Source organism: Nothobranchius furzeri, chromosome 8, assembly GCF_043380555.1.
Source record: "Nothobranchius furzeri strain GRZ-AD chromosome 8, NfurGRZ-RIMD1, whole genome shotgun sequence".
Classification (NCBI taxonomy): domain Eukaryota; kingdom Metazoa; phylum Chordata; class Actinopteri; order Cyprinodontiformes; family Nothobranchiidae; genus Nothobranchius; species Nothobranchius furzeri.
The window spans coordinates 27,911,940-27,981,770 of record NC_091748.1 but is presented as its reverse complement, the minus strand read 5'-3'; positions in this window follow the sequence as shown (position 1 = coordinate 27,981,770).

Below are 69,831 nucleotides of genomic sequence, written 5' to 3'. Positions count from 1 at the left end.
ATTCTGCTCTGCTCATCGGCGTCGGCTACTGCGCTGATCCTGCTGCTGTTTTCTGCTCTGCTCGTTGGCGTCTGCGACTGCGCATCTCCTGCAGCTTTTTTCTGCTCTGCTCGTCGGCGTCAGCGACTGCGCTGATCCTGCAGCTTTTTTCTGCTCTGCTCGTTGCCGTCTGCGACTGTGCTGGTCCTGTTGCTGTTTTCTGCTCTGCTCGTCGGCGACTGCGCTGGTCCTGCTGTTGTTTTCTGCACTGCTCATTGGCGTCGGCGACTGCGTTGATCCTGCTGTTGTTTTCTGCTCTGCTCATTTGCGTCTGCGACTGCGCATCTCCTTTCTGCTTTTTTCTGCTCTGCTCCTCGGCGTCAGCGACTGCGCTGACCCTGATGCTGTTTTCTGCTCTGATCGTCTGCGAATGCGCATCTCCTGCTGCTGTTTTTTGCTCTGCTCGTCGGCGTCAGCGACTGCGCTGATCCTGCTGCTGTTTTCTGCTCTGCTCGTCGGAGTCTGCGACTGCGCATCTCCTGCTGCTGTTTTTTGCTCTGCTCGTCGGCGACTGCGCTGGTCCTGCTGCAGTTTTCTGCTCTGCTCATCGGCGTCGGCTACTGCGCTGATCCTGCTGCTGTTTTCTGCTCTGCTTGTCTGCATCAGCGAATGCACTGATCCTGCTGCTGTTTCCTGCTCTGCTCGTCGCCATCGGCGACTGCGCTGGTCCTGCTGTTGTTTTCTGCTCTGATCGTCAGCGTCGGCGACTGCGCTGGTCCTGCTGCTGTTTTATTCTCTGCTCGTCGGCGTCTGCTCTGCTCGTCGGCGTCTGCGACTGCGCTGGTCCTGCTTCTGTTTTTTGCTCTGCTCGTCGGCGACTGCGCTGGTCCTGCTGCTGTTTTCTGCACTGCTCATTGGCGTCGGCGACTGTGCTGATCCTGCTGCTGTTTTCTGCACTGCTCATTGGCGTCGGCGACTGTGCTGATCCTGCTGCTGTTTTCTGCTCTGCTCGTAGGCGTCGGTGACTGCGCTGATCCTGCTGCTGTTTTCTGCACTGCTCATCGGCGTCTGCGACTGCGCTGGTCCTGCTGTTGTTTCCTGCTCTGCTCGTCGCCGTCGGCGACTGCGCTGGTCCTGCTGTTGTTTTCTGCTCTGATCGTCGGCGCCGGCGACTGCGCTGGTCCTGCTGCTGTTTTCTTCTCTGCTCGTCGGCGTCTGCTCTGCTCGTCGGCGTCTGCGACTGCGCTGGTCCTGCTGCTGTTTTCTGCTCTGCTCATTGGTGACTGCGCTGGTCCTGCTTGTGTTTTCTGCACTGCTCATCTGCGTCGGCGACTGCGCTGGTCCTGCTGTTGTTTTCTGCTCTGATCGTCGGCGTCGGCGACTGCGCTGGTCCTGCTGCTGTTTTCTTCTCTGCTCGTCGGCGTCTGCTCTGCTCATCGACGTCGGCGACTGCGCTGGTCCTGCTGTTGTTTTCGCCTCTGCTCGTCGGCGTCTGAGACTGCGCTGGTCCTGCTGCTGTTTTCTGCTCTGCTCGTCGGCGACTGCGCTTGTCCTGCTGCTGTTTTCTGCACTGCTCATCAGCGTCGGCGACTGTGCAGATCCTGCTGCTGTTTTCTGCTCTGCTCGTAGGCATCGGCGACTGCGCTGGTCCTGCTGCTGTTTTCTACACTGCTCATCGGCGTCGGCGACTGCGCTGGTCCTGCTGTTGTTTTCTGCTCTGATCGTCGGCGTCGGCGACTGCGCTGGTTCTGCTGCTGTTTTCTTCTCTGCTCGTCAGCGTCTGCTCTGCTCGTCGGCGTCTGCGACTGCGCTGGTCCTGCTGCTGTTTTCTGCTCTGCTCATCGGCGACTGCGCTGGTCCTGCTGGTGTTTTCTGCACTGCTCATCGGCTTCGGCGACTGCGCTGGTCCTGCTGTTGTTTTCACCTCTGCTCATCGGCGTCTGCGACTGCGCTGGTCCTGCTGCTGTTTTCTGCTCTGATCGTCGGCGTCGGCGACTGCGCTGGTTCTGCTGCTGTTTTCTTTTCTGCTCGTCAGCGTCTGCTCTGCTCGTCGGCGTCTGCGACTGCGCTGGTCCTGCTGCTGTTTTCTGCTCTGCTCATCGGCGACTGCGCTGGTCCTGCTGGGGTTTTCTGCACTGCTCATCGGCTTCGGCGACTGCGCTGGTCCTGCTGTTGTTTTCACCTCTGCTCATCGGCGTCTGCGACTGCGCTGGTCCTGCTGCTGTTTTCTGCTCTGCTAGTCGGCGTCTGCGACTGCGCTGGTCCTGCTGCTGTTTTCTGCTCTGCTCATCGGCAACTGCGCTGGTCCTGCTGGTGTTTTCTGCACTGCTCATCGGCTTCGGCGACTGCGCTGGTCCTGCTGTTGTTTTAACCTCTGCTCATCGGCGTCTGCGACTGCGCTGGTCCTGCTGCTGTTTTCTGCTCTGCTCGTCGGCGTCTGTGACTGCGCATCTCCTGCTGCTGTCTTTTGCTCTGCTCGTCGGCGACTGCGCTTGTCCTGCTGCTGTTTTCTGCTCTGCTCATCGGCGTCGGCTACTGCGCTGATCCTGCTGCTGTTTTCTGCTCTGCTCGTTGGCGTCTGCGACTGCGCATCTCCTGCAGCTTTTTTCTGCTCTGCTCGTCAGCGTCAGCGACTGCGCTGATCCTGCAGCTGTTTTCTGCTCTGCTCGTCGGCGACTGCGCTGGTCCTGCTGTTGTTTTCTGCACTGCTCATTGGCGTCGGCGACTGCGTTGATCCTGCTGTTGTTTTCTGCTCTGCTCATTTGCGTCTGCGACTGCGCATCTCCTTTCTGCTTTTTCTGCTCTGCTCGTCGGCGTCAGCGACTGCGCTGACCCTGCTGCTGTTTTCTGCTCTGATCGTCTGCGACTGCGCATCTCCTGCTGCTGTTTTTTGCTCTGCTCGTCGGCGTCAGTGACTGTGCTGATCCTGCTGCTGTTTTCTGCTCTGCTCGTCAGAGTCTGCTACTGCGCATCTCCTGCTGCTGTTTTTTGCTCTGCTCGTCGGCGACTGCGCTGGTCCTCCTGCTTTTTTCTGCTCTGCTCATCGGCGTCGGCTACTGCGCTGATCCTGCTGCTGTTTTCTGCTCTGCTTGTCTGCATCAGCGAATGCACTGATCCTGCTTCTGTTTCCTGCTCTGCTCGTCGCCATCGGCGACTGCGCTGGTCCTGCTGTTGTTTTCTGCTCTGATCGTCAGCGTCGGCGACTGCGCTGGTCCTGCTGCTGTTTTATTCTCTGCTCGTCGGCGTCTGCTCTGCTCGTCGGCGTCTGCGACTGCGCTGGTCCTGCTGCTGTTTTTTGCTCTGCTCGTCGGCGACTGCGCTGGTCCTGCTGCTGTTTTCTGCACTGCTCATTGGCGTCGGCTACTGTGCTGATCCTGCTGCTGTTTTCTGCTCTGCTCGTAGGCGTCGGGGCGACTGCGCTGATCCTGCTGCTGTTTTCTGCACTGCTCATCGGCGTCTGCGACTGCGCTGGTCCTGCTGCTGTTTTCTGCTCTGCTCGTCGGCGACTGCGCATCTCCTGCTGCTTTTTTCTGCTCTGCTCGTCGGCGTCAGCGACTGCGCTGACCCTGCTGCTGTTTTCTGCTCTGATCGTCTGCGACTGCGCATCTCCTGCTTCTGTTTTTTGCTCTGCTCGTCGGCGTCAGCGACTGCGCTGATCCTGCTGCTGTTTTCTGCTCTGCTCGTCGGCGTCTGCGACTGCGCATCTCCTGCTGCTGTTTTTTGCTCTGCTCTTCGGCGACTGCGCTGGTCGTGCTGCTGTTTTCTGGTCTGCTCATCGGTGTCGGCTACTGGGCTGATCCTGCTGTTGTATCCTGCTCTGCTCGTCGCCGTCGGCGACTGCGCTGGTCCTGCTCTTGTTTTCTGCTCTGATCGTCGGCGCCGGCGACTGCGCTGGTTCTGCTGCTGTTTTCTTCTCTGCTCGTCGGCGTCTGCTCTGCTCGTCGGCGTCTGCGACTGCGCTGGTCCTGCTGCTGTTTTCTGCTCTGCTCATCGGTGACTGCGCTGGTCCTGCTTGTGTTTTCTGCACTGCTCATCTGCGTCGGCGACTGCGCTGGTCCTGCTGTTGTTTTCTGCTCTGATCGTCGGCGTCGGCAACTGTGCTGGTCCTGCTGCTGTTTTCTTCTCTGCTCGTCGGCGTCTGCTCTGCTCGTCGGCGTCTGCGACTGCGCTGGTCCTGCTGCTGTTTTCTGCTCTGCTCATCGGCGACTGCGCTGGTCCTGCTGGTGTTTTCTGCATTGCTCATCGACGTCGGCGACTGCGCTGGTCCTGCTGTTGTTTTCGCCTCTGCTCGTCGGCGTCTGAGACTGCGCTGGTCCTGCTGCTGTTTTCTGCTCTGCTCGTCGGCGACTGTGCTTGTCCTGCTGCTGTTTTCTGCTCTGCTCGTAGGCATCGGCGACTGCGCTGGTCCTTCTGCTGTTTTCTACACTGCTCATCGGCGTCGGCGACTGCGCTGGTCCTGCTGTTGTTTTCTGCTCTGATCGTCGGCGTCGGCGACTGCGCTGGTTCTGCTGCTGTTTTCTGCACTGCTCATTGGCGTCGGCGACTGCGTTGATCCTGCTGTTGTTTTCTGCTCTGCTCATTTGCGTCTGCGACTGCGCATCTCCTTTCTGCTTTTTTCTGCTCTGCTCGTCGGCGTCAGCGACTGCGCTGACCCTGCTGCTGTTTTCTGCTCTGATCGTCTGCAACTGCGCATCTCCTGCTGCTGTTTTTTGCTCTGCTCGTCGGCGTTAGCGACTGCGCTGTTCCTGCTGCTGTTTTCTGCTCTGCTCGTCGGAGTCTGCGACTGCGCATCTCCTGCTGCTGTTTTTTGCTCTGCTCGTCGGCGACTGCGCTGGTCCTGCTGCTGTTTTCTGCTCTGCTCATCGGCGTCGGCTACTGCGCTGATCCTGCTGCTGTTTTCTGCTCTGCTTGTCTGCATCAGCGAATGCACTGATCCTGCTGCTGTTTCCTGCTCTGCTCGTCGCCATCGGCGACTGCGCTGGTCCTGCTGTTGTTTTCTGATCTGATCGTCAGCGTCTGCGACTGCGCTGGTCCTGCTGCTGTTTTTTGCTCTGCTCGTCGGCGACTGCGCTGGTCCTGCTGCTGTTTTCTGCACTGCTCATTGGCGTCGGCGACTGTGCTGATCCTGCTGCTGTTTTCTGCTCTGCTCGTAGGCGTCGGCGACTGCGCTGATCCTACTGCTGTTTTCTGCACTGCTCATCGGCGTCTGCGACTGCGCTGGTCCTGCTGCTGTTTTCTGCTCTGCTCGTCGGCGACTGCGCATCTCCTGCTGCTTTTTTCTGCTCTGCTCGTCGGCGTCAGCGACTGCGCTGACCTTGCTGCTGTTTTCTGCTCTGATCGTCTGCGACTGCGCATCTCCTGCTTCTGTTTTTTGCTCTGCTCGTCGGCGTCAGCGACTGCGCTGATCCTGCTGCTGTTTTCTGCTCTGCTCGTCGGCGTCTGCGACTGCGCATCTCCTGCTGCTGTTTTTTGCTCTGCTCTTCGGCGACTGCGCTGGTCCTGCTGCTGTTTTCTGCTCTGCTCATCGGTGTCGGCTACTGCGCTGATCCTGCTGTTGTTTCCTGCTCTGCTCGTCGCCGTCGGCGACTGCGCTGGTCCTGTTGTTGTTTTCTGCTCTGATCGTCGGCGCCGGCGACTGCGCTGGTCCTGCTGCTGTTTTCTTCTCTGCTCGTCGGCGTCTGCTCTGCTCGTCGGCGTCTGCGACTGCGCTGGTAGTGCTGCTGTTTTCTGCTCTGCTCATCGGTGACTACGCTGGTCCTGCTTGTGTTTTCTGCACTGCTCATCTGCGTCGGCGACTGCACTGGTCCTGCTGTTGTTTTCTGCTCTGCTCGTCGGCGTCTGCGACTGCGCTGGTCCTGCTGCTGTTTTCTGCTCTGCTCATCGGCGACTGCGCTGGTCCCACTGGTGTTTTCTGCATTGCTCATCGACGTCGGCGACTGCGCTGGTCCTGCTGTTGTTTTCGCCTCTGCTCGTCGGCGTCTGAGACTGCGCTGGTCCTGCTGCTGTTTTCTGCTCTGCTCGTCGGCGACTGCGCTTGTCCTGCTGCTGTTTTCTGCACTGCTCATCAGCGTCGGCAACTGTGCTGATCCTGCTGCTGTTTTCTACACTGCTCATCGGCGTTGGCGAATGCGCTGATCCTGCTGCTGTTTCCTGCTCTGCTCGTAGGCATCGGCGACTGCGCTGGTCCTGCTGCTGTTTTCTACACTGCTCATCGGCGTTGGCGAATGCGCTGATCCTGCTGCTGTTTCCTGCTCTGCTCGTCGCCGTCGGCGACTGCGCTGGTCCTGCTGTTGTTTTCTGCTCTGATCGTCGACGACTGCGCTGGTTCTGCTGCTGTTTTCTTCTCTGCTCGTCGGCGTCTGCTCTGCTCGTCGGCGTCTGCGACTGCGCTGGTCCTGCTGCTTTTTTCTGCTCTGCTCATCGGCGACTGCGCTGGTCCTGCTGGTGTTTTCTGCACTGCTCATCGGCATCGGCGACTGCGCTGGTCCTGCTGTTGTTTTCGCCTCTGCTCATCGGCGTCTGCGACTGCGCCGGTCCTGCTGCTGTTTTCTGCTCTGCTTGTCGGCGACTGCGCTGGTCCTGCTGCTGTTTTCTGCACTGCTCATTGGAGTCGGCGACTGTGCTGATCCTGCTGCTGTTTTCTGCTCTGCTCGTAGGCGTCGGCGACTGCGCTGGTCCTGCTGCTGTTTTCTTCACTGCTCATCGGCGACTGCGCTGGTCCTGCTGCTGTTTTCTGCTCTGCTCGTCGGCGACTGCGCAGGTCCTGCTGCTGTTTTCTGCACTGCTCATCGGCGTCGGCGACTGCGTTGATCCTGCTGCTGTTTTCTGCTCTGCTCATTGGCGTCTGCGACTGCACATCTCCTGCTGCTTTTTTCTGCTCTGCTCGTCGGCGTCAGCGACTGCACTGACCCTGCTGCTGTTTTCTGCTCTGATCGTCTGCGACTGCGCATCTCCTGCTTCTGTTTATTGCTCTGCTCGTCGGCGTCAGCGACTGCGCTGATCCTGCTGCTGTTTTCTGCTCTGCTCGTCGGCGTCTGCGACTGCGCATCTCCTGCTGCTGTTTTCTGCTCTGCTCATCGGAGTCGGCTACTGCGCGGATCCTGCTGCTGTTTTCTGCTCTGCTTGTCTGCGTCAGCGAATGCGCTGATCCTGCTGCTGTTTCCTGCTCTGCTCGTCGCTGTCGGCTACTGCGCTGGTCCTGCTGTTGTTTTCTGCTCTGATCGTCGGCTTCGGCGACTGTGCTTGTCCTGCTGCTGTTTTCTGCTCTGCTCGTTGGCGTCTGCGACTGCGCGTCTCCTGCTGCTTTTTTCTGCTCTGCTCGTCGGCGTCAGCGACTGCGCTGATCCTGCAGCTGTTTTCTGCTCTGCTCGTCGCCGTCTGTGACTGTGCTGGTCCTGTTGCTGTTTTCTGCTCTGCTCGTCGGCGACTGCGCTGGTCCTGCTGCTGTTTTCTGCACTGCTCATTGGAGTCGGCGACTGTGCTGATCCTGCTGCTGTTTTCTGCTCTGCTCGTAGGCGTCGGCGACTGCGCTGGTCCTGTTGCTGTTTTCTTCACTGCTCATCGGCGACTGCGCTGGTCCTGCTGCTGTTTTCTGCTCTGCTCATCGGCGACTGCGCAGGTCCTGCTGCTGTTTTCTGCACTGTTCATCGGCGTCGGCGACTGCGTTGATCCTGCTGCTATTTTCTGCTCTGCTCATTGGCGTCTAAGACTGCACATCTCCTGCTGCTTTTTTCTGCTCTGCTCGTCGGCGTCAGCGACTGCACTGACCCTGCTGCTGTTTTCTGCTCTCCTCGTCGGCGTCTGCGACTGCGCATCTCCTGCTTCTGTTTTTTGCTCTGCTCGTCGGCGTCAGCGACTGCGCTGATCCTGCTGCCTATTTCTGCTCTCCTCGTCGGCGTCTGCGACTGCGCATCTCCTCCTGCTGTTTTCTGCTCTGCTCATCGGAGTCGGCTACTGCACGGATCCTGCTGCTGTTTCCTGCTCTGCTCGTCGCCGTCGGCTACTGCGCTGGTCCTGCTGTTGTTTTCTGCTCTGATCGTCGGCTTCGGCGACTGTGCTTGTCCTGCTGCTGTTTTCTGCTCTGCTCATTGGCGTCTGCGACTGCGCATCTCCTGCTGCTTTTTTCTGCTCTGCTCGTCGGCGTCAGCGACTGCGCTGATCCTGCAGCTGTTTTCTGCTCTGCTCGTCGCTGTCTGTGACTGTGCTGGTCCTGTTGCTGTTTTCTGCTCTGCTCGTCGGGGACTGCGCTGGTCCTGCTGCTGTTTTCTGCACTGCTCATTGGCGTCGGCGACTGCGTTGATCCTGCTGCTGTTTTCTGCTCTGCTCATTTGCGTCTGCGACTGCGCATCTCCTGCTGCTTTTTTCTGCTCTGCTCGTCGGCGTCAGCGACTGCGCTGACCCTGCTGCTGTTTTCTGATCTGATCGTCTGCGACTGCGCATCTCCTGCTGCTGTTTTTTGCTCTGCTCGTCGGCGTCAGCGACTGCTCTGATCCTGCTGCTGTTTTCTGCTCTGCTCGTCGGCGTCGGCTACTGCGCTGATCCTGCTGCTGTTTTCTGCTCTGCATGTCTGCTTCAGCAAATGCGCTGATCCTGCTGCTGTTACCTGCTCTGCTCGACGCCGTCGGCGCCTGCGCTGGTCCTGTTGTTGTTTTCTGTTCTGATCGTCGACCTTGGCGACTGCGCTGGTCCTGCTGCTGTTTTCTTCTCTGCTCGTCGGCGTCTGCTCTGCTCGTCGGCGTCTGCGACTGCGATGGTCCTGCTGCTGTTTTCTGCTCTGCTCATCGGCGACTGCGCTGGTTCTGCTGGTGTTTTCTGCACTGCTCATCGGCGTCTGCGACTGCGCTGGTCCTGCTGCTGTTTTCTGCTCTGCTCATCGGCGACTGCGCTGGTCCTGCTGGTGTTTTCTGCACTGCTCATCGGCTTCGGCGACTGCGCTGGTCCTGCTGTTGTTTTCGCCTCTGCTCATCGGCGTCTGCGACTGCGCTGGTCCTGCTGCTGTTTTCTGCACTGCTCATTGGCGTCGGCGACTGTGCTGATCCTGCTGCTGTTTTCTGCTCTGCTCGTAGGCATCGGCGACTGCGCTGGTCCTGCTGCTGTTTTCTTCACTGCTCATCGGCGACTGCGACTGCGCATCTCCTGCTGCTTTTTTCTGCTCTGCTCGTCGGCGTCAGCGACTGCACTGACCCTGCTGCTGTTTTCTGCTCTGATCGTCTGCGACTGCGCATCTCCTGCTTCTGTTTTTTGCTCTGCTCGTCGGCGTCAGCGACTGCGCTGATCCTGCTGCTGTTTTCTGCTCTGCTCATCGGCGTCGGCTACTGCGCGGATCCTGCTGCTGTTTTCTGCTCTGCTTGTCTGCGTCAGCGAATGCGCTGATCCTGCTGCTGTTTCCTGCTCTGCTCGTCGCCGTTGGCTACTGCGCTGGTCCTGCTGTTGTTTTCTGCTCTGATCGTCGGCGTCGGCGACTGTGCTGGTCCTGCTGCTGTTTTCTGCTCTGCTCGTTGGCGTCTGCGACTGCGCATCTCCTGCTGCTTTTTTCTGCTCTGCTCGTCGGCGTCAGCGACTGCTCTGACCCTGCTGCTGTTTTCTGCTCTGATAGTCTGCGACTGCGCATCTCCTGCTGCTGTTTTTTGCTCTGCTCGTCGGCGACTGCGCTGGTCCTGCTGCTGTTTTCTGCTCTGCTCATCGGCGTCGGCTACTGCGCTGATCCTGCTGCTGTTTTCTGCTCTGCTTGTCTGCGTCAGCGATTGCGCTGATCCTGCTGCTGTTTCCTGCTCTGCTCGTCGCCGTCGGCGCCTGCGCTGGTCCTGCTGTTGTTTTCACCTCTGCTCGTCGGCGTCTGCGACTGCGCTGGTCCTGCTGCTGTTTTCTGCTCTACTCGAAGGCTTCGGCGACTGCGCTGGTCCTGCTGCTGTTTTCTGCACTGCTCATCGGCGTCTGCGACTGCGCTGGTCCTGCTGCTGTTTTCTGCTCTGCTCGTCGGTGACTGCGCAGGTCCTGCTGCTGTTTTCTGCACTGATCATCGGCTTCGGCGACTGCGCTGATCCTGCTGCTGTTTTCTGCTCTGCTCATTGGCGTCTGCGACTGCGCATCTCCTGCTGCTTTTTTCTGCTTTGCTCGTCGGCGTCAGCGACTGCGCTGACCCTGCTGCTGTTTTCTGCTCTGATCGTCTGCGACTGCGCATCTCCTGCTTCAGTTTTTTGCTCTGCTCGTCGGCGTCAGCGACTGCGCTGATCCTGCCACTGTTTTCTGCTCTGCTCGTCGGCGTCTGCGACTGCGCATCTCCTGCTGCTGTTTTTTGCTCTGCTCGTCGGCGTCGGCAACTGCGCTGATCCTGCTGCTGTTTCTTGCTCTGCTCATCGGCGTCAGCGACTCTGCTGATCCTGCTGCTGTTTTCTGCTCTGCTCGTCTGCGTCAGCGAATGCGCTGATCCTGCTGCTGTTTCCTGCTCTGCTCGTCGCCGTCGGCGACTTCGCTGGTCCTGCTGTTGTTTTCTGCTCTGATCGCTGGCGTCGGCGACTGCGCTGGTCCTGCTGCTGTTTTCTTCTCTGCTCGTCGGCGTCTGCTCTGCTCGTCGGCGTCTGCGCTGGTCCTGTTGATGTTTTCTGCTCTGCTCGTCGGCGACTGCGCTGGTCCTGCTCTTGTTTTCGCCTCTGCTCGTCGGTGTCTGCTCTGCTCATTGGCGTCTGCGACTGTGCATCTCCTGCTGCTTTTTTCTGCTCTGCTTGTCGGCGTCAGCGACTGCGCTGACCCTGCTGCTGTTTTCTGCTCTGATCGTCTGCGACTGTGCATCTCCTGCTGCTGTTTTTTGCTCTGCTTGTCGGCGTCAGCGACTGCGCTGATCCTGCTGCTGTTTTCTGCTCTGCTCGTCGGCGTCTGTGACTGCGCATCTCCTGCTGCTGTTTTTTGCTCTGCTCGTCGGCGACTGTGCTTGTCCTGCTGCTGTTTTCTGCTCTGCTCATCGGCGTCGGCTACTGCGCTGATCCTGCTGCTGTTTTCTGCTCTGCTCGTTGGCGTCTGCGACTGCGCATCTCCTGCTGCTTTTTTCTGCTCTGCTCGTCGGCGTCAGCGACTGCGCTGATCCTGCAGCTTTTTTCCGCTTTGCTCGTCGCCGTCTGCGACTGTGCTGGTCCTGTTGCTGTTTTCTGCTCTGCTCGTCGGCGTCTGTGACTGTGCATCTCCTGCTGCTGTTTTTTGCTCTGCTCGTCGGCGACTGCGCTTGTCCTGCTGCTGTTTTCTGCTCTGCTCATCGGCGTCGGCTACTGCACTGATCCTGCTGCTGTTTTCTGCTCTGCTCGTTGGCGTCTGCGACTGCGCATCTCCTGCTGCTTTTTTCTGCTCTGCTCGTCGGCGTCAGCGACTGCACTGATCCTGCAGCTGTTTTCTGCTCTGCTCATCGCCGTCTGTGACTGCGCTGGTCCTGTTGCTGTTTTCTGCTCTGCTCGTCGGCGACTGCGCTGGTCCTGCTGCTGTTTTCTGCAATGCTCATCGGCGTCGGCGACTGCGTTGATCCTGCTGCTTTTTTCTGCTCTGCTCGTCAGCGTCAGCGACTGCGCTGACCCTGCTGCTGTATTCTGCTCTGATCGCCTGCAACTGCTCATCTCCTGCTGCTGTTTTTTGCTCTGCTCGTCGGCGTCAGCGACTGTGCTGATCCTGCTGCTGTTTTTTGCTCTGCTCATCGGCGACTGCGCTGGTCCTGCTGCTGTTTTCTGCTCTGCTCATCGGCGTCTGCTACTGCGCTGATCCTGCTGCTGTTTTCTGCTCTGCTTGTCTGCGTCAGCGAATGCGCTGATCCTGCTGCTGTTTCCTGCTCTGCTCGTCGCCGTCGGTGACTGCGCTGGTCCTGCTGTTGTTTTATGCTCTGATCGTCGGCGTCGGCGACTGCGCTGGTCCTGCTGCTGTTTTCTTCTCTGCTCGTCGGCGTCTGCTCTGCTCGTCGGCGTCTGCGACTGCGCTCGTCCTGCTGCTGTTTTCTGCTCTGCTCATCGGTGACTGCGCTGGTCCTGCTGGTGTTTTCTGCACTGCTCATCGGCGTCGGCGACTGCGCTGGTCCTGCTGTTGTTTTCGCCTCTGCTCGTCGGCGTCTGCAACTGCGCTGGTCCTGCTGCTGTTTTCTGCTCTGCTCGTCGGCGACTGCGCTGGTCCTGCTGCTGTTTTCTTTACTGCTCATTGGCGTCGGCGACTGTGCTGATCCTTTTGCTGTTTTCTGCTCTGCTCGTAGGCGTCGGTGACTGCGCTGGTCCTGCTGCTGTTTTCTGCACTGCTCATCGGCGTCTGCGACTGCGCTGGTCCTGCTGCTGTTTTCTGCTCTGCTCGTCGGCGACTGCGCAGGTCCTGCTGCTGTTTTCTGCACTGCTCATCGGCGTTGGTGACTGCGTTGATCCTGCTGCTGTTTTCTGCTCTGCTCATTGGCGTCTGCGACTGCGCATCTCCTGCTGCTTTTTTCTGCTCTGCTCGTCGGCGTCAGCGACTGAGCTGACCCTGCTGCTGTTTTCTGCTCTGATCGTCTGCGACTGCGCATCTCCTGCTTCTGTTTTTTGCTCTGCTCGTCGGCGTCGGCGACTGCGCTGGTCCTGCTGCTGTTTTCTGCTCTGCTCATCGGCGTCGGCTACTGCGCTGATCCTGCTGTTGTTTCCTGCTCTGCTCGTCGCCGTCGGCGACTGCGCTCGTCCTGCTGTTGTTTTCTGCTCTGATCGTCGGCGCCGGCGACTGCGCTGGTCCTGCTGCTGTTTTAATCTCTGCTCGTCGGCGTCTGCGACTGCGCTGATCCTGCTGCTGTTTTCTGCTCTGCTCGTCGGCGACTGCGCTTGTCCTGCTGCTGTTTTCTGCTCTGCTCATCGGCGTCGGCTACTGCGCTGATCCTGCTGCTGTTTTCTGCTCTGCTCGATGGCGTCTGCGACTGCGCATCTCCTGCTGCTGTTTTCTGCACTGCTCATTGGCGTCGGCGACTGCATTGATCCTGCTGTTGTTTTCTGCTCTGCTCATTTGCGTCTGCGACTGCGCATCTCCTGCTGCTGTTTTTTTGCTCTGCTCGTCGGCGTCAGCGACTGCGCTGATCCTGCTGCTGTTTTCTGCTCTGCTCGTCGGAGTCTGCGACTGTGCATCTCCTGCTGCTGTTTTTTGCTCTGCTCGTCGGCAACTGCGCTGGTCCTGCTGCTGTTTTCTGCTCTGCACATCGGCGTCGGCAACTGCGCTTATCCTGCTGCTGTTTCCTGCTCTGCTTGTCTGCGTCAGCGAATGCACTGATCCTGCTGCTGTCTCCTGCTCTGCTCGTCGCCATCGGCGACTGCGCTGGTCCTGCTGTTGTTTTCTGCTCTGATCGTCAGCGTCGGCGACTGCGCTGGTCCTGCTGCTGTTTTATTCTCTGCTCGTCGGCGTCTGCTCTGCTCGTCGGCATCTGCGACTGCGCTGGTCCTGCTGCTTTTTTTGCTCTGCTCGTCGGCGACTGCGCTGGTCCTGCTGCTGTTTTCTGCACTGCTCATTGGCGTCGGCGACTGTGCTGATCCTGCTGCTGTTTTCTGCTCTGCTCGTAGGCGTCGGCGACTGCGCTGATCCTGCTGCTGTTTTCTGCACTGCTCATCGGCGTCTGCGACTGCGCTGGTCCTGCTGCTGTTTTCTGCTCTGCTCGTCAGCGACTGCGCATCTCCTGCTGCTTTTTTCTGCTCTGCTCGTCGGCGTCAGCGACTGCACTGATCCTGCTGCTGTTTTCTGCTCTGCTCGTCGGCGACTGCGCTGGTCCTGCTGCTGTTTTCTGCTCTGCTCATCGGTGTCGGCTACTGCGCTGATCCTGCTGTTGTTTCCTGCTCTGCTCGTCGCCGTCGGCGACTGCGCTGGTCCTGCTGTTGTTTTCTGCTCTGATCGTCGGCGCCGGCGACTGCGCTTGTCCTGGTACTGTTTTCTTCTCTGCTCGTCGGCGTCTGCGACTGTGCTGGTCCTGCTGCTGTTTTCTGCTCTGCTCATCGGTGACTGCGCTGGTCCTGCTTGTGTTTTCTGCACTGCTCATCTGCGTCGGCGACTGCGCTGGTCCTGCTGTTGTTTTCTGCTCTGATCGTCGGCGTCGGCGACTGCGCTGGTCCTGCTGCTGTTTTCTTCTCTGCTTGTCGGCGTCTGCTCTGCTCGTCGGCGTCTGCGACTGCGCTGGTCCTGCTGCTGTTTTCTGCTCTGCTCATCGGCGACTGCGCTGGTCCTGCTGCTGTTTTCTACACTGCTCATCAGCGTCAGCGAATGCGCTGATCCTGCTGCTGTTTCCTGCTCTGCTCGTCGCCGTCGGCGACTGCGCTGGTCCTGCTGTTGTTTTCTGCTCTGATCGTCGGCGTCGGCGACTGCGCTGGTTCTGCTGCTGTTTTCTTCTCTGCTCGTCGGCGTCTGCTCTGCTCGTCGGCGTCTGCGACTGCGCTGGTCCTGCTGCTGTTTTCTGCTCTGCTCATCGGCGACTGCGCTGGTCCTGTTGGTGTTTTCTGCACTGCTCATCGGCTTCGGCTACTGCGCTGGTCCTGCTGTTGTTTTCTGCTCTGATCGTCGGCTTCGGCGACTGTGCTTGTCCTGCTGCTGTTTTCTGCTCTGCTCGTTGGCGTCTGCGACTTCGCATCTCCTGCTGCTTTTTTCTTGTCTGCTCGTCGGCGTCAGCGACTGCGCTGATCCTGCAGCTGTTTTCTGCTCTGCTCGTCGCCGTCTGTGACTGTGCTGGTCCTGTTGCTGTTTTCTGCTCTGCTCGTCGGCGACTGCGCTGGTCCTGCTGCTGTTTTCTGCACTGCTCATTGGCGTCCGCGACTGCGTTGATCCTGCTGCTGTTTTCTGCTCTGCTCATTTGCCTCTGCGACTGCGCATCTCCTGCTGCTTTTTTCTGCTCTGCTCGTCGGCGTCTGTGACTGCACTGACCCTGCTGCTGTTTTCTGCTCTGATCGTCTGCGACTGCGCAGTCGCCGATGCCTACGAGCAGAGCAGAAAACAGCAGCAGGATCAGCACAGTCGCCGACGCCAATGAGCAGTGTAGAAAACAGCAGCAGGACCAGCGCAGTCGCAGACGCCGATGAGCAGAGGCGAAAACAACAGCAGGACCAGCGCAGTCGCCGAAGCCGATGAGCAGTGCAGAAAACACCAGCAGGACCAGCGCAGTCGCCGATGAGCAGAGCAGAAAACAGAAGCAGGACCAGCGCAGTCGCAGACGCCGATGAGCAGTGCAGAAAACACCAGCAGAACCAGCGCAGTCGCCGATGAGCAGAGCAGAAAACAGCAGCAGGATCATCGCAGTCGCAGACGCCGACGAGCAGAGCAGACGCCGACGAGCAGAGAAGAAAACAGCAGCAGGACCAGCGCAGTCGCCAAGGTCGACGATCAGAGCAGAAAACAACAACAGGATCGCCGACGCCGATGAGCAGTGCAGAAAACAGCAGCAGGACCAGCGCAGTCACCGACGAGCAGAGCAGAAAACAGCAGCAGGACCAGCGCAGTCGGCGACGCCTACGAGCAAAGCAGAAAACAGCAGCAGGACCAGCGCAGTCGCCGACGAGCAGAGCAGAAAACAGCAGCAGGACCAGCGCAGTCGCAGACGCCGACGAGCAGAGCAGACGCAGACGAGCAGAGGCGAAAACAACAGCAGGACCAGCGCAGTCGCAGACGCCGACGAGCAGAGCAGACGCAGACGAGCAGAGGCGAAAACAACAGCAGGACCAGCGCAGTCGGCGACGCCTACGAGCAGAGAGGAAAACAGCAGCAGGATCAGCGCAGTCGCCGACGAGCAGAGCAGAAAACAGAAACAGGACCAGCACAGTCGCAGACGGCGACGAGCAAGGCAGAAAGCAGCTGCAGGATCAGCGCAGTCGCTGACGCCGATGAGCAGAGCAGAAAAAAAGCAGCATGAGATGCGCAGTCGCAGACGCCAACGAGCAGAGCAGAAAACAGCAGCAGGATCAGCGCAGTAGCCGATGCCGATGAGCAGAGCAGAAAACAGCAGCAGGACAAGCGCAGTCGCCGACGAGCAGAGCAAAAAACAGCAGCAGGAGATGTGCAGTCACAGACGCCAACGAGCAGAGCAGAAAACAGCAGCAGGACCAGCGCAGTCGCAGACGCCGACGAGCAGAGCAGAAAACAACAGCAGGACCAGCGCAGTCACCGACGGTGACGAGCAGAGAAGGAAACAGCAGCAGGATCAGCACATTCGCTGAAGCAGACAAGCAGAGCAGAAAACAGCAGAAGGATAAGCGCAGTAGCCGACGCCGATGAGCATAGCAGAAAACAGCAGCAGGACCAGCACAGTCGCCGACGAGCAGAGCAAAAAACAGCAGCAGGAGATGCGCAGTCGCAGACACCGACGAGCAGAGCAGAAAACAGCAGCAGGATAAGCGCAGTCGCTGATTCCGACAAGCAGAGCAAAAAACAGCAGCAGGAGATGCGCAGACGCCAATGAGCAGAGCCGAAAACAACTCAAGGACCAGCGCAGTCGCCGACGAGCAGTGCAGAAAACAGCAGCAGGATCATCGCAGTTGCCGACGCCGACGATCAGAGCAGAAAACAATAGCAGGACGAGCGCAGTCGCCGACGGCGACAGGCAGAGCAGAAGACAGCAGCAGGATCAGCGCAGTTGCTGACCTCGACGAGCAGAGCAGAAAACAGCATCAGCGCAGTCGCTGATGCCGACGGGCAGAGCAGAAAACAGCAGCAGGACCAGCGCAGTCGCCGACGCCGACGAGCAAAGAAGAAAACAGCAGCAGGACCAGCGCAGTCGCCGACGCCGACGAGCAGAGCAGAAAACAGCAGCAGGATCAGCGCAGTAGCAGACGCCGATGAGCAGAGCAGAAAACAGCAGCAGGATCAGCGCAGTCGCCGACGCCGACGAGCAGAGCAAAAAACAGCAGCATCATCAGCGCAGTCGCAGACGTCGACGAGCAGAGCAGAAAACAGCAGCAGGATCAGCGTAGTCGCTGACACCGACGAGCAGAGCAGAAAACAGCAGCAGGATCAGCGCAGTCGCTGACGCCAACGAGCAGAGCAGAAAAAAGCACCAGGAGATGCGCAGACGCCAACGAGCAGAGCAGAAAACAGCAGCAGGATCAACGCAGTCGCCGACGCCGATGAGCAGTGCAGAAAACAGCAGCAGGACCAGAGCAGTCACCGACGAGCAGAGCAGAAAACAGCAGCAGGACCAGCGCAGTCGGCGACGCCTACTAGCAAAGCAGAAAACAGCAGCAGGATCAGCGCAGTCGCCGACGCCGATGAGCAGTGCAGAAAACAGCAGCAGGACCAGCGCAGTCGCCGACGCCTACGAGCAGAGCAGAAAACAGCAGCAGGATCAGCGCAGTCGCTGACGAGCAGAGCAGAAAACAGCAGCAGGACCAGCGCAGTCGCAGACGCCGATGAGCAGAGCAGAAAACAGCAGCAGGACCAGCGCAGTCGCCGACGAGCAGAGCAAAAAACAGCAGCAGGAGATGCGCAGTCGCAGACGCCGACGAGCAGAGCAAAAACAGCAGCAGGATCAGCACAGTCGCTGACGCCGACGAGCAGAGCAAAAAACAGCAGCAGGAGATGCGCAGTCGCAGACGATCAGAGCAGAAAACAGCAGCAGGGTCAGAGCAGTCGCTGACGCCGACGAGCAGAGCAGAAAAAAGCAGCAGGAGATGTGGAGTCGCCGACGCCTACGAGCAGAGCAGAAAAAATCGGCAGGAGATGTGCAGTCGCAGAAGCCAACGAGCAGAGCAGAAAACAGCAGCAGGATCAACGCAGTCGCCGACGCCGATGAGCAGTGCAGAAAACAGCAGCAGGTCCAGCGCAGTCGCCGACGAGCAGAGCAGAAAACAGCAGCAGGATCAGCGCAGTCGCCGTCGCTGATGAGCAGTGCAGAAAAAAGCAGCAGGACCAGCGCAGTCGCCGACGCCGATGAGCAGTGCAAAAAACACCAGCAGGACCAGCGCAATCGCGAATGAGCAGAGCAGAAAACAGCAGCAGGACCAGCGCAGTCGCAGACGCCGACGAGCAGAGCAGACGCCGACGAGCAGAGAAGAAAACTGCAGCAGGACCAGCGCAGTCGCCGACCCCGACGATCAGAGCAGAAAACAACAGCAGGACCAGCGCAGTCGCCAACGTCGACGAGCAGAGCAGGATACAGCAGCAGGATCAGCGCATTCGCTGACGCAGACAACCAGAGCAGAAAACAGCAGCAGGATCAGCGCAGTAGCCGACGCCGATGAGCAGAGCAGAAAACAGCAGCAGGACCAGCGCAGTCGCCGACGAGCAGAGCAAAAAACAGCAGCAGGAGATGCGCAGTCGCAGACGCCGACGAGCAGAGCAGAAAACAGCAGCAGGATCAGCACAGTCGCTGACGCCGAGGAGCAGAGCAAAAAACAGCAGCAGGAGATGCGCAGTCGCAGACGATCAGAGCAGAAAACAGCAGCAGGGTCAGCGCAGTCGCTGACGCCGACGAGCAGAGCAGAAAAAAGCAGCAGGAGATGCGCAGTCGCAGACGCCAATGAGCAGAGCAGAAAACAGCAGCAGGATCAACGCAGTCACCGACGCCTATGAGCAGTGCAGAAAACAGCAGCAGGACCAGCGCAGTCGCCGACGAGCAGAGCAGAAAACAGCAGCAGGACCAGCGCAGTCGCAGACGCCGATGAGCAGTGCAGAAAACAGCAGCAGGACCAGCGCAGTCGCCGACGCCTACGAACAGAGATGAAAACAGCAGCAGGATCAGCACATTTGCCGACGCCGATGAGCAGTGCAGAAAACAGCAGCAAGACCAGCGCAGTCGCTGACGAGCAGAGCAGAAAACAGCAGCAGGACCAGCACAGTCGCAGACGTCGACGAGCAGAGGCGAAAACAACAGCAGGAAAAGCGCAGTCGCCGACACGGATGAGCAGTGCAGAAAACACCAGCAGGAACAGCACAGTCGCCGATGAGCAGAGCAGAAAACAGCAGCAGGACCAGCGCTGTCGCAGACGCCGACAAGCAGAGCAGACACCGACGAGCAGAGAAGAAAACAGCAGCAGGACCAGCGCAGTCGCCGACGCCGACGATCAGAGCAGAAAACAACAGCAGGACCAGCGCAGTCGCCGACGGCGATGAGCAGAGCAGGAAACAGCAGCAGGATCAGCGCATTCACTGACGCAGACAAGCAGAGCAGAAAACAGCAGAAGGATCAGTGCAGTAGCCGACGCCGACGAGCAGAGCAAAAAACAGCAGCAGGAAATGAGCAGTCGCAGACGCCGACGAGCAGAGCAGAAAACAGCAGCAGGATAAGCGCAGTCGCTGATGCCGACAAGCAGAGCAAAAAACAGCAGCAGGAGATGCGCAGTCGCAGACGATCAGAGCAGAAAACAGCAGCAGGGTCAGCGCAGTCGCTGACGCCGACGAGCAGAGCAGAAAAACGCAGCAGGAGATGCGACGTCGCAGACGCCAATGAGCAGAGCAGAAAACAGCAGCAGGATCAACGCAGACGCCGATGAGCAGTAAAGAAAACAGCAGCAGGACCAGCGCAGTCGCCAACGAGCAGAGCAGAAAACAGAAGTAGGACCAGCGTAGTCGCAGACGCCGATGAGCAGTGAAGAAAACAGCAGCAGGACCAGCGCAGTCGCCGACGCCCACGAGCAGAGCAGAAAACAGCAGCAGGATCAGCACAGTCGCCGATGCCGATGAGCAGTGCAGAAAACAGCAGCAGGACCAGCGCAGTCGCCGACGAGCAGAGCAGAAAACAGCAGCAGGACAAGCGCAGTAGCAGACGCCGACGAGCAGAGGCGAAAACAACAGCAGGACCAGCGCAGTCGCCGACGCCGATGAGCAGTGTAGAAAACACCAGCAGGACCAGCACAGTCGCCGATGAGCAGAGCAGAAAACAGCAGCAGGACCAGCGCAGTCGCAGACGCCGACGAGCAGAGCAGACGACGACGAGCAGAGAGGAAAACAGCAGCAGGACCAGCGCAGTCGCCGACGCCGACGATCAGAGCAGAAAACAACAGCAGGACAAGCGCAGTCGCCGACGGCGACGAGCAGTGCAGGAAACAGCAGCAGGATCAGCGCATTCGCTGATGCAGACAAGCAGAGCAGAAAACAGCAGCAAGATCAGCGCAGTAGCCGACGCCGATGAGCAGAGCAGAAAACAGCAGCAGGACCAGCGCAGTCGCTGACGCCTACGAGCAGAGCAGAAAAAGCAGCAGGAGATGAGCAGTCGCAGACGCCAACGAGAAGAGCAGAAAACAGCAGCAGGATCAACGCAGTCACCGACGCCGACGAGCAGATCAGAAAACAGCAGCAGGACCAGCGCAGTCGCAGACGCCGACGAGCAGAGGCGAAAACAACAGCAGGACCAGCGCAGTCGCCGACGCCGATGAGCAGTGCAGAAAACAGCAGCAGGACCAGCGCAGTCGCCGATGAGCAGAGCAGAAAACAGCAGCAGGACCAGCGCAGTCGCCGACGAGCAGAGCAGAAAACAGCAGCAGGACCAGTGCAGTTGCCGACGAGCAGAGCAGAAAACAGCAGCAGGACCTGTGCAGTCGCCGACGAGCAGTGCAGAAAACAGCCGCAGGATCAGCGCAGTCACCGATGCCGATGAGCAGTGCAGAAAACACTAGCAGGACCAGCGCAGTCACCGACGAGCAGAGCAGAAAACAGCAGCAGGATGAGCGCAGTCGCAGACGCCAATGAGCAGTGCAGAAAACAACAGCAGGACCAGCGCTGTCGCCGACGGCGACGAGTAGAGTAAAAAAATGCAGCAGGACCAGCGCAGTCGCCCAAGAGCAGAGCAGAAAACAGCAGCAGGATCAGCGCATTCGCTGACGCAGACGAGCAGAGCAAAAAACAGCAGCAGGATCAGCACATTCGCTGACGCAGACAAGCAGAGCAGAAAACAGCAGCAGGAGATGCGCAGTCGCAGACGCCAATGAGCAGTGCAGAAAACAACAGCAGGACCAGCGCAGTCGCCGACGGCGACGAGTAGAGTAAAAAAATGCAGCAGGACCAGCGCAGTCGCCCAAGAGCAGAGCAGAAAACAGCAGCAGGATCAGCGCATTCGCTGAGGCAGACGAGCAGAGCAAAAAACAGCAGCAGGATCAGCACATTCGCTGACGCAGACAAGCAGAGCAGAAAACAGCAGCAGGAGATGTGCAGTCTCAGACACTGACGAGCAGAGCAGAAAACAGCAGCAGGATCAGCGCAGTCGCTGACACCGACGAGTACAGTAAAAAAAATGCAGCAGGACCAGCGCAGTCGCCCAAGAGCAGAGCAGAAAACAGCAGCAGGACCAGCGCAGTCGGCGATGCCTACGAGCAGAGCAGAAAACAGAAGCAGGATCAGCGCAGTCGCCGACGCCAATGAGCAGTGCAGAAAACAGCAGCAGGACCAGCGCAGTCGCCGACGAGCAGAGCAGAAAACAGCAGCAGGACAAGCGCAGTAGCAGACGCCGACGAGCAGAGGCGAAAACAACAGCAGGACCAGCGCAGTCGCCGACGCCGATGAGCAGTGTAGAAAACACCAGCAGGACCAGCACAGTCGCCGATGAGCAGAGCAGAAAACAGCAGCAGGACCAGCGCAGTCGCAGACGCCGACGAGCAGAGCAGACGACGACGAGCAGAGAGGAAAACAGCAGCAGGACCAGCGCAGTCGCCGACGCCGACGATCAGAGCAGAAAACAACAGCAGGACAAGCGCAGTCGCCGACGGCGACGAGCAGTGCAGGAAACAGCAGCAGGATCAGCGCATTCGCTGATGCAGACAAGCAGAGCAGAAAACAGCAGCAAGATCAGCGCAGTAGCCGACGCCGATGAGCAGAGCAGAAAACAGCAGCAGGACCAGCGCAGTCGCTGACGCCTACGAGCAGAGCAGAAAAAAGCAGCAGGAGATGAGCAGTCGCAGACGCCAACGAGAAGAGCAGAAAACAGCAGCAGGATCAACGCAGTCACCGACGCCGACGAGCAGATCAGAAAACAGCAGCAGGACCAGCGCAGTCGCAGACGCCGACGAGCAGAGGCGAAAACAACAGCAGGACCAGCGCAGTCGCCGACGCCGATGAGCAGTGCAGAAAACAGCAGCAGGACCAGCGCAGTCGCCGACGAGCAGAGCAGAAAACAGCAGCAGGACCAGCGCAGTCGCCGACGAGCAGAGCAGAAAACAGCAGCAGGACCAGTGCAGTTGCCGACGAGCAGAGCAGAAAACAGCAGCAGGACCTGTGCAGTCGCCGACGAGCAGTGCAGAAAACAGCCGCAGGATCAGCGCAGTCACCGATGCCGATGAGCAGTGCAGAAAACACTAGCAGGACCAGCGCAGTCACCGACGAGCAGAGCAGAAAACAGCAGCAGGATGAGCGCAGTCGCAGACGCCAATGAGCAGTGCAGAAAACAACAGCAGGACCAGCACTGTCGCCGACGGCGACGAGTAGAGTAAAAAAATGCAGCAGGACCAGCGCAGTCGCCCAAGAGCAGAGCAGAAAACAGCAGCAGGATCAGCGCATTCGCTGACGCAGACGAGCAGAGCAAAAAACAGCAGCAGGATCAGCACATTCGCTGACGCAGACAAGCAGAGCAGAAAACAGCAGCAGGAGATGCGCAGTCGCAGACGCCAATGAGCAGTGCAGAAAACAACAGCAGGACCAGCGCAGTCGCCGACGGCGACGAGTAGAGTAAAAAAATGCAGCAGGACCAGCGCAGTCGCCCAAGAGCAGAGCAGAAAACAGCAGCAGGATCAGCGCATTCGCTGAGGCAGACGAGCAGAGCAAAAAACAGCAGCAGGATCAGCACATTCGCTGACGCAGACAAGCAGAGCAGAAAACAGCAGCAGGAGATGTGCAGTCTCAGACACTGACGAGCAGAGCAGAAAACAGCAGCAGGATCAGCGCAGTCGCTGACACCGACGAGTACAGTAAAAAAAATGCAGCAGGAGCAGCGCAGTCGCCCAAGAGCAGAGCAGAAAACAGCAGCAGGACCAGCGCAGTCGGCGATGCCTACGAGCAGAGCAGAAAACAGAAGCAGGATCAGCGCAGTCGCCGACGCCAATGAGCAGTGCAGAAAACAGCAGCAGGACCAGCGCAGTCGCCAACGAGCAGAGCAGAAAACAGCAGCAGGACCAGCGCAGTCGCAGACGCTGATGAGCAGAGCAGATGCCGACGAGCAGAGGAGAAAACAACAGCAGGACCAGCACAGTCGCCGACGCCGATGAGCAGTGCAGAAAACAGCAGCATGACCAGCGCAGTCACCGACGCCTACGAGCAGAGCAGAAAACAGCAGCAGGATCAGTGCAGTCGCCGACGCCGATGAGCAGTGCAGAAAACAGCAGCAGGACCAACGCAGTCGCCGACGAGCAGAGCAGAAAACAGCAGCAGGACCAGCGCAGTCGCAGATGCCGACGAGCAGAGCAGACGCAGACGAGCAGAGGCGAAAACAACAGCAGGACCAGCGCAGTCGCCGACGCCGATGAGCAGAGCAGAAAATAGCAGCAGGATCAGCGCAGTCGCCGACGCCGACGAGGAGAGCTGAAAATAGCAGCAGGATCAGCGCAGTCGCCGACGCCGACGAGCAGAGCAAAAAACAGCAGCAGGAGATGTGCAGTCTCAGACGCCGACAAGCAGAGCAGAAAACAGCAGCAGGATCCGCGCAGTCGCTGACACCGACGAGCAGAGAAGAAAATAGCAGCAGGATCAGCGCAGTCGCAGACGCCGATGAGCAGAGCAGACGCCGACGAGCAGAGGCGAAAACAACAGCAGGACCAGCGCAGTCGCCGACGCCTACGAGCAGAGCAGAAAACAGCAGCAGGATCAACGCAGTCACCGACGCCGAAGAGCAGTGCAGAAAACAGCAGCAGGACCAGCGCAGTCGCCGAAGAGCAGAGCAGAAAACAGCAGCAGGATCAACGCAGACGCCGACGAGCAGAGCAGAAAACAGCAGCAGGACCAGCGCAGTTGGCGACGCCTACGAGCAGAGCAGAAAACAGCAGCAGGATCAGCGCAGTCGCAGACGCCGATGAGCAGTGCAGAAAACAGCAGCAGGACCAGCGCAGTCGCCGACGAGCAGAGCAGAAAACAGCAGCAGGATGAGCGCAGTCGCAGACGCCAATGAGCAGTGCAGAAAACAACAGCAGGACCAGCCCAGTCGCCGACGGCGACGAGTAGAGTAAAAAAATGCAGCAGGACCAGCGCAGTCGCCCAAGAGCAGAGCAGAAAACAGCAGCAGGATCAGCGCATTCGCTGACGCAGACGAGCAGAGCAAAAAACAGCAGCAGGATCAGCACATTCGCTGACGCAGACAAGCAGAGCAGAAAACAGCAGCAGGAGATGTGCAGTCTCAGACACTGACGAGCAGAGCAGAAAACAGCAGCAGGATCAGCGCAGTCGCTGACACCGACGAGTAGAGTAAAAAAATGCAGCAGGACCAGCGCAGTCGCCCAAGAGCAGAGCAGAAAACAGCAGCAGGACCAGCGCAGTCGGCGATGCCTACGAGCAGAGCAGAAAACAGCAGCAGGATCAGAGCAGTCGCCGACGCCAATGAGCAGTGCAGAAAACAGCAGCAGGACCAGCGCAGTCGCCAACGAGCAGAGCAGAAAACAGCAGCAGGACCAGCGCAGTCGCAGACGCCGATGAGCAGAGCAGATGCCGACGAGCAGAGGAGAAAACAACAGCAGGACCAGCACAGTTGCCGACGCCGATGAGCAGTGCAGAAAACAGCAGCATGACCAGCGCAGTCACCGACGCCTACGAGCAGAGCAGAAAACAGCAGCAGGATCAGTGCAGTCGCCGACGCCGATGATCAGTGCAGAAAACAGCAGCAGGACCAGCGCAGTCGCCGACGAGCAGAGCAGAAAACAGCAGCAGGACCAGCGCAGTCGCAGATGCCAACGAGCAGAGCAGACGCAGACGAGCAGAGGCGAAAACAACAACAGGACCAGCGCAGTCGCCGACGCCGATGAGCAGAGCAGAAAATAGCAGCAGGATCAGCGCAGTCGCCGACGCCGACGAGCAGAGCAGAAAATAGCAGCAGGATCAGCGCAGTCGCCGACGCCGACGAGCAGAGCAAAAAACAGCAGCAGGAGATGTGCAGTCTCAGACGCCGACAAGCAGAGCAGAAAACAGCAGCAGGATCAGCGCAGTCGCTGACACCGACGAGCAGAGAAGAAAATAGCAGCAGGATCAGTGCAGTCGCCGACGCCGACGAGCAGAGCAAAAAACAGCAGCAAGAGATGTGCAGTCTCAGACGCCGACAAGCAGAGCAGAAAACAGCAGCAGGATCAGCGCAGTCGCTGACACCGACGAGCAGAGAAGAAAATAGCAGCAGGATCAGCGCAGTCGCAGACGCCGATGAGCAGAGCAGACGCCGACGAGCAGAGGCGAAAACAACAGCAGGACCAGCGCAGTCGCCGACGCCTACGAGCAGAGCAGAAAACAGCAGCAGGATCAGTGCAGTCGCCGACGCCGATGAGCAGTGCAGAAAACAGCAGCAGGACCAACGCAGTCGCCGACGAGCAGAGCAGAAAACAGCAGCAGGACCAGCGCAGTCGCAGATGCCGACGAGCAGAGCAGACGCAGACGAGCAGAGGCGAAAACAACAGCAGGACCAGCGCAGTCGCCGACGCCGATGAGCAGAGCAGAAAATAGCAGCAGGATCAGCGCAGTCGCCGACGCCGACGAGGAGAGCTGAAAATAGCAGCAGGATCAGCGCAGTCGCCGACGCCGACGAGCAGAGCAAAAAACAGCAGCAGGAGATGTGCAGTCTCAGACGCCGACAAGCAGAGCAGAAAACAGCAGCAGGATCCGCGCAGTCGCTGACACCGACGAGCAGAGAAGAAAATAGCAGCAGGATCAGCGCAGTCGCAGACGCCGATGAGCAGAGCAGACGCCGACGAGCAGAGGCGAAAACAACAGCAGGACCAGCGCAGTCGCCGAAGAGCAGAGCAGAAAACAGCAGCAGGATCAACGCAGACGCCGACGAGCAGAGCAGAAAACAGCAGCAGGACCAGCGCAGTTGGCGACGCCTACGAGCAGAGCAGAAAACAGCAGCAGGAGATGCGCAGTCGCAGACGATCAGAGCAGAAAACAGCAGCAGGGTCAGAGCAGTCGCTGACGCCGACGAGCAGAGCAGAAAAAAGCAGCAGGAGATGCGGAGTCGCCGACGCCTACGAGCAGAGCAGAAAAAATCGGCAGGAGATGTGCAGTCGCAGAAGCCAACGAGCAGAGCAGAAAACAGCAGCAGGTCCAGCGCAGTCGCCGACGAGCAGAGCAGAAAACAGCAGCAGGATCAGCGCAGTCGCCGTCGCTGATGAGCAGTGCAGAAAAAAGCAGCAGGACCAGCGCAGTCGCCGACGCCGATGAGCAGTGCAAAAAACACCAGCAGGACCAGCGCAGTCGCCGATGAGCAGAGCAGAAAACAGCAGCAGGACCAGCGCAGTCGCAGACGCCGACGAGCAGAGCAGACGCCGACGAGCAGAGAAGAAAACTGCAGCAGGACCAGCGCAGTCGCCGACGCCGACGATCAGAGCAGAAAACAACAGCAGGACCAGCGCAGTTGCCAACGTCGACGAGCAGAGCAGGATACAGCAGCAGGACCAGCGCAGTCGCCGACGAGCAGAGCAAAAAACAGCAGCAGGAGATGCGCAGTCGCAGACGCCGACGAGCAGAGCAGAAAACAGCAATAGGATCAGCACAGTCTCTGACGCCGACGAGCAGAGCAAAAAACAGCAGCAGGAGATGCGCAGTCGCAGACGATCAGAGCAGAAAACAGCAGCAGGACCAGCGCAGTCGCCGACGCCTACGAGCAGAGCAGAAAACAGCAGCAGGATCAGCGCAGTCGCCGACGCCGATGAGCAGTGCAGAAAACAGCAGCAGGACCAGCGCAGACGCCGACGAGCAGAGCAGACGCCGATGAGCAGATGCGAAAACAACAGCAGGACCAGCGCAGTCGCCGACGAGCAGAGCAGAAAACAGCAGCAGGACCAGCGCAGTCGCCGACGAGCAGAGCAGAAAAGCGCAGCAGGACAAGCGCAGTCGCAGACGCCGACGGGCAGAGCAGACGCAGACGAGCAGAGGCGAAAACAACAGCAGGACCAGCGCAGTCGCAGATGCCGACGAGCAGAGCAGACGCAGACGAGCAGAGGCAAAAACAACAGCAGGACCAGCGCAGTCGGCGACACCTACGAGCAGAGCAGACAACAACAGCAGGATCAGCGCAGTCGCCGACGCCGATGAGCAGTGCAGAAAACAGCAGCAGGACCAGCGCAGTCGTTGACACCGACGAGCAGAGCAGAAAACAGCAGCAGGATCAGTGTAGTCGCTGACACTGACGAGCAGAGCAGTAAGCAGCAGCAGGATCAGCGCAATCGCTGACGCCGACGAGCAGAGCAGAAAAAAGCAGCAGGAGATGAGCAGTCGCAGACGCCAACGAGCAGAGCAGAAAACAGCAGCAGGATCAACACAGTCGCCGACGCCGACGAGCAGAGCAGAAAACAGCAGCAGGACCAGCGCAGTCGCAGACGCCAACGAGCAGAGGCGAAAACAACAGCAGGACCAGCGCAGCCGCCGACGCCGATGAGCAGTGCAGAAAACAGCAGCAGGACCAGCGCAGTCGCCGACCAGCAGAGCAGAAAACAGCTGCAGGACCAGCGCAGTCGCAGACGAGCAGAGCAGAAAACAGCAGCAGGACCTGCGCAGTCGCCGACGAGCAGTGCCGAAAACAGCCGCAGGACCATTGCAAATGCAGACGCCGACGAGCAGAGTAGAAGCTGACGAGCAGAGAAGAAAACAACAGCAGGAACAGCGCAGGCGCCGACGGCGACGAGCAGAGCAGAAAACAGCAGCAGGATCAGCGCATTCGCTGACGCAGACGAGCAGAGCAGAAAACAGCAGCAGGATCAGCACAGTCGCTGACGCCGATGAGCAGTGCAGAAAACAGCAGCAGGGTCAGCGCAGTCGCTGACGCCGACGAGCAGAGCATAAAAAAGCAGCAGGAGATGCGAAGTCGCAGACGATCAGAGCAGAAAACAGCAGCAGGGTCAGCGCAGTCGCTGACGCCGACGAGCAGAGCAGAAAACAGCAGCAGGACCAGTGCAGTCGCCGACGCCTACGAGCAGAGCAGAAAACAGCAGCAGGATCAGCGCAGTCGCCGACGCCGATGAGCAGTGCAGAAAACAGCAGCAGGACCAGCGCAGACGCCGACGAGCAGAGCAGACGCCGATGAGCAGATGCGAAAACAACAGCAGGACCAGCGCAGTCGCCGACGAGCAGAGCAGAAAACAGCAGCAGGACCAGCGCAGACGCCGACGAGCAGAGCAGACACCGACGAGCAGAGAAGAAAACAGCAGCAGGACCAGCGCAGTCGCCGACGCCGGCAATCAGAGCAGAAAACAACAGCAGGACCAGCGAAGTCGCCGACGGCGACGAGCAGAGCAGGAAACAGCAGCAGGATCAGCGCATTCGCTGACACAGACGAGCAGAGCAGAAAACAGCAGCAGGATCAGCCCAGTCGCTGACGCCGATGAGCAGAGCAGAAAACAGCAGCAGCATCAGCGCAGTCGCCGACGCCAACGAGCAGAGCAAAAAACAGCAGCAGGAGATGCGCAGTCACAGACGCCGACGAGCAGAGCAGAAAACAGCTGCAGGATCAGCGCCGTCGCTGACGCCGACGAGCAGAGCAGAAAAAAGCAGCAGGAGATGCGCAGTCGCAGACGCCAACGAGCAGAGCAGAAAACAGCAGCAGGATCAACGCAGTCGCCGACGCCGATGAGCAGTGCAGAAAACAGCAGCAGGACCAGCGCAGTCGCCGACGAGCAGAGCAGAAAACAGCAGCAGGACCAGCGCAGTCGCCGACGAGCAGAACAGAAAACAGCAGCAGGACCAGCGCAGTCGCCGACGAGCAGAGCAGAAAACAGCAGCAGGATCAACGCAGTCGCCGACGCCGATGAGCAGTGCAGAAAACAGCAGCAGGTCCAGCGCAGTCGCCGACAAGAAGAGCAGAAAACAGCAACAGGATCAGCGCAGTCGCCGGCGCCGATGAGCAGTGAAGAAAACAGCAGCAGGACCAGCGCAGTCGCCGACGCCTACGAGCAGAGCAGAAAACAGCAGCAGGATCAGCACAGTCGCCGACGCCGATGAGCAGTGCAGAAAACAGCAGCAGGACCAGCGTAGTCGCCGACGAGCAGAGCAGAAAACAGCAGCAGGACCAGCGCAGTCGCAAATGCCGACGAGCAGAGGCGAAAACAACAGCAGGACCAGCGCAGTCGCCGACGCCGATGTGCAGTGCAGAGAACACCAGCAGGACCAGCGCAGTCGCCGACGAGCAGAGCAGAAAACAGCAGCAGAACCAGCGCAGTCGCAGATGCCGACGAGCAGAGCAGACGCCAACGAGCAGAGAAGAAAACAGCAACAGGACCAGCGCAGTCGCCGACGCCGACGATCAGAGCAGAAAACAACAGCAGGACCAGTGCAGTCGCCGACGGGGACGAGCAGAGCAGGAAACAGCAGCAGGATCAGCGCATTCGCTGACGCAGACGAGCAGAGCAGAAAACAGCAGCAGGATCAGCAAAGTAGCCGACGCCGATGAGCAGTGCAGAAAACAGCAGCAGGACCAGCGCAGTCGCCAACGAGCAGAGCAGAAAACAGCAGCAGGACCAGCGCAGTCGCAGACGTCGATGAGCAGAGCAGACACCGACGAGCAGAGGCGAAAACAACAGCAGGACCAGCGCAGTCGCCGACGAGCAGAGTAGAAAACAGCAGCAGGACCAGCGCAGACGCCGACGAGCAGAGCAGACGCCGACGAGCAGAGAAGAAAACAGCAGCAGGACGAGCGCAGTCGCTGACGGCGACGAGCAGAGCAGGAAACAGCAGCAGGATCAGCGCATTCGCTGACACAGACGAGCAGAGCAGAAAACAGCTGCAGGATCAGCGCCCTCGTTGACGCCGACGAGCAGAGCAGAAAAAAACAGCAGGAGATGCGCAGTCGCAGACGCCAACAGGCAGAGCAGAAAACAGCAGCAGGATCAACGCAGTCGCCGACGCCGATGAGCAGTGCAGAAAACAGCAGCAGGACCAGCGTAGTCGCCGACGCCGATGTGCAGTGCAAAAAACACCAGCAGGACCAGCGCAGTCGCCGACGAGCAGAGCAGAAAACAGCAGCAGGACCAGCGCAGTCGCAGACGCCGACGAGCAGAGCAGACGCCGACGAGCAGAGCAGGAAACAGCAGCAGGATCATTGCATTCGCTGACGCAGTTGAGCAGTGCCGAAAACAGCCGCAGGATCATTGCAAATGCAGACGCCGACGAGCAGAGTAGACGCTGACGAGCAGAGAAGAAAACAACAACAGGAACAGCGCAGGCGCCGACGGCGACGAGCAGAGCAGAAAACAGCAGCAGGATCAGCGCATTCGCTGACGCATACGAGCAGAGCCGAAAACAGCAGCAGGATCAGCACAGTCGCTGACGCCGATGAGCAGTGCAGAAAACAGCAGCAGGAGATGCGCAGTCGCAGACGATCAGAGCAGAAAACAGCAGCAGGAGATGCGCAGTCGCAGACGCCAATGAGCAGAGCAGAAAACAGCAGCAGGACCAGCGCAGTCGCCGACGCCTACGAGCAGCGCAGAAAACAGCAGCAGGATCAGCGCAGTCGCCGACGCCGATGAGCAGTGCAGAAAACAGCAGCAGGAACAGCGCAGTCGCCAAAGAGCAGAGCAGAAAACAGCAGTAGGACCAGCGCAGACGCCGACGAGCAGAGCAGACGCCGATGAGCAGATGCGAAAACAACAGCAGGACCAGCGCAGTCGGCGACGAGCAGAGCAGAAAACAGCAGCAGGACCAGCGCAGACGCCGACGAGCAGAGCAGACGCCGACGAGCAGAGAAGAAAACAGCAGCAGGACCAGCGCAGTCGCCGACGCCGGCAATCAGAGTAGAAAACAACAGCAGGAGATGCGCAGTCGCAGACGCCAACGAGCAGAGCAGAAAACAGCAGCAGGATCAACGCAGTCGCCGACGCCGATGAGCAGTGCAGAAAACAGCAGCAGGACCAGCGTAGTCACCGACGAGCAGAGCAGAAAACAGCAGCAGGACCAGCGCAGTCGCAGACGCCGACGAGCAGAGGCGAAAACAACAGCAGGACCAGCGCAGTTGCCGACGCCTATGTGCAGTGCAGAAAACACCAGCAGGACCAGCGCAGTCGCCGACGAGCAGAGCAGAAAACAGCAGCAGGACCAGCGCAGTCGCAGACGCCGACGAGCAGAGCAGACGCCGACGAGCAGAGAAGAAAACAGGAGCAGGACCAGTGCAGTCGCCGACGCCGATGATCAGAGCAGAAAACAACAGCAGGACCAGCACAGTTGCCGACGGGGACGAGCAGAGCAGGAAACAGCAGCAGGACAAGCGCATTCGCCGACGAGCAGAGCAGAAAACAGCAGCAGGGTCAGCGCAGTCGCTGACGCCGAAGAGCAGAGCAGAAAACAGCAGCAGGATCAGCGCAGTCGCTGTCGCCGACGAGCAGAGCAAAAAACAGCAGCAGGACCAGCGCAGTCGCCAACGAGCAGAGCAGAAAACAGCAGCAGGACCAGCGCAGTCGCCGATGAGCAGAGCAGAAAACAGCAGCAGGACCAGCGCAGTCGCCGATGCCGGCGATCGGAGCAGAAAACAACAGCAGGACCAGCGAAGTCGCCGACGGCGACGAGCAGAGCAGGAAACAGCAGCAGGATCAGCGCATTAGCTGACGCAGACGAGCAGAGCAGAAAACAGCAGCAGGATCAGCCCAGTCGCTGACACCGATGAGCAGAGCAAAAAACAGCAGCAGGAGATGCGCAGTCGCCGACGCCTACGAGCAGAGCAGAAAACAGCAGCAGGATCAGCACAGTCGCCGACGCCGATGAGCAGTGCAGAAAACAGCAGCAGGACCAGCGTAGTCGCTGACGAGCAGAGCAGAAAACAGCAGCAGGACCAGCACAGTCGCAGACGCCGACGAGCAGAGGCGAAAACAACACCAGGACCAGCGCAGTCGCCGACGCCGATGTGCAGTGCAGAAAACACCAGCAGGACCAGCGCAGTTGCCGACGAGCAGAGCAGAAAACAGCAGCAGGACCAGCGCAGTCGCAGATGCCGACGAGCAGAGCAGATGCCAACGAGCAGAGCAAAAAACAGCAGCAGGAGATGCGCAGTCGCCGACGCCTACGAGCAGAGCAGAAAAAAGCAGCAGGATCAGCACAGTCACCGACGCCAATGAGCAGTGCAGAAAACAGCAGCAGGACCAGCAGAGTCGCAGACGCCGACGAGCAGAGGCGAAAACAACAGCAGGACCAGCGCAGTCGCCGACGAGCAGAGCAAAAAACAGCAGCAGGAGATGCGCAGTCGCAGACGATCAGAGCAGAAAACAGCAGCAGGGTCAGCGCAGTCGCTGACGCCGACGAGCAGAGCAGAAAAAAGTAGCAGGAGATGCGCAGTCGCAGAAGCCAATGAGCAGAGCAGAAAACAGCAGCAGGACCAGCGCAGTCGCAGACGCCGATGAGCAGAGCAGACGCCGACGAGCAGAGGCGAAAGCAACAGCAGGACCAGCGCAGTCGCCGACGAGCAGAGCAGAAAACAGCAGCAGGACCAGCGCAGGCGCCGACGAGCAGAGCAAAAAACAGCAGCAGGACCAGCGCAGTCGCCGACAAGCAGAGCAGAAAACAGCAGCAGGACCAGCGCAGTCGCCGACGCCGGCGATCAGAGCAGAAAACAACAGCAGGACCAGCGAAGTCCCCGACGGCGACGAGCATAGCAGGAAACAGCAGCAGGATCAGCGCATTCGCTGACGCAGACGAGCAGAGCAGAAAACAGCAGCAGGATAAGCCCAGTCGCTGATGCCGATGATGAGAGCAGAAAACAGCAGCAGGATCAGCGCAGGCGCCAACGCCGACGAGCAGAGCAAAAAACTGCAGCAGGAGATGTGCAGTCGCAGACGCCGACGAGCAGAGCAGAAAACAGCAGCAGGATCAACGCAGTCGCCGACGAGCAGAACAGAAAACAGCAGCAGGATCAGCGCAGTCGCCGACGAGCAGAGCAGAAAACAGCAGCAGGATCAGCGCAGTCGCTGACGCCGATGAGCAGTGCAGAAAACAGCAGCAGGACCAGCGCAGTCGTCGACGCCTACGAGCAGGGCAGAAAACAGCTGCAGGATCAGCACAGTCGCTGACGCCGATGAGCAGTGCAGAAAACAGCAGCAGGAGATGCGCAGTCGCAGACGATCAGAGGAGAAAACAGCAGCAGGGTCAGCGCAGTCGCTGACGCCGACGATCAGAGCAGAAAAAAGCAGCAGGAGATGCACAGTCGCAGACGCCAATGAGCAGAGCAGAAAACAGCAGCAGGATCAACGTAGTCGCCGACGCCGATGAGCATTGCAGAAAAAAGCAGCAGGAGATGCACAGTCGCAGACGCCAACGAGCAGAGCAGAAAACAGCAGCAGGATCAACGAAGTCGCCGACGCCGATGAGCAGTGCAGAAAACAGCAGGAGGTCCAGCGCAGTCGGCAACGAGCAGAGCAGAAAACAGCAGCAGGATCAGCGCAGTCGCCGACGCCGATGAGCAGTGCAGAAAACAGCAGCAGGACCTGCGCAGTCGCCGACGCCTACGAGCAGAGCAGAAAACAGCAGCAGGATCAACACAGTCGCCGACGCCGATGAGCAGTGCAGAAAACAGCAGCAGGACCAGCGTAGTCGCCGACGAGCAGAGCAGAAAACAGCAGCAGGACCAGCGCAATCGCAGACGCCGACGAGCAGAGACGAAAACAACAGCAGGACCAGCGCAGTCACCGAGGCCGATGTGCAGTGCAGAAAACACCAGCAGGACCAGCGCAGTCGCCGATGAGCAGAGTAGAAAACAGCAGCAGGACCAGCGCAGTCGCAGACGCCGACAAGCAGTGCAGACGCCGACGAGCAGAGAAGAAAACAGCAGCAGGACCAGCGCAGTCGCCGACGCCGACGATCAGAGCAGAAAACAACAGCAGGACCAGTGCAGTCGCCGACGGGGATGAGCAGAGCAGGAAACAGAAGCAGGATCAGCGCATTCGCTGACGCAGACGAGCAGAGCAGAAAACAGCAGCAGGATCAGCGTAGTAGCAGACCCCGATGAGCAGAGCAAAAAACAGCAGCAGGAGATGCGCAGTCGCAGATGATCAGAGCAGAAAACAGCAGCAGGGTCAGCGCAGTCGCTGACGCCGACGAGTAGAGCAGAAAAAAGCAGCAGGAGATGCGCAGTCGCAGACGCCAATGAGCAGAGCAGAAAACAGCAGCAGGACCAGCGCAGTCGCAGACGCCGATGAGCAGAGCAGACGCCGACAAGAAGAGGCGAAAGCAACAGAAGGACCAGCGCAGTTGCCAACGAGCAGAGCAGAAAACAGCAGCAGGACCAGCGCAGTCGCCGACGAGCAGAGCAGAAAACAGCAGCAGGACCAGCGCAGTCGCCGACGAGCAGAGCTGAAAACAGCAGCAGGACCAGCGCAGTCGCCGACGCCGGCGATCAGAGCAGAAAACAACAGCAGGACCAGCGAAGATGCCGACGGCGACTAGCAGAGCAGGAAACAGCAGCAGGATCAGCGCATTCGCTGACGCAGACGAGCAGAGCAGAAAACAGCAGCAGGATGAGCGCATTCGCTGACGCAGACGAGCAGAGCAGAAAACAGCAGCAGGATCAGCGCAGTAGCCCACCCCGATGAGCAGAGCAGAAAAAAGCAGCAGGACAAACGCAATCGCCGACGAGCAGAGCAAATAACAAGAGCAGGAGATGCGCAGTCACAGACGCCGACGAGGGGAGCAGAAAACAGCAGCAGGATCAGCGCAGTCGCTGACGCCGACGAGCAGAGCAGAAAAAAGCGGCAGGAGATGCGCAGTCGCAAAAGCCAACGAGCAGAGCAGAAAACAGCAGCAGGATCAACACAGTCGCCGACGAGCAGAGCAGAAAACAGCAGCAGGATCAGAACAGTCGCCGAGGAGCAGAGCAGAAAACAGCAGCAGGATTAGCGCAGTCGCCGACGCCGATGAGCAGTGCAGAAAACAGCAGCAGGACCAGCGCAGTCGTCGACGCCTACGATCAGAGCAGAAAACAGCAGCAGGGTCAGCGCAGTCGCTGACGCCGACGAGCAGAGCAGAAAAAAGCAGCAGGAGATGCGCAGTCGCAGACGCCAATGAGCAGAGCAGAAAACAGCAGCAGGATCAACGTAGTCGCCGACACCGATGAGCATTGCAGAACACAGCAGCAGGACCAGCGCAGTCGCCGACGCCTACGAGCAGAGCAGAAAACAGCAGCAGGATCAGCACAGTCACCGACGCCGATGAGCAGTGCAGAAAACAGCAGCAGGACCAGCGCAGTCGCCGACGAGCAGAACAGAAAACAGCAGCAGGACCAGCAGAGTCGCAGACGCCGACGAGCAGAGGCGAAAACAACAGCAGGACCAGCGCAGTCGCCGACGCCGATGAGCAGTGCAGAAAACACCAGCAGGACCAGCGCAGTCGCCGATGAGCAGAGCAGAAAACAGCAGCAGGACCTGCGCAGTCGCAGACGCCGACGAGCAGAGCAGACGCCGACGAGCAGAGAAGAAAACAGCAGCAGGACCAGCACAGTCGCCGACGCCGACGATCAGAGCAGAAAACAACAGCAGGACCAGCGCAGTAGCCGACGGCGACGAGCAGAGCAGGAAACAGCAGCAGGATCAGCGCATTCGCTGACGCAGACAAGCAGAGCAGAAAACAGCAGCAGGATCCGCGCAGTAGCCAACGCCGATGAGCAGAGCAGAAAACAGCAGCAGGACCAGCGCAGTCGCCGACGAGCAGAGCAAAAAACAGCAGCAGGAGATGCGCAGACGCAGACGCCGACGAGCAGAGCAGAAAACAGCAGCAGGATCAGCGCAGTCGCTGACGCCGACGAGCAGAGCAAAAAACAGCGGCAGGAAATGTGCAGTCACAGACGATCAGAGCAGAAAACAGCAGCAGGGTCAGCGCAGTCTCAGACGCCAATGAGCAGAGCAGAAAACAGCAGCAGGATCAACGCAGTCGCCGAAAGCCGATGAGCAGTGCAGAAAACAGCAGCAGGACCAGAGCAGTCGCCGACGAGCAGAGCAGAAAACAGCAGCAGGACCAGCGCAGTCGCAGACGCCGATGAGCAGTGCAGAAAACAGCAGCAGGACCAGCTCAGTCGCCGACGCCTACGAGCAGAGCAGAAAACAGCAGCAGGATCAGCACAGTCGCCGACGCCGATGAGCAGTGCAGAAAACAGCAGCAGGACCAGCGCATACGTCGATGAGCAGAGCAGAAAACAGCAGCAGGGCCAGCGCAGTCGCAGACGCCGACGAGCAGAGCAGATGCCGACGAGCAGAGAAGAAAACAGCAGCAGGACCAGCGCAGTCGCCGACGCCGACGATCAGAGCAGAAAACAACAGCAGGACCAGCACAGTCGCTGACGCAGATAAGCAGTGCAGAAAACACCAGCAGGACCAGCGCAGTGGCCGATGAGCAGAGCAGGAAACAGCAGCAGGACCAGTGCAGTCACAGACGCCGTCGAGCAGAGCAGACGCCGACGAGCAGAGAAGAAAACAGCAGCAGGACCAGCGCAGTCGCCGGCGCCGACGATCAGAGCAGAAAACAACAGAAGGACCAGCGCAGTCGCCGACGGCGACGAGCAGAGCAGGAAATAACAGCAGGATCAGCGTAGAAGCCGACGCCGATGAGCAGAGCAGAAAACAGCAGCAGGACCAGCGCAGTCGCCGACGAGCAGAGCAAAAAACAGCAGCAGGAGATGCGCAGTCGCAGACGCCGACGAGCAGAGCAGAAAACAGCAGCAGGATCAGCGCAGTCTCTGACGCCGACGAGCAGAGCAAAAAACATAAGCAGAAGATGCGCAGTCGCAGACGATCAGAGCAGAGAACAGCAGCAGGAGATGCGCAGTCGCAGACGCCAATGAGCAGAGCAGAAAACAGCAGTAGGATCAACGCAGTCGCCGACGCCGATGAGCAGTGCAGAAAACAGCAGCAGGACCTGCGCAGTCGCCGACGAGCAGAGCAGAAAACAGCAGCAGGACCAGCGCAGTCGCAGTCGCCGATGAGCAGTGAAGAAAAAAGCAGCAGGACCAGCGCATTCGCTGACGCAGACAAGCAGAGCAGAAAACAGCAGCATGACCAGGGCAGTCGCCGACAGCGACGAGCAGAGCAGGAAACAGCAGCAGGATCAGCACATTCGCAGACGCCGACTAGCAGAGCAGAAAACAGCAGCAGGATCAGCGCAGTCGCTGACGCCGACGAGCAGAGCAGAAAAAAGCGGCAGGAGATGCGCAGTCGCAGACGCCAACGAGCAGAGCAGAAAACAGAAGCAGGATCAACGCAGTCGCCGACGCCGATGAGCAGTGCAGAAAACAGCAGCAGGTCCAGCGCAGTCGCCGACGCCTACGAGCAGAGCAGAAAACAGCAGTAGGATTAGCACAGTCGCTGGCGCCGATGATCAGTGCAGAAAAAAGCAGCAGGACCAGCACAGTCGCCAACGAGCAGAGCAGAAAACAGTAACAGGACCAGCGCAGTCGCAGACGCCGACGAGAAGAGGCGAAAACAACAGCAGGACCAGCGCAGTCGCCAACTCCGATGAGCAGTGCAGAAAACACCAGCAGGACCAGCGCAGTCGCCGATGAGCAGAGCATAAAACAGCAGCAGGACCAGCACAGTCGAAGACTCCGACGAGCAGAGCAAACGCCGACAAGCAGAGAAGAAAACAGCGGCATGACCAGGGCAGTCGCCGACGAGCAGAGCAGAAAACAACAGAAGGACCAGCGCAGTTGCCGACGCCTACGAGCAGAGCAGAAAACAGCAGCAGGATCAGCACAGTAGCCGACGCCGATGAGCAGTGCAGAAAACAGCAGCAGGACCAGCGCAGTCGCCGACGAGCAGAGCAGAAAACAGCAGCAGGACCAGCGCAGTCTCAGACGCCGACAAGCAGAGGCGAAAACAAAAGCAGGACCAGCGCAGTCGCCGACGTCGATGAGCAATGCAGAAAACACCAGCAGGACCAGCGCAGTCGCCGATGAGCAGAGCAGAAAACTGCAGCAGGACCAGCGCAGTCGCAGACGCCGACGAGCAGAGGAGACGCCGACGAGCAGAGAAGAAAACAGCAGCAGGACCAGCGCAGTCGCCGACGCCGACGATCAGAGCAGAAAACAACAGCAGGACCAGCGCAGTCGCCGACGCAGATGAGCAGTGCAGAAAACACAAGCAGGACCAGCGCAGTCACCGATGAGCAGAGCAGAAAACAGCAGCAGGACCAGCGCAGTCGCAGACGCCGACGAGCAGAGCAGACGCCGACGAGCAGAGAAGAAAACAGCAGCAGGACCAGCGCAGTCGCCGACGCCGACGATCAGAGCAGAAAACAACAGCAGGACCAGCACAGTCGCTGACGCAGATAAGCAGTGCAGAAAACACCAGCAGGACCAGCGCAGTGGCCGATGAGCAGAGCAGGAAACAGCAGCAGGACCAGTGCAGTCACAGACGCCGTCGAGCAGAGCAGACGCCGACGAGCAGAGAAGAAAACAGCAGCAGGACCAGCGCAGTCGCCGGCGCCGACGATCAGAGCAGAAAACAACAGAAGGACCAGCGCAGTCGCCGACGGCGACGAGCAGAGCAGGAAATAACAGCAGGATCAGCGTAGAAGCCGACGCCGATGAGCAGAGCAGAAAACAGCAGCAGGACCAGCGCAGTCGCCGACGAGCAGAGCAAAAAACAGCAGCAGGAGATGCGCAGTCGCAGACGCCGACGAGCAGAGCAGAAAACAGCAGCAGGATCAGCGCAGTCTCTGACGCCGACGAGCAGAGCAAAAAACATAAGCAGAAGATGCGCAGTCGCAGACGATCAGAGCAGAGAACAGCAGCAGGAGATGCGCAGTCGCAGACGCCAATGAGCAGAGCAGAAAACAGCAGTAGGATCAACGCAGTCGCCGACGCCGATGAGCAGTGCAGAAAACAGCAGCAGGACCTGCGCAGTCGCCGACGAGCAGAGCAGAAAACAGCAGCAGGACCAGCGCAGTCGCAGTCGCCGATGAGCAGTGGAGAAAAAAGCAGCAGGACCAGCGCATTCGCTGACGCAGACAAGCAGAGCAGAAAACAGCAGCATGACCAGGGCAGTCGCCGACAGCGACGAGCAGAGCAGGAAACAGCAGCAGGATCAGCACATTCGCAGACGCCGACTAGCAGAGCAGAAAACAGCAGCAGGATCAGCGCAGTCGCTGACGCCGACGAGCAGAGCAGAAAAAAGCGGCAGGAGATGCGCAGTCGCAGACGCCAACGAGCAGAGCAGAAAACAGAAGCAGGATCAACGCAGTCGCCGACGCCGATGAGCAGTGCAGAAAACAGCAGCAGGTCCAGCGCAGTCGCCGACGCCTACGAGCAGAGCAGAAAACAGCAGTAGGATTAGCACAGTCGCTGGCGCCGATGATCAGTGCAGAAAAAAGCAGCAGGACCAGCACAGTCGCCAACGAGCAGAGCAGAAAACAGTAACAGGACCAGCGCAGTCGCAGACGCCGACGAGCAGAGGCGAAAACAACAGCAGGACCAGCGCAGTCGCCAACTCCGATGAGCAGTGCAGAAAACACCAGCAGGACCAGCGCAGTCGCCGATGAGCAGAGCATAAAACAGCAGCAGGACCAGCACAGTCGAAGACTCCGACGAGCAGAGCAGACGCCGACAAGCAGAGAAGAAAACAGCGGCATGACCAGGGCAGTCGCCGACGAGCAGAGCAGAAAACAACAGAAGGACCAGCGCAGTTGCCGACGCCTACGAGCAGAGCAGAAAACAGCAGCAGGATCAGCACAGTAGCCGACGCCGATGAGCAGTGCAGAAAACAGCAGCAGGACCAGCGCAGTCGCCGACGAGCAGAGCAGAAAACAGCAGCAGGACCAGCGCAGTCTCAGACGCCGACAAGCAGAGGCGAAAACAACAGCAGGACCAGCGCAGTCGCCGACGTCGATGAGCAATGCAGAAAACACCAGCAGGACCAGCGCAGTCGCCGATGAGCAGAGCAGAAAACTGCAGCAGGACCAGCGCAGTCGCAGACGCCGACGAGCAGAGGAGACGCCGACGAGCAGAGAAGAAAACAGCAGCAGGACCAGCGCAGTCGCCGACGCCGACGATCAGAGCAGAAAACAACAGCAGGACCAGCGCAGTCGCCGACGCAGATGAGCAGTGCAGAAAACAGAAGCAGGACCAGCGCAGTCACCGATGAGCAGAGCAGAAAACAGCAGCAGGACCAGCGCAGTCGCAGACGCCGACGAGCAGAGCAGACGCCGACGAGCAGAGAAGAAAACAGCAGCAGGACCAGCGCAGTCGCCGGCGCCGACGATCAGAGCAGAAAACAACAGCAGGACCAGCGCAGTCGCCGACGGCGATGAGCAGAGCAGGAAACAACAGCAGGATCAGCGCAGTAGCCGACGCCGATGAGCAGAGCAGAAAACAGCAGCAGGACCAGAGCAGTCGCCGACGAGCAGAGCAAAAAACAGCAGCAGGAGATGTGCAGTCGCAGACGCCGACGAGCAGAGCAGAAAACAGCAGCAGGATCAGCGCAGTCGCTGACGCCGACGAGCAGAGCAAAAAACAGAAAAAGGAGATGCGCAGTCGCAGACGATCAGAGCAGAAAACAGCAGCAGGGTCAGCGCAATCGCTGACGCCGACGAGCAAAGCAGAAAAAAGCTGCAGGAGATGCGCAGTCGCCGACGCCAATGAGCAGTGCAGAAAACAGCAGCAGGACCAGCGCAGTTGCCGACGAGCAGAGCAGAAAACAGCAGCAGGACCAGCGCAGTCGCATACGCCGATGAGCAGAGGAGAAAACAACAGCAGGACCAGCGCAGTCGCCGACGCCGATGAGCAGTGCAGAAAACACCAGCAGGACCAGCGCAGTCGCCGATGAGCAGAGCAGAAAACAGCAGCAGGACCAGTGCAGTCGCAGACGCCGAAAAGCAGAGCAGACGCCGACGAGCAGAGAAGAAAACAGCAGCAGGACCAGAGCAGTTGCCGACGCCGACGATCAGAGCAGAAAACAACAGCAGGACCTGCGCAGGCGCCGACGGCGACGAGCAGAGCAGGAAACAGCAGCAGGATCAGCGCATTCGCTGACGCAGACAAGCAGAGCAGAAAACAGCAGCAGGATCAGCGCAGTAGCCGACGCTGATGAGCAGAGCAGAAAACAGCAGCAGGACCAGCGCAGTCGCCGACGAGCAGAGCAAAAAACAGCAGCAGGAGATGTGCAGTCGCAGACGCCGACGAGCAGAGCAGAAAACAGCAGCAGGATCAGCGCAGTCGCTGACGCCGACGAGCAGAGCAAAAAACAGAAAAAGGAGATGCGCAGTCGCAGACGATCAGAGCAGAAAACAGCAGCAGGGTCAGCGCAATCGCTGACGCCGACGAGCAAAGCAGAAAAAAGCTGCAGGAGATGCGCAGTCGCAGACGCCAATGAGCAGAGCAGAAAACAGCAGCGGGATCAGCGCAGTCGCTGACGCCGACGAGCAGCGCAGAAAAAAGCAGCAGGAGATGCGCAGTCGCCGACGAGCAGAGCAGAAAACAGCAGCAGGACCAGCGCAGTCGCAGACGCCGATGAGCAGTGCAGAAAACAGCAGCAGGACCAGCGCAGTCGCCGACGCCTACGAGCAGAGCAAATAACAGCAGCAGGACCAGCGCAGTCGCCGACGTCGATGAGCAATGCAGAAAACACCAGCAGGACCAGCGCAGTCGCCGATGAGCAGAGCAGAAAACTGCAGCAGGACCAGCGCAGTCGCAGACGCCGACGAGCAGAGGAGACGCGGACGAGCAGAGAAGAAAACAGCAGCAGGACCAGCGCAGTCGCCGACGCCGACGATCAGAGCAGAAAACAACAGCAGGACCAGCGCAGTCGCCGACGCAGATGAGCAGTGCAGAAAACACAAGCAGGACCAGCGCAGTCACCGATGAGCAGAGCAGAAAACAGCAGCAGGACCAGCGCAGGGCCAGCGCAGTCGCAGACGCCGACGAGCAGAGCAGACGCCGACGAGCAGAGAAGAAAACAGCAGCAGGACCAGCGCAGTCGCCGGCGCCGACGATTAGAGCAGAAAACAACAGCAGGACCAGCGCAGTCGCCGACGGCGACGAGCAGAGCAGGAAATAACAGCAGGACCCGCGCAGTCGCCGACGAGCAGAGCAAAAAACAGCAGCAGGATCAGCGCAGTCGCTGACGCCGACGAGCAGAGCAGAAAACAGCAGCAGGATCAGCGCAGTCGCTGACGCCGACGAGCAGAGCAAAAAACAGAAGCAGGAGATGCGCAGTCGCAGACGATCAGAGCAGAAAACAGCAGCAGGGTCAGCGCAGTCGCTGACGCCGACGAGCAGCGCAGAAAAAAGCAGCAGGAGATGCGCAGTCGCCGACGAGCAGAGCAGAAAACAGCAGCAGGACCAGCGCAGTCGCAGACGCCGATTAGCAGTGCAGAAAACAGCAGCAGGACCAGCGCAGTCGCCGACGCCTACGAGCAGAGCAAATAACAGCAGCAGGATCAGCACAGTCGCCGACGCCAATGAGCAGTGCAGAAAACAGCAGCAGGACCAGCGCAGTCGCCGACGAGCAGAGCAAAAAACAGCAGCAGGACCAGCGCAGTCGCAGACGCCGACGAGCAGAGCAGAAGCCGACGAGCAGAGAAGAAAACAGCAGCAGGACCAGCGCAGTCGCCGACGCTGACGATCAGAGCAGAAAACAACAGCAGGACCAGCGCAGTCGCCGACGGCGACGAGCAGAGCAGGAAACAGCAGCAGGATCAGTGCATTCGCTGACGCAGAAAAGAAGAGCAGAAAACAGCAGCAGGATCAGCTCAGTAGCCGACGCCGATGAGCAGAGCAGAAAACAGCAGCAGGAACAGCGCAGTCGCCGACGAGCAGAGCAAAAAACAGCAGCAGGAGATGTGCAGTCGCAGAAGATCAGAGCAGAAAACAGCAGCAGGGTCAGCGCAGTCGCTGACGCCGACGAGCAGAGCAGAAAAAAGCAGCAGGAGATGCGCAGTCGCAGACGCAAATGAGCAGAGCAGAAAACAACAGCAGGAACAACGCAGTCGCCGACGCCAATGAGCAGTGCAGAAAACAGCAGCAGGACCAGCGCAGTCGACGACGAGCAGAGCAGAAAACAGCAACAGGACCAGCACAGTCGCAGACGGCGACGAGCAGAGCAGAAAACAGCAGCAGGACAAGTGCAGTCGCCGACGAGCAGAGCAAAAAACAGCAGCAGGAGATGCGCAGTCACAGACGCCAACGAGCAGAGCAGAAAACAGCAGCAAAATCAGCGCAGTAGCCGACGCCGATGAGCAGAGCAGAAAACAGCAGCAGGACAAGTGCAGTCGCCGACGAGCAGAGCAGAAAACAGCAGCAGGATCAGCACAGTCGCAGACGCCAACGAGCAGAGAAGAACACAGCAGTAGGACCAGCGCAGTCGCCGGCGCCGACGATCAGAGCAGAAAACAACAGCAGGACCAGCGCAGTCGCCGACGGCGACGAGCAGAGCAGGAAACAACAGCAGGATCAGCGCAGTAGCCGACGCCCATGAGCAGAGCAGAAAACAGCAGCAGGACCAGCGCAGTCGCCGATGCCGACGAGCAGAGCAAAAAACAGAAGCAGGAGATGCGCAGTCGCAGACGATCAAAGCAGAAAACAGCAGCAGGGTCAGCGCAGTCGCTGACGCCGACGAGCAGAGCAGAAAAAAACAGCAGGAGATGCGCAGTCACAGACGCCAATGAGCAGAGCAGAAAACAGCAGCAGGATCAACGCAGTCGCCGACGCCGATGAGCAGTGCAGAAAACAGCAGCAGGACCTGCTCAGTCGCCGACGAGCAGAGCAGAAAACAGCAGCAGGACCAGCGCAGTCGCAGACGCCGATGAGCATTGCAGAAAACAGCAGCAGGACCAGCGCAGTCACCGATGCCTACGAGCAGAGCAGAAAACAGCAGCAGGATCAGCACAGTCGCCGACGCCAATGATCAGTGCAGAAAACAGCAGCAGGACCAGCGCAGTCGCCGACGAGCAGAGCAGAAAACAGCAGCAGGACCAGTGCAGTTGCAGACGCCGACGAGCAGAGGCGAAAACAACAGCAGGACCAGCGCATTCGCCGACGCCGATGAGCAGTGCAGAAAACACCAGCAGGACCAGCGCAGTCACCGATGCGCAGAGCAGAAAACAGCAGCAGGACCAGCGCAGTCGCAGACGCAGACAAGCAGAGCAGAAAACAGCAGCAGGATCAGCGCAGTAGCAGACGCCGATGAGCAGAGCAGAAAACAGCAGCAGGACCAGCGCAGTCGCCGACGAGCAGAGCAAAAAACAGCAGCAGGAGATGCGCAGTCGCAGACTCCGACGAGCAGAGCAGAAAACAGCAGCAGGATCAGCGCAGTCGCTGACGCCGACGAGCAGAGCAAAAAACAGCAGCAGGAGATGAGCAGTCGCAGGCGATCAGAGCAGAAAACAGCAGCAGGGTCAGCGCAGTCGCTGACGCCGACGAGCAGAGCAGAAAAAAGCAGCAGGATCAACGCAGTCACCGACGCCGATGAGCAGTGCAGAAAACAGCAGCAGGACCAGCACAGTCGCCGATGAGCAGAGCAGAAAACAGCAACAGGACCAGCACAGTCGCAGACGGCGACGAGCAGAGCAGAAAACAGCTGCAGGATCAGCACAGTCGCTGACGAGCAGAGCAAAAAACAGCAGCAGGAGATGCGCAGTCACAGACGCTGACGAGCAGAGCAGAAAACAGCAACAGGACCAGCACAGTCGCAGACGGCGACGAGCAGAGCAGAAAACAGCTGCAGGATCAGCACAGTCGCTGACGCCGACGAGCAGAGCAGAAAACAGCAGCAGGACAAGTGCAGTCGCCGACGAGCAGCGCAAAAAACAGCAGCAGGAGATGCGCAGTCACAGACGCCGACGAGCAGAGCAGAAAACAGCAGCAGGATCAGCGCAGTCGCAGACGCCAACGAGCAGAGAAGAACACAGCAGCAGGACCAGCGCAGTCGCCGGCGCCGATGATCAGAGCAGAAAACAACAGCAGGACCAGCGCAGTCGCCGACGGCGACGAGCAGAGCAGGAAACAACAGCAGGATCAGCGCAGTAGCCGACGCCCATGAGCAGAGCAGAAAACAGCAGCAGGACCAGCGCAGTCGCCGATGCCGACGAGCAGAGCAAAAAACAGAAGCAGGAGATGCGCAGTCGCAGACGATCAAAGCAGAAAACAGCAGCAGGGTCAGCGCAGTCGCTGACGCCGACGAGCAGAGCAGAAAAAAACAGCAGGAGATGCGCAGTCACAGACGCCAATGAGCAGAGCAGAAAACAGCAGCAGGATCAACGAAGTCGCCGACGCCGATGAGCAGTGAAGAAAACAGCAGCAGGACCTGCTCAGTCGCCGACGAGCAGAGCAGAAAACAGCAGCAGGACCAGCGCAGTCGCAGACGCCGATGAGCATTGCAGAAAACAGCAGCAGGACCAGCGCAGTCACCGATGCCTACGAGCAGAGCAGAAAACAGCGGCAGGATCAGCACAGTCGCCGACGCCAATGAGCAGTGCAGAAAACAGCAGCAGGACCAGCGCAGTCGCCGACGAGCAGAGCAGAAAACAGCAGCAGGACCAGCGCAGTTGCAGACGCCGACGAGCAGAGGCGAAAACAACAGCAGGACCAGCGCAGTCGCCGACGCCGATGAGCAGTGCAGAAAACACCAGCAGGACCAGCGCAGTCACCGATGCGCAGAGCAGAAAACAGCAGCAGGACCAGCGCAGTCGCAGACGCAGACAAGCAGAGCAGAAAACAGCAGCAGGATCAGCGCAGTAGCAGACGCCGATGAGCAGAGCAGAAAACAGCAGCAGGACCAGCGCAGTCGCCGACGAGCAGAGCAAAAAACAGCAGCAGGAGATGAGCAGTCGCAGGCGATCAGAGCAGAAAACAGCAGCAGGGTCAGCACAGTCGCTGACGCCGACGAGCAGAGCAGAAAAAAGCAGCAGGATCAACGCAGTCACCGACGCCGATGAGCAGTGCAGAAAACAGCAGCAGGACCAGCACAGTCGCCGACGAGCAGAGCAGAAAACAGCAACAGGACCAGCACAGTCGCAGACGGCGACGAGCAGAGCAGAAAACAGCTGCAGGATCAGCACAGTCGCAGACGCCGATGAGCAGTGCAGAAAACAGCAGCAGGACCAGCGCAGTCGCCGACGCCTACGAGCAGAGCAAATAACAGCAGCAGGATCAGCACAGTCGCCGACGCCAATGAGCAGTGCAGAAAACAGCAGCAGGACCAGCGCAGTCGCCGACGAGCAGAGCAAAAAACAGCAGCAGGACCAGCGCAGTCGCAGACGCCGATGAGCAGTGCAGAAAACAGCAGCAGGACCAGCGCAGTCGCCGACGCCTACGAGCAGAGCAAATAACAGCAGCAGGATCAGCACAGTCGCCGACGCCAATGAGCAGTGCAGAAAACAGCAGCAGGACCAGCGCAGTCGCCGACGAGCAGAGCAAAAAACAGCAGCAGGACCAGCGCAGTCGCAGACGCCGACGAGCAGAGCAGAAGCCGACGAGCAGAGAAGAAAACAGCAGCAGGACCAGCGCAGTCGCCGACGCTGACGATCAGAGCAGAAAACAACAGCAGGACCAGCGCAGTCGCCGACGGCGACGAGCAGAGCAGGAAACAGCAGCAGGATCAGTGCATTCGCTGACGCAGAAAAGCAGAGCAGAAAACAGCAGCAGGATCAGCTCAGTAGCCGACGCCGATGAGCAGAGCAGAAAACAGCAGCAGGAACAGCGCAGTCGCCGACGAGCAGAGCAAAAAACAGCAGCAGGAGATGTGCAGTCGCAGAAGATCAGAGCAGAAAACAGCAGCAGGGTCAGCGCAGTCGCTGACGCCGACGAGCAGAGCAGAAAAAAGCAGCAGGAGATGCGCAGTCGCAGACGCAAATGAGCAGAGCAGAAAACAACAGCAGGAACAACGCAGTCGCCGACGCCAATGAGCAGTGCAGAAAACAGCAGCAGGACCAGCGCAGTCGACGACGAGCAGAGCAGAAAACAGCAACAGGACCAGCACAGTCGCAGACGGCGACGAGCAGAGCAGAAAACAGCAGCAGGACAAGTGCAGTCGCCGACGAGCAGAGCAAAAAACAGCAGCAGGAGATGCGCAGTCACAGACGCCAACGAGCAGAGCAGAAAACAGCAGCAAAATCAGCGCAGTAGCCGACGCCGATGAGCAGAGCAGAAAACAGCAGCAGGACAAGTGCAGTCGCCGACGAGCAGAGCAGAAAACAGCAGCAGGATCAGCACAGTCGCAGACGCCAACGAGCAGAGAAGAACACAGCAGTAGGACCAGCGCAGTCGCCGGCGCCGACGATCAGAGCAGAAAACAACAGCAGGACCAGCGCAGTCGCCGACGGCGACGAGCAGAGCAGGAAACAACAGCAGGATCAGCGCAGTAGCCGACGCCCATGAGCAGAGCAGAAAACAGCAGCAGGACCAGCGCAGTCGCCGATGCCGACGAGCAGAGCAAAAAACAGAAGCAGGAGATGCGCAGTCGCAGACGATCAAAGCAGAAAACAGCAGCAGGGTCAGCGCAGTCGCTGACGCCGACGAGCAGAGCAGAAAAAAACAGCAGGAGATGCGCAGTCACAGACGCCAATGAGCAGAGCAGAAAACAGCAGCAGGATCAACGCAGTCGCCGACGCCGATGAGCAGTGCAGAAAACAGCAGCAGGACCTGCTCAGTCGCCGACGAGCAGAGCAGAAAACAGCAGCAGGACCAGCGCAGTCGCAGACGCCGATGAGCATTGCAGAAAACAGCAGCAGGACCAGCGCAGTCACCGATGCCTACGAGCAGAGCAGAAAACAGCAGCAGGATCAGCACAGTCGCCGACGCCAATGATCAGTGCAGAAAACAGCAGCAGGACCAGCGCAGTCGCCGACGAGCAGAGCAGAAAACAGCAGCAGGACCAGTGCAGTTGCAGACGCCGACGAGCAGAGGCGAAAACAACAGCAGGACCAGCGCATTCGCCGACGCCGATGAGCAGTGCAGAAAACACCAGCAGGACCAGCGCAGTCACCGATGCGCAGAGCAGAAAACAGCAGCAGGACCAGCGCAGTCGCAGACGCAGACAAGCAGAGCAGAAAACAGCAGCAGGATCAGCGCAGTAGCAGACGCCGATGAGCAGAGCAGAAAACAGCAGCAGGACCAGCGCAGTCGCCGACGAGCAGAGCAAAAAACAGCAGCAGGAGATGCGCAGTCGCAGACTCCGACGAGCAGAGCAGAAAACAGCAGCAGGATCAGCGCAGTCGCTGACGCCGACGAGCAGAGCAAAAAACAGCAGCAGGAGATGAGCAGTCGCAGGCGATCAGAGCAGAAAACAGCAGCAGGGTCAGCGCAGTCGCTGACGCCGACGAGCAGAGCAGAAAAAAGCAGCAGGATCAACGCAGTCACCGACGCCGATGAGCAGTGCAGAAAACAGCAGCAGGACCAGCACAGTCGCCGATGAGCAGAGCAGAAAACAGCAACAGGACCAGCACAGTCGCAGACGGCGACGAGCAGAGCAGAAAACAGCTGCAGGATCAGCACAGTCGCTGACGAGCAGAGCAAAAAACAGCAGCAGGAGATGCGCAGTCACAGACGCTGACGAGCAGAGCAGAAAACAGCAACAGGACCAGCACAGTCGCAGACGGCGACGAGCAGAGCAGAAAACAGCTGCAGGATCAGCACAGTCGCTGACGCCGACGAGCAGAGCAGAAAACAGCAGCAGGACAAGTGCAGTCGCCGACGAGCAGCGCAAAAAACAGCAGCAGGAGATGCGCAGTCACAGACGCCGACGAGCAGAGCAGAAAACAGCAGCAGGATCAGCGCAGTCGCAGACGCCAACGAGCAGAGAAGAACACAGCAGCAGGACCAGCGCAGTCGCCGGCGCCGATGATCAGAGCAGAAAACAGCAGCAGGACCAGCGCAGTCGCCGATGCCGACGAGCAGAGCAAAAAACAGAAGCAGGAGATGCGCAGTCGCAGACGATCAAAGCAGAAAACAGCAGCAGGGTCAGCGCAGTCGCTGACGCCGACGAGCAGAGCAGAAAAAAACAGCAGGAGATGCGCAGTCACAGACGCCAATGAGCAGAGCAGAAAACAGCAGCAGGATCAACGAAGTCGCCGACGCCGATGAGCAGTGAAGAAAACAGCAGCAGGACCTGCTCAGTCGCCGACGAGCAGAGCAGAAAACAGCAGCAGGACCAGCGCAGTCGCAGACGCCGATGAGCATTGCAGAAAACAGCAGCAGGACCAGCGCAGTCACCGATGCCTACGAGCAGAGCAGAAAACAGCGGCAGGATCAGCACAGTCGCCGACGCCAATGAGCAGTGCAGAAAACAGCAGCAGGACCAGCGCAGTCGCCGACGAGCAGAGCAGAAAACAGCAGCAGGACCAGCGCAGTTGCAGACGCCGACGAGCAGAGGCGAAAACAACAGCAGGACCAGCGCAGTCGCCGACGCCGATGAGCAGTGCAGAAAACACCAGCAGGACCAGCGCAGTCACCGATGCGCAGAGCAGAAAACAGCAGCAGGACCAGCGCAGTCGCAGACGCAGACAAGCAGAGCAGAAAACAGCAGCAGGATCAGCGCAGTAGCAGACGCCGATGAGCAGAGCAGAAAACAGCAGCAGGACCAGCGCAGTCGCCGACGAGCAGAGCAAAAAACAGCAGCAGGAGATGAGCAGTCGCAGGCGATCAGAGCAGAAAACAGCAGCAGGGTCAGCACAGTCGCTGACGCCGACGAGCAGAGCAGAAAAAAGCAGCAGGATCAACGCAGTCACCGACGCCGATGAGCAGTGCAGAAAACAGCAGCAGGACCAGCACAGTCGCCGACGAGCAGAGCAGAAAACAGCAACAGGACCAGCACAGTCGCAGACGGCGACGAGCAGAGCAGAAAACAGCTGCAGGATCAGCACAGTCGCTGACGAGCAGAGCAAAAAACAGCAGCAGGAGATGCGCAGTCACAGACGCTGACGAGCAGAGCAGAAAACAGCAACAGGACCAGCACTGTCGCAGACGGCGACGAGCAGAGCAGAAAACAGCTGCAGGATCAGCACAGTCGCTGACGCCGACGAGCAGAGCAGAAAAAAGCGGGAGGGGAATCGCAGACGCAGACGAGCAGAGCAGAAAACAGCAGCAGGATCAACGCAGTCGCCGACGCTGATGAGCAGTGCAGAAAACAGCAGCAGGTCCAGCGCAGTCGCCGACAAGCAGAGCAGAAAACAGCAGCAGGATCAGCGCAGTCGCCGACGCCAATGAGCAGTGCAGAAAACAGCAGCAGGACCAGCGCAGTTGCTGACGAGCAGAGCAAAAAACAGCAGCAGGAGATGCGCAGTCACAGACGCCGACGAGCAGAGCAGAAAACAGCAGCAGGATCAGCGCAGTCGCTGACGCCGACAAGCAGAGCAAAAAACAGAGGCAGGAGATGCACAGTCGCAGACGATCAGAGCAGAAAAAAGCAGCAGGGTCAGCGCATTAGCTGACGCCGACGAGCAGAGCAGAAAAAAGCAGCAGGAGATGCGCAGTCGCAGACGCCAATGAGCAGAGCAGAAAACAGAAGCAGGACAAGCGCAGTCGCAGACGCCAATGAGAAGAGCAGACGCAGACGAGCAGAGGCGAAAACAAGAGCAGGACCAGCGCAGTCGCCGACGAGCAGAGCAGAAAACAGGAGCAGGACCAGCGCAGACGCCGACGAGCAGAGCAGACGCCGACGAGAAGAGAAGAAAACAGCAGCAGGACCAGCGCAGTTGCAGACGCCGGCGATCAAATCAGAAAACAACAGCAGGACAAGCGAAGTCGCCGACGGCGACGAGCAGAGCAGGAAGCAGCAGCAGGATCAGCGCATTCGCTGACGCAGACGAGCAGAGCAGAAAACAGCAGCAGGATCAGCCCAGTCGCTGACATCGATGAGCAGAGCAGAAAACAGCAGCAGGATCAGCGCAGTCGCCGACGCGACGAGCAGAGCAAAAAACAGCAGCATGAGATGCGCAGTCTTAGACTCCGACGAGCAGAGCAGAAAACAGCAGCAGGATCAGCGCAGTCGCTGACGCCGACGAGCAGAGCAGAAAAAAGCGGCAGGAGATGCGCAGTCGCAGATGCCAACGACCAGAGCAGAATACAGCAGCAGGATCAACGCAGTCGCCGACGCCGATGAGCAGTGCAGAAAACAGCAGCAGGTCCAGCGCAGTCGCAGACGAGCAGAGCAGAAAACAGCAGCAGGATCAGCGCAGTCGCCGACGCGATGAGCAGTGCAGAAAACAGCAGCAGGAACAGCACAGTCGCCAACGCCTACAAGCAGAGCAGAAAACAGCAGCAGGATCAGCACAGTCGCCAACGCCGATGAGCAGTGCAGAAAAAAGCAGCAGGACCAGCGCAGTCGCCGACGAGCAGAGCAGAAAACAGCAGCAGGACCAGCGCAGTCGCAGACGCCGACGAGCAGAGCAGACGCCGACAAGCAGAGAAGAAAAAAGCAGCATGACCAGCGCAGTCGCCGATGATCAGAGCAGAAAACAACAGCAGGACCAGCGCAGTCGCCGACGGCGACGAGCAGAGCAGGAAACAGCAGCAGGATCAGCGCATTCGCTGACGCAGACAAGCAGAGCAGAAAACAGCAGCAGGACCAGCGCAGTCGCCGACAGCGACGAGCAGAGTAGGAAACAGCAGCAGGATCAGCAAATTCGCAGACGCCGACGAGCAGAGCAGAAAACAGAAGCAGGATCAACGCAGTCGCCGACGCCGATGAGCAGTGTAGAAAACAGCAGCAGGACCAGCGCAGTCGCCGCCGCCTACGAGCAGAGCAGAAAACAGCAGCAGGATCAGCACAGTAGCCAACGCCGATGAGCAGTGCAGAAAACAGCAGCAGGACCAGCGCAGTCACCGACGAGCAGAGCAGAAAACTGCAGCAGGACCAGCGCAGTCGCAGACGCCGACGAGCAGAGGAGACGCTGACGAGCAGAGAAGAAAACAGCAGCAGGACCAGCGCAGTCGCCGACGCTGACGATCAGAGCAGAAAACAGCAGCAGGACCAGCGCAGGACCAGCGCAGTCGCAGACGCCGACGAGCAGAGCAGACGCCGACGAGCAGAGAAGAAAACAGCAGCAGGACCAGCGCAGTCGCCGGCGCCGACGATTAGAGCAGAAAACAACAGCAGGACCAGCGCAGTCGCCGACGGCGACGAGCAGAGCAGGAAACAACAGCAGGACCCGCGCAGTCGCCGACGAGCAGAGCAAAAAACAGCAGCAGGAGATGCGCAGTCGCAGACGCCAACGAGCAGAGCTGAAAACAGCAGCAGGATCAGCGCAGTCGCTGACGCCGACGAGCAGAGCAAAAAACAGAAGCAGGAGATGCGCAGTCGCAGACGATCAGAGCAGAAAACAGCAGCAGGGTCAGCGCAGTCGCTGACGCCGACGAGCAGAGCAGAAAAAAAGCAGCAGAAGATGCGCAGTTGCCGACGAGCCGAGCAGAAAACAGCAGCAGGACCAGCGCAGTCGCAGACGCCGATGAGCAGTGCAGAAAACAGCAGCAGGACCAGCGCAGTCGCAGACGCCGACGAGCAGAGCAGAAGCCGACGAGCATAGAAGAAAACAGCAGCAGGACCAGCGCAGTCGCCGACGGCGACGAGCAGAGCAGGAAACAGCAGCAGGATCAGTGCATTCGCTGACGCAGACAAGCAGAGCAGAAAACAGCAGCAGGATCAGCGCAGTAGCCGACGCCGATGAGCAGAGCAGAAAACAGCAGCAGGAACAGCGCAGTCGCCGACGAGCAAAGCAAAAAACAGCAGCAGGAGATGCGCAGTCGCAGAAGATCAGAGCAGAAAACAGCAGCAGGGTCAGCGCAGTCGCTGACGCCGACGAGCAGAGCAGAAAAAAGCAGCAGGAGATGCTCAGTCGCAGACGCAAATGAGCAGAGCAGAAAACAACAGCAGGAACAAAGCAGTCGCCGACGCCAATGAGCAGTGCAGAAAACAGCAGCAGGACCAGCGCAGTCGACGACGAGCAGAGCAGAAAACAGCAAAAGGACCAGCACAGTCGCAGACGGCGACGAGCAGAGCAGAAAACAGCAGCAGGACAAGTGCAGTCGCCGACGAGCAGAGCAAAAAACAGCAGCAGGAGATGCGCAGTCACAGACGCCGACGAGCAGAGCAGAAAACAGCAGCAGGATCACCGCAGTAACCGACGCCGATGAGCAGAGCAGAAAACAGCAGCAGGACAGGTGCAGTTGCCGACGAGCAGAGCAAAAAACAGCAGCAGGAGATGCGCAGTCACAGACGCCGACGAGCAGAGCAGAAAACAGCAGCAGGATCAGCGCAGTCGCAGACGCCAACGAGCAGAGAAGAACACAGCAGCAGGACCAGCGCAGTTGCCGGCGCCGACGATCAGAGCAGAAAACAACAGCAGTACCAGTGCAGTCGCCGACGGCGGCGAGCAGAGCAGGAAACAACAGCAGGATCAGCGCAGTAGCCGACGCCCATGAGCAGAGCAGAAAACAGCATTAGGACCAGCACAGTCGCCGATGCCGACGAGCAGAGCAAAAAACAGAAGCAGGAGATGCGCAGTCGCAGACGATCAAAGCAGAAAACAGCAGCAGGGTCAGCGCAGTCGCTGACGCCGACGAGCAGAGCAGAAAAAAACAGCAGGAGATGCGCAGTCACAGACGCCAATGAGCAGAGCAGAAAACAGCAGCAGGATCAACGCAGTCGCCGACGCCGATGAGCAGTGCAGAAAACAGCAGCAGGACCTGCTCAGTCGCAGACGAGCAGAGCAGAAAACAGCAGCAGGACCAGCGCAGTCGCAGACGCCGATGAGCATTGCAGAAAACAGCAGCAGGACCAGCGCAGTCACCGATGCCTACGAGCAGAGCAGAAAACAGCAGCAGGATCAGCGCAGTAGCCGACGCCCATGAGCAGAGCAGAAAACAGCATTAGGACCAGCACAGTCGCCGATGCCGACGAGCAGAGCAAAAAACAGAAGCAGGAGATGCGCAGTCGCAGACGATCAAAGCAGAAAACAGCAGCAGGGTCAGCGCAGTCGCTGACGCCGACGAGCAGAGCAGAAAAAAACAGCAGGAGATGCGCAGTCACAGACGCCAATGAGCAGAGCAGAAAACAGCAGCAGGATCAACGCAGTCGCCGACGCCGATGAGCAGTGCAGAAAACAGCAGCAGGACCTGCTCAGTCGCAGACGAGCAGAGCAGAAAACAGCAGCAGGACCAGCGCAGTCGCCGACGCCAATGAGCAGTGCAGAAAACAGCAGCAGGACCAGCGCAGTCGCCGACGAGCAGAGCAGAAAACAGCAGCAGGACCAGCGCAGTTGCAGACGCCGACGAGCAGAGGCGAAAACAACAGCAGGACCAGCGCAGTCGCCGACGCCGATGAGCAGTGCAGAAAACACCAGCAGGACCAGCGCAGTCACCGATGCGCAGAGCAGAAAACAGCAGCAGGACCAGCGCAGTCGCAGACGCAGACAAGCAGAGCAGAAAACAGCAGCAGAATCAGCGCAGTAGCAGACGCCGATGAGCAGAGCAGAAAACAGCAGCAGGACCAGCGCAGTCGCCGACGAGCAGAGCAAAAAACAGCAGCAGGAGATGCGCAGTCGCAGACTCCGACGAGCAGAGCAGAAAACAGCAGCAGGATCAGCGCAGTCGCTGACGCCGACGAGCAGAGCAAAAAAAAGCAGCAGGAGATGAGCAGTCGCAGGCGATCAGAGCAGAAAACAGCAGCAGGGTCAGCGCAGTCGCTGACGCCGACGAGCAGAGCAGAAAAAAGCAGCAGGATCAACGCAGTCACCGACGCCGATGAGCAGTGCAGAAAACAGCAGCAGGACCAGCGCAGTCGCCAACGAGCAGAGCAGAAAACAGCAACAGGACCAGCACAGTCGCAGACGGCGACGAGCAGAGCAAAAAACAGCAGCAGGAGATGCACAGTCACAGACGCTGACGAGCAGAGCAGAAAACAGCAACAGGACCAGCACAGTCGCAGACGGCGACGAGCAGAGCAGAAAACAGCTGCAGGATCAGCACAGTCGCTGACGCCGACAAGCAGAGCAGAAAAAAGCGGTAGGAGAATCGCAGACGCCAACGAGCAGAGCAGAAAACAGCAGCAGGATCAACGCAGTCGCCAACGCCGATGAGCAGTGCAGAAAACAGCAGCAGGTCCAGCGCAGTCGCCGACAAGCAGAGCAGAAAACAGCAGCAGGATCAGCGCAGTCGCCGACGCCAATGAGCAGTGCAGAAAACAGCAGCAGGACCAGCGCAGTCGCTGACGAGCAGAGCAAAAAACAGCAGCAGGAGATGCACAGTCACAGACGCCAACGAGCAGAGCAGAAAACAGCAGCAGGATCAGCGCAGTCGCTGACGCCGACGAGCAGAGCAAAAAACAGCAGCAGGAGATGCGCAGTCGCAGACGCCAATGAGCAGAGCAGAAAACAGAAGCAGGACCAGCGCAGTCGCAGACGCCAATGAGAAGAGCAGACGCAGACGAGCAGAGGTGAAAACAAGAGCAGGACCAGCGCAGTCGCCGACGAGCAGAGCAGAAAACAGGAGCAGGACCAGCGCAGACGCCGACGAGCAGAGCAGACGCCGACGAGCAGAGAAGAAAACAGCAGCAGGACCAGCGCAGTTGCCGACGACGACGAGCAGAGCAGGAAGCAGCAGCAGGATCAGCACATTCGCTGACGCAGACGAGCAGCGCAGAAAACAGCAGCAGGATCAGCCCAGTCGCTGACACCGATGAGCAGAGCAGAAAACAGCAGCAGGATCAGCGCAGTCGCCGACGCGACGAGCAGAGCAAAAAACAGCAGCATGAGATGCGCAGTCTTAGACTCCGACGAGCAGAGCAGAAAACAGCAGCAGGATCAGCGCAGTCGATGACGCCGACGAGCAGAGCAGAAAAAAGCAGCAGGAGATGCGCAGTCGCAGATGCCAACGACCAGAGCAGAAAACAGCAGCAGGATCAACGCAGTCGCCGACGCCGATGAGCAGTGCAGAAAACAGCAGCAGGTCCAGCGCAGTCGCCGACGAGCAGAGCAGAAAACAGCAGCAGGATCAGCGCAGTCGCCGACGCGATGAGCAGTGCAGAAAACAGAAGCAGGAACAGCGCAGTCGCCAACGCCTACAAGCAGAGCAGAAAACAGCAGCAGGATCAGCACAGTCGCCGACGCCGATGAGCAGTGCAGAAAAAAGCAGCAGGACCAGCGCAGTCGCCGACGAGCAGAGCAGAAAACAGCAGCAGGACCAGCGCAGTCGCAGACGCCGACGAGAAGAGCAGACGCCGACAAGCAGAGAAGAAAAAAGCAGCATGACCAGCGCAGTCGCCGATGATCAGAGCAGAAAACAACAGCAGGACCAGCGCAGTCGCCGACGGCGACGAGCAGAGCAGGAAACAGCAGCAGGATCAGCGCATTCGCTGACGCAGACAAGCAGAGCAGAAAACAGCAGCAGGACCAGCGCAGTCGCCGACAGCGACGAGCAGAGTAGGAAACAGCAGCAGGATCAGCACATTCGCAGACGCCGACTAGCAGAGCAGAAAACAGCAGCAGGATCAGCGCAGTCGCTGACGCCGACGAGCAGAGCAGAAAAAAGCGGCAGGATATGCGCAGTCGCAGACGCCAACGAGCAGAGCAGAAAACAGAAGCAGGATCAACGCAGTCGCCGACGCCGATGAGCAGTGCAGAAAACAGCAGCAGGTCCAGCGCAGTCGCCAACGAGCAGAGCAGAAAACAGCAGCAGGATCAGCGCAGTCGCCGATGCCGATGAGCAGTGCAGAAAACAGCAGCAGGACCAGCGCAGTCGCCGACGCCTACGAGCAGAGCAGAAAACAGCAGCAGGATTAGCACAGTCGCCGACGCCGATGAGCAGTGCAGAAAAAAGCAGTAGGACCAGCGCAGTCGCCGACGAGCAGAGAAGAAAACAGTAGCAGGACCAGCGCAGTCGCAGACGCCGACGAGCAGAGGCGAAAGCAACAGCAGGACCAGCGCAGTCGCCAACGCCGATGAGCAGTGCAGAAAACACCAGCAGGACCAGCGCAGTCGCCGATGAGCAGAGCATAAAACAGCAGCAGGACCAGCACAGTCGCAGACTCCGACGAGCAGAGCAGACGCCGACAAGCAGAGAAGAAAACAGCAGCATGACCAGGGCAGTCGCCGACGAGCAGAGCAGAAAACAACAGCAGGACCAGCGCAGTCGCCGACGGCGACGAGCAGAGCAGGAAACAGCAGCAGGATCAGCGCATTTGCTGACGCAGACAAGCAGAGCAGAAAACAGCAGCAGGATTAGCGCAGTAGCCGACGAGCAGAGCAAAAAAGAGCAGCAGGAGATGCGCAGTCGCCGACGGCGACGAGCAGAGCAGAAAACAGCAGCAGGATCAGCGCAGTCACTGATGCCGACGAGCAGAGCAAAAAACAGCAGCAGGAGATGCGCAGTCGCAGGCGATCAGAGCAGAAAACAGCAGCAGGATCAGCACAGTCGCTGACGCCGATGAGCAGTGCAGAAAACAGCAGCAAGACCAGCGCATTTGCCGACGAGCAGAGCAGAAAACAGCAGCACGAACAGCGCAGTCGCCGACGAGCAGAGCAAAAAAGAGCAGCAGGAGATGCGCAGTCGCCGACGGCGACGAGCAGAGCAGAAAACAGCAGCAGGATCAGCGCAGTCACTTATGCCGACGAGCAGAGCAAAAAACAGCAGCAGGAGATGCGCAGTCGCAGGCGATCAGAGCAGAAAACAGCAGCAGGATCAGCACAGTCGCTGACGCCGATGAGCAGTGCAGAAAACAGCAGCAGGACCAGCGCATTTGCCGACGAGCAAAGCAGAAAACAGCAGCAGGACCAGCACAGTCGCAGACGCCGACGAATAGAGCAGACGCAGACGAGCAGAGGCGAAAACAACAGCAGGACCAGCGCAGTTGCAGACGCCGACGAGCAGAGCAGACGCAGACGAGCAGAGGCGAAAACAACAGCAGGACCAGCGCAGTCGCCGACGCCGAAGAGCAGTGCAGAAAACACCAGCAGGACCAGCGCAGTCGCCGATGAGCAGAGCAGAAAACAGCAGCAGGACCAGCATAGTCGCAGACGCCGACGAGCAGAGCAGACGCCGACAAGCAGAGAAAAAAACAGCAGCAGGACCAGCGCAGTCGCCGACGGCGAAGAGCAGAGCAGAAAACAGAAGCAGGATCAACGCAGTCGCCGACGCCGATGAGCAGTGCAGAAAACAGCAGCAGGTCCAGCGCAGTCGCCAACGAGCAGAGCAGAAAACAGCAGCAGGATCAGCGCAGTCGCCGATGCCGATGAGCAGTGCAGAAAACAGCAGCAGGACCAGCGCAGTCGCCGACGCCTACGAGCAGAGCAGAAAACAGCAGCAGGATTAGCACAGTCGCCGACGCCGATGAGCAGTGCAGAAAAAAGCAGTAGGACCAGCGCAGTCGCCGACGAGCAGAGCAGAAAACAGTAGCAGGACCAGCGCAGTCGCAGACGCCAACGAGCAGAGGCGAAAGCAACAGCAGGACCAGCGCAGTCGCCAACGCCGATGAGCAGTGCAGAAAACACCAGCAGGACCAGCGCAGTCGCCGATGAGCAGAGCATAAAACAGCAGCAGGACCAGCACAGTCGCAGACTCCGACGAGCAGAGCAGACGCCGACAAGCAGAGAAGAAAACAGCAGCATGACCAGGGCAGTCGCCGACGAGCAGAGCAGAAAACAACAGCAGGACAAGCGCAGTCGCCGACGGCGACGAGCAGAGCAGGAAACAGCAGCAGGATCAGCGCATTTGCTGACGCAGACAAGCAGAGCAGAAAACAGCAGCAGGATTAGCGCAGTAGCCGACGAGCAGAGCAAAAAAGAGCAGCAGGAGATGCGCAGTCGCCGACGGCGACGAGCAGAGCAGAAAACAGCAGCAGGATCAGCGCAGTCACTGATGCCGACGAGCAGAGCAAAAAACAGCAGCAGGAGATGCGCAGTCGCAGGCGATCAGAGCAGAAAACAGCAGCAGGATCAGCACAGTCGCTGACGCCGATGAGCAGTGCAGAAAACAGCAGCAAGACCAGCGCATTTGCCGACGAGCAGAGCAGAAAACAGCAGCACGACCAGCGCAGTCGCCGACGAGCAGAGCAAAAAAGAGCAGCAGGAGATGCGCAGTCGCCGACGGCGACGAGCAGAGCAGAAAACAGCAGCAGGATCAGCGCAGTCACTGATGCCGACGAGCAGAGCAAAAAACAGAAGCAGGAGATGCGCAGTCGCAGGCGATCAGAGCAGAAAACAGCAGCAGGATCAGCACAGTCGCTGACGCCGATGAGCAGTGCAGAAAACAGCAGCAGGACCAGCGCATTTGCCGACGAGCAGAGCAGAAAACAGCAGCAGGACCAGCACAGTCGCAGACGCCGACGAATAGAGCAGACGCAGACGAGCAGAGGCGAAAACAACAGCAGGACCAGCGCAGTTGCAGACGCCGACGAGCAGAGCAGACGCAGACGAGCAGAGGCGAAAATAACAGCAGGACCAGCGCAGTCGCCGACGCCGAAGAGCAGTGCAGAAAACACCAGCAGGACCAGCGCAGTCGCCGATGAGCAGAGCAGAAAACAGCAGCAGGACCAGCATAGTCGCAGACGCCGACGAGCAGAGCAGACGCCGACAAGCAGAGAAAAAAACAGCAGCAGGACCAGCGCAGTCGCCGACGGCGAAGAGCAGAGCAGGAAACAGTAGCAGGATCAGCGCATTCGCTGACGCAGACAAGCAGAGCAGAATACAGCAGCAGGACCAGCGCAGACACAGACGGCGACGAGCAGAGCAGATAAACAGCAGCAGGATCAGCGCATTCGCAGACGCCGACGAGCAGAGCAGAAAACAGCAGCAGGATCAGCGCAGTCGCTGACGCCGACGATCAGAGCAGAAAAAAGCGACAGGAGATGTGCAGTCGCAGACAACAACGAGCAGAGCAGAAAACAGCAGCAGGATCAACGCAGTCGCCGACGCCGATGAGCAGTGCAGAAAACAGCAGCAGGTCCAGCGCAGTCGCCAACGAGCAGAGCAGAAAACAGCAGCAGGATCAGCACAGTCGCCGACGCCGATGAACAGTGCAGAAAACAGCAGCAGGACCAGCGCAGTCGCCGACGCCTACGAGCAGAGCAGAAAACAGCAGCAGGATCAGCACAGTCGCCGACGCCGATGAGCAGTGCAGAAAAAAGCAGCAGGACCAGTGCAGTCGCCAACGAGCAGAGCAGAAAACAGCAGCAGGACCAGCGCAGTTGCAGACGCCGACGAGCAGAGCAGAAAACAGCAGCAGGACCAGCGCAGTCGCAGACGCCGACGAGCAGAGCAGACGCCGACGAGCAGAGAAGAAAACAGCAGCAGGACCAGCGCATTCGCTGACGCAGACAAGCAGAGCAGAAAACAGCAGCAGGATCAGCGCAGTAGCAGACGCCGATGAGCAGAGCAGAAAACAGCAGCAGGACCAGCGCAGTCGCAGGCGATCAGAGCAGAAAACAGCAGCAGGATCAGCACAGTCGCTGACGCCGATGAGCAGTGCAGAAAACAGCAGCAAGACCAGCGCATTTGCCGACGAGCAGAGCAGAAAACAGCAGCACGACCAGCGCAGTCGCCGACGAGCAGAGCAAAAAAGAGCAGCAGGAGATGCGCAGTCGCCGACGGCGACGAGCAGAGCAGAAAACAGCAGCAGGATCAGCGCAGTCACTGATGCCGACGAGCAGAGCAAAAAACAGAAGCAGGAGATGCGCAGTCGCAGGCGATCAGAGCAGAAAACAGCAGCAGGATCAGCACAGTCGCTGACGCCGATGAGCAGTGCAGAAAACAGCAGCAGGACCAGCGCATTTGCCGACGAGCAGAGCAGAAAACAGCAGCAGGACCAGCACAGTCGCAGACGCCGACGAATAGAGCAGACGCAGACGAGCAGAGGCGAAAACAACAGCAGGACCAGCGCAGTTGCAGACGCCGACGAGCAGAGCAGACGCAGACGAGCAGAGGCGAAAACAACAGCAGGACCAGCGCAGTCGCCGACGCCGAAGAGCAGTGCAGAAAACACCAGCAGGACCAGCGCAGTCGCCGATGAGCAGAGCAGAAAACAGCAGCAGGACCAGCATAGTCGCAGACGCCGACGAGCAGAGCAGACGCCGACAAGCAGAGAAAAAAACAGCAGCAGGACCAGCGCAGTCGCCGACGGCGAAGAGCAGAGCAGGAAACAGTAGCAGGATCAGCGCATTCGCTGACGCAGACAAGCAGAGCAGAATACAGCAGCAGGACCAGCGCAGACACAGACGGCGACGAGCAGAGCAGATAAACAGCAGCAGGATCAGCGCAGTCGCTGACGCCGACGATCAGAGCAGAAAAAAGCGACAGGAGATGTGCAGTCGCAGACAACAACGAGCAGAGCAGAAAACAGCAGCAGGATCAACGCAGTCGCCGACGCCGATGAGCAGTGCAGAAAACAGCAGCAGGTCCAGCGCAGTCGCCAACGAGCAGAGCAGAAAACAGCAGCAGGATCAGCACAGTCGCCGACGCCGATGAACAGTGCAGAAAACAGCAGCAGGACCAGCGCAGTCGCCGACGCCTACGAGCAGAGCAGAAAACAGCAGCAGGATCAGCACAGTCGCCGACGCCGATGAGCAGTGCAGAAAAAAGCAGCAGGACCAGTGCAGTCGCCAACGAGCAGAGCAGAAAACAGCAGCAGGACCAGCGCAGTTGCAGACGCCGACGAGCAGAGCAGAAAACAGCAGCAGGACCAGCGCAGTCGCAGACGCCGACGAGCAGAGCAGACGCCGACGAGCAGAGAAGAAAACAGCAGCAGGACCAGCGCATTCGCTGACGCAGACTAAGCAGAGCAGAAAACAGCAGCAGGATCAGCGCAGTAGCAGACGCCGATGAGCAGAGCAGAAAACAGCAGCAGGACCAGCGCAGTCGCCGACGAGCAGAGCAAAAAACAGCAGCAGGAGATGCGCAGTCGCAGACTCCGACGAGCAGAGCAGAAAACAGCAGCAGGATCAGCGCAGTCGCAGGCGATCAGAGCAGAAAACAGCAGCAGGGTCAGCACAGTCGCTGACGCCGACGAGCAGAGCAGAAAAAAGCAGCAGGATCAACGCAGTCGCCGACGCCGATGAGCAGTGCAGAAAACAGCAGCAGGACCAGCGCAGTCGCCGACGAGTAGAGCAGAAAACAGCAACAGGACCAGCACAGTAGCAGACGGCGACGAGCAGAGCAGAAAACAGCTGCAGGATCTGCGCAGTCGCTGACGGCGATGAGCAGAGCAGAAAAAAGCAGCATGAGATGCGCAGTCGCAGACGCCAACGAGCAGAGCAGAAAACAGCAGCAGGATCAGCGCAGTAGCCGATGCCGATGAGCAGAGCAGAAAACAGCAGCAGGACAAGCGCAGTCGCCGACGAGCAGAGCAAAAAACAGCAGCAGGAGATGTGCAGTCACAGACGCCAACGAGCAGAGCAGAAATCAGCAGCAGGACCAGCGCAGTCGCAGACGCCGACGAGCAGAGCAGACGCTGACGAGCAGAGAAGAAAACAGCAGCAGGACCAGCGCAGTCGCCGACGCCGACGATCAGAGCAGAAAACAACAGCAGGACCAGCGCAGTCACCGACGGTGACGAGCAGAGCAGGAAACAGCAGCAGGATCACCACATTCGCTGAAGCAGACAAGCAGAGCAGAAAACAGCAGAAGGATAAGCGCAGTAGCCGACGCCGATGAGCATAGCAGAAAACAGCAGCAGGACCAGCGCAGTCGCCGACGAGCAGAGCAAAAAACAGCAGCAGGAGATGCGCAGTCGCAGACACCGACGAGCAGAGCAGAAAACAGCAGCAGGATAAGCGCCGTCGCTGACGACGACGAGCAGAGCAAAAAACAGCAGCAGGAGATGCGCAGTCGGAGACGATCAGAGCAGAAAACAGCAGCAGGGTCAGCGCAGTCGCTGACGCAGACGAGCAGAGCAGAAAAAAGCATCAGGAGATGCGCAGTCGCAGACGCCAATGAGCAGAGCAGAAAACAGCAGCAGGATCAACGCAGTCGCCGAAACCAATGAGGAGTGCAGAAAACAGCAGCAGGACCAGCGCAGTCACGACGAGCAGAGCAGAAAACAGCAGCAGGACCAGCGCAGTCGCAGACGCCGACGAGCAGAGCAGACGCAGACGAGCAGAGGCGAAAACAACAGCAGGACCATCGCAGTCGCAGACGCCGACGAGCAGAGCAGACGCTGACGAGCAGAGGCGAAAACAACAGCAGGACCAGCGCACTCGCCGACGCCGATGAGCAGTGCAGAAAACAGCAGCAGGACCAGCGCAGTCGCCGACGCCTACGAGCAGAGCAGAAAACAGCAGCACGATCAGCGCAGTCGCCGACGCCGATGAGCAGTGCAGAAAACAGCAACAGGACCAGCGCAGTCGCCGACGAGCAGAGCAAAAAACAGCAGCAGGATCAGCGTAGTCACTGACACCGACGAGCAGAGCAGAAAAAAGCAGCAGGAGATGAGCAGTCGCAGACACCAACGAGCAGAGCAGAAAACAGCAGCAGGACCAGCGCAGTCGCAGACGTCGACGAGCAGAGCAGACGCCGACGAGCAGAGGCGAAAACAACAGCAGGACTAGCGCAGTCGCTGACGCCGATGAGCAGTGCAGAAAACAGCAGCAGGACCAGCGCAGTCGCCGACGAGCAGAGAAGAAAACAGCAGCAGGACCAGCGCAGTCGCCGACGAGCAGAGCAGAAAACAGCAGCAGGACCAGCGCAGTCGCCATTGAGCAGAGCAGAAAACAGCAGCAGGACCTGCGCAGTTGCCGACGAGAAGGGCAGAAAACAGCCGCAGGATCAGCACAGTCACCGACGCCGATGAGCAGTGCAGAAAACACTAGCAGGACCAGCGCAGTCAACGACGAGCAGAGCAGAAAACAGCAGCAGGACCAGCGCAGTCGCCGACGCCGACGAGCAGAGCAGACGCTGACGAGCAGAGAAGAAAACAACAGCAGGACCAGCGCAGGCGCCGACGGCGATGAGCAGAGCAGAAAACAACAGCAGGATCAGCGCATTCGCTGACGCAGACGAGCAGAGCAGAAATCAGCAGCAGGATCATCCCAGTCGCTGACGCCGATGAGCAGAGCAGAAAATAGCAGCAGGACCAGCGCATTCGCCGACGCCGACGAGCAGAGCAGAAAACAGCAGCAGGATCACCGCAGTCGCCGACGCCGATGAGCAGTGCAGAAAACAGCAGCAGGACCAGCGCAGTCGCCGACGAGCAGAGCAGAAAACAGCAGCAAGACCAGCGCAGTCTCAGACGCCGACGAGCAGAGGCGAAAAAAACAGCAGGATCAGCGCAGTCGCCGACGCCGATGAGCAGAGCAGAAAACAGCAGCAGGACCAGCGCAGTCGCAGACGCCGATGAGCAGAGCAGACGCCGACGAGCAGACAAGAAAACAGCAGCAGGACCTGCACAGTCGCCGACGCCGACGATCAGAGCAGAAAACAACAGCAGGACCAGCGCAGTCGCCGACGGCGACGAGCAGAGCAGGAAACAGCAGCAGGATCAGCACATTCGCTGACGCAGACAAGCAGAGCAGAAAACAGCAGAAGGATCAGCGCAGTAGCCGACGCCGATGAGCAGAGCAGAAAACAGCAGAAGGACCAGCGCAGTCGCCAACGAGCAGAGCAAAAAACAGCAGCAGGAGATGCGCAGTCGCAGACGCCGACGAGCAGAGCAGAAAACAGCAGCAGGATAAGCGCAGTCGCTGACGCCGACGAGCAGAGCAAAAAACAGCAGCAGGAGATGCGCAGTCGGAGACGATCAGAGCAGAAAACAGCAGCAGGGTCAGCGCAGTCGCTGACGCCGACGAGCAGAGCAGAAAAAAGCAGCAGGAGATGTGCAGACGCAGACGCTGGTCCTGCTGCTGTTTTCTGCAATGCTCATCGGTGTTGGCGACTACGTTGATCCTGCTTCTGTTTTCTGCTCTGCTCATTGGCGTCTGCGACTGCGCATCACCTGCTGCTTTTTCCTGCTCTGCTCGTCGGCGATTGCGCTTGTCCTGCTGCTGTTTTCTGCACTGCTCATCGGCGTGTGCGACTCCGCTGGTCCTGCTGCTGTTCTCTGTTCTGCTCGTCGGCGACTGCGCTGGTCCTGCTGCTGTTTTCTGCACTGCTCATCGGCGTCGGTGACTGTGCTGATCCTGCTGCTGTTTTCTGCTCTGCTCGTAGGCGTCGGCGACTGCGCTGGTCCTGCTGCTGTTTTCTGCAATGCTCATCGGTGTTGGCGACTACGTTGATCCTGCTTCTGTTTTCTGCTCTGCTCATTGGCGTCTGCGACTGCGCATCACCTGCTGCTTTTTTCTGCTCTGCTCGTCAGCATCAGCGACTGCGCTGACCCTGCTGCTGTTTTCTGCTCTGATCTTCTGCGACTGCGGATCTCCTGCTGCTGTTTTCTGCACTGCTCATCGGCGTCAGCGACTGTGCTGATCCTGCTGCTGTTTTCTGCCCTGCTCATAGGCGTCGACGACTGCGCTGGTCCTGCTGCCATTTTCTGCACTGCTCATCGGCGTCGGCGACTGCGCTGATCCTGCTGCTGTTTTCTGCTCTGCTCGTCGGCGACTGCGCTGATCCTGCTGCTTTTTTCTGCTCTGCTCGTCGGCGTCAGCGACTGCGCTGATCCTGCTGCTGTTTTCTGCTCTGCTCGTAGGCGTCGGCGACTGCGCATCTCCTGCTGCTGTTTTTTGCTCTGCTCGTCGGCGTCTGCTCTGCTCGTCGGCATCTGCGACTGCGCTGGTCCTGCTGCTGTTTTCTGCTCTGCTCGTCGGCAACTGCGCTGGTCCTGCTGGTGTTTTCAGCACTGTACATCGGCGTCGGCGACTGCGCTGGTCCTGGTGTTGTTTTCGCCTCTGCTCGTCGGCGTCTGCGACTGCGCTGGTCCTGCTGCTGTTTTCTGCTCTGCTCGCCGGCGACTACGCTGGTCCTGCTGCTGTTTTCTGCACTGCTCATCTGCGTCGGCGACTGTGCTGATCCTGCTGCTGTTTTCTGCTCTGCTCGTAGGCGTTGGCGACTGCGCTGATCCTGCTGCTGTTTTCTGCTCTGCTCATCGGCGTCAGCGACTGGGCTGATCCTGCTGCTGTTTTCTGGTCTGCTCGTCTGCGTCAGCGAATGCGCTGATCCTGCTGCTGTTTCCTGCTCTGCTCGTCGCCGTCGGCGACTTCGCTGGTCCTGCTGTTGTTTTCTGCTCCGATCGCCAGCGTCGGCGACTGCGCTGGTCCTGCTGCTTTTTTCTGCTCTGCTCGTCGGCGACTGCGCTGGTCCTGCTGCTGTTTTCTGCTCTGCTCGTCGGCGACTGCGCTGGTCCTGCTGCTGTTTTCTGCTCTGCTCGTCGGCGACTGCGCTGGTCCTGCAGTTGCTTTCGCCTCTGCTCGTAGGCGTCTGCTTTGCTCATCGGCGTCTGCGACTGCGCTGGTCCTGCTGCTGTTTTCTGCTCTGCTCATTGGCGTCTGCGACTGCGCATCTCCTGCTGCTTTTTTCTGCTCTGCTCGTCGGCGTCAGCGACTGCGCTGACCCTGCTGCTGTTTTCTGCTCTGATCGTCTGCAACTGTGCATCTCCTGCTGCTGTTTTTTGCTCTGCTCGTCGGCGTCAGCGACTGCGCTGATCCTGCTGCTGTTTTCTGCTCTCCTCGTCGGCATCTGTGACTGCGCATCTCCTGCTGCTGTTTTTTTGCTCTGCTCGTAGGCGATTGCACTTGTCCTGCTGCTGTTTTCTGCTCTGCTCATCGGCGTCGGTTACTGCGCTGATCCTGCTGCTGTTTTCTGCTCTGCTCATCTGCGTCAGCGAATGCAATGATCCTGCTGCTGTTTCCTGCTCTGCTCGTCCCAGTCGGCGACTGTGCTGGTCCTGCTGTTGTTTTCTGCTCTGATCATCGGCGTCGGCGACTGCGCTGGTCCTGCTGCTGTTTTCTTCTCTGCTCGTCGGCGTCTGCTCTGCTCGTCAGCGTCTGTGAATGCGCTGATCCTGCTGCTGTTTCCTGCTCTGCTCGTCGCCGTCGGAGACTGCGCTGGTTCTGCTGCTGTATTCTGCTCTGCTTGTCTGCGTCAGCGAATGCGCTGATCCTGCTGCTGTTTCCTGCTCTGCTCTTTGCCGTCGGCGACTGCGCTGGTCCTGCTGTTGTTTTCTGCCTTTGATCGTCGGCAACTGCGCTGGTCATGCTGCTGTTTTTCTCTCTGCTTGTCGGCGTCTGCTCTGCTCGTCGGCGTCTGCGACTATGCTGGTCCTGCTGCTGTTTTCTGCTCTGCTCATCGGTAACTGCGCTGGTCCTGCTGGTGTTTTCTGCACTGCTCATCGGCGTAGGCGACTGCGCTGGTCCTGGTGTTGTTTTCGCCTCTGCTCGTCTGCGTCTGCTCTGCTCATCGGTGTCTGCGACTGCGCTGGTCCTGCTGTTGTTTTCGCCTCTGCTCGTCTGCGTCTGCTCTGCTCGTCGGCGTCTGCAACTGCGCTGGTCCTGCTTCTGTTTTCTGCTCTGCTCGTCGGCAAATGCGCTGGTCCTGCTGCTGTTTTCTGCACTGCTCATCGGCGTCAGCGACTGTGCTGGTCCTGCTGCTGTTTTCTGCTCTGCTTGTAGGCGTCGGCGACTGCGCTGGTCCTGCTGCTGTTTTCTGCATTGCTCATCGGCGTCTGCGACTGCGCTGGTCCTGCTGCTGTTTTCCGCCGATGAGCAGTGCAGAAAACAGCAGCAGGTCCAGCGCAGTCGCCGACGCCTACGAGCAGAGCAGAAAACAGCAGTAGGATTAGCACAGTCGCTGACGCCGATGAGCAGTGCAGAAAAAAGCAGCAGGACCAGCACAGTCGCCGACGAGCAGAGCAGAAAACAGTAACAGGACCAGCGCAGTCGCAGATGCCGACGAGCAGAGGCGAAAACAACAGCAGGACCAGCGCAGTCGCCAACGCCGATGAGCAGTGCAGAAAACACCAGCAGGACTAGCGCAGTCGCCGATGAGCAGAGCATAAAACAGCAGCAGGACCAGCACAGTCGAAGACTCCGACGAGCAGAGCAGATGCCGACAAGCAGAGAAGAAAACAGCAGCATGACCAGGGCAGTCGCCGACGAGCAGAGCAGTAAACAACAGAAGGACCAGCGCAGTCGCCGACGGCGAAGAGCAGAGCAGGAAACAGCAGCAGGATCAGCGCATTTGCTGACGCAGACAAGCAGAGCAGAAAACAGCAGCAGGATTAGCGCAGTAGCCGACGCCGATGAGCAGAGCAGAAAACAGCAGCAGGACCAGCGCAGTCGCCGACGAGCAGAGCAAAAAAGAGCAGCAGGAGATGCGCAGTCGCAGAAGCCGACGAGCAGAGCAGAAAACAGCAGCAGGAGATGCGCAGTCGCAGACGATCAGAGTAGAAAACAGCAACATCTCCTGCTGCTTTTTTCTGCTCTGCTCGTCGGCGTCAGCGACTGCGCTGACCCTGCTGCTGTTTTCTGCTCTGATCGTCTCCGACTGCGCATCTCCTGCTGCTGTTTTTTGCTCAGCTCGTCGGCGTCGGCGACTGCGCTGGTCCTGCTGCTGTTTTCTGCACTGCTCATCGGCGTCGCCGACTGCGCTGATCCTGCTGCTGTTTTCTGCTCTGCTCGTAGGCGTCGCTGACTGCGCTGGTCCTGCTGTTGTTTTCGCCTCTGCTCGTCTGCGTCTGCTCTGCTCGTCGGCGTCTGCGACTGCGCTGGTCCTGCTGTTGTTTTCGCCTCTGCTCGTCTGCGTCTGATCGGCTCGTCGCCGTCTGCGACTGCGCTGGTCCTGCTGCTGTTTTCTGCTCTGCTCGTCGGCGACTGCGCTGGTCCTGCTGCTGTTTTCTGCACTGCTCATCGGCGTCGGCGACTGCGTTGATCCTGCTGCTGTTTTCTGCTCTGCTCATTGGCGTCTGCGACTGCACATCTCCTGCTGCTTTTTTCTGCTCTGCTCGTCGGCGTTAGCGACTGCGCTGGTCCTGCTGCTGTTTTCTGCTCTGCTCGTCGGCGACTGCGCTGGTCCTGCTGCTGTTTTCTGCACTGCTCATCGGCGTCGGCGACTGCGCTGGTCCTGCTGCTGTTTTCTGCTCTGCTCGTCGGCGACTGCGCTGGTCCTGCTGCTGTTTTCTGCACTGCTCATCTGCGTCGGCGACTGCGCTGACCCTGCTGCTGTTTTCTGCTCTGATCGTCTCCGACTGCGCATCTCCTGCTGCTGTTTTTTGCTCTGCTCGTCGGCGTCAGCGACTGCGCTTATCCTGCTGCTGTTTTCTTCTCTGCTCGTCGGCGTCTGTGACTGCGCATCTCCTGCTGCTGTTTTTTGCTCTGCTCGTTGGCGACTGCGCTGATCCTTCTGCTGTTTTCTGCTCTGCTTGTCTGCGTCAGCGAATGCGCTGATCCTGCTGCTGTTTCCTGCTCTGCTCGTCGCCGTCGGCGACTGCGCTGGTCCTGCTGTTGTTTTCTGCTCTGATCGTCGGCGTCGGCGACTGTGCAGGTCCTGCTGCTGTTTTCTTGTCTGCTCGTCGGCGTCTGCTCTGCTCATCGGCGTCTGCGACTGTGCTGGTCCTGCTGCTGTTTTCTGCTCTGCTCATCGGCGACGGCGACTGCGCTGATCCTGCTGTTTTTTTCGCCTCTGCTCGTCGGCGTCTGCGACTGCGCTGGTCTTGCTGCTGTTTTCTGCTCTGCTCGTCGGCGACTGCGCTGGTCCTGCTGCTGTTTTCTGCACTGCTCATCGGCGTCGGCGACTGCGGTGATCCTGCTGCTGTTTTCTGCTCTGCTCGTCGGCGTCGGCGACTGCGCTGGTCCTGCTGCTGTTTTCTGCACTGCTCATCGGCGTCGGCGACTGCGGTGATCCTGCTGCTGATTTCTGCTCTGCTCGTCTGCGTCAGAGAATGCGCTGATCCTGCTGTTGTTTTCTGCTCTGCTCATCGCCGTCGGCGCCTGCGCTGGTCCTGCTGTT